This window comes from Quercus robur, chromosome 2 (genome assembly GCF_932294415.1).
Source record: "Quercus robur chromosome 2, dhQueRobu3.1, whole genome shotgun sequence".
NCBI classification, from domain to species: Eukaryota; Viridiplantae; Streptophyta; class Magnoliopsida; order Fagales; family Fagaceae; genus Quercus; species Quercus robur.
This window is the reverse complement of record NC_065535.1, coordinates 58,418,468-58,490,556: the sequence shown is the minus strand read 5'-3', so window position 1 is coordinate 58,490,556 and position 72,089 is coordinate 58,418,468. Positions and strand designations below refer to the sequence as shown.

At 37.8% G+C, this 72,089-nt stretch overlaps 3 protein-coding genes across 3 annotated transcripts; all 3 read right to left on the bottom strand.

The window, feature by feature from the left end:
• Positions 1 to 18,134: 18,134 nt before the first annotated feature.
• Positions 18,135 to 26,667, bottom strand: LOC126714195 (diacylglycerol O-acyltransferase 1). Its single transcript, XM_050414230.1, has 16 exons — positions 25,872 to 26,667; positions 25,506 to 25,586; positions 25,295 to 25,368; positions 25,068 to 25,143; positions 24,827 to 24,894; positions 24,452 to 24,575; positions 23,928 to 24,026; positions 23,455 to 23,556; positions 23,215 to 23,351; positions 22,622 to 22,703; positions 22,485 to 22,505; positions 21,851 to 21,913; positions 20,479 to 20,526; positions 19,024 to 19,086; positions 18,746 to 18,799; positions 18,135 to 18,619 (listed from the first exon to the last, which is right to left on the bottom strand). The coding sequence occupies exons 1-16, from the start codon at positions 26,313 to 26,315 to the stop codon at positions 18,515 to 18,517; spliced, it is 1,641 nt and encodes a 546-aa protein (XP_050270187.1). The 5' UTR covers positions 26,316 to 26,667; the 3' UTR covers positions 18,135 to 18,514.
• Positions 26,668 to 42,542: 15,875 nt separating this feature from the next.
• On the bottom strand, positions 42,543 to 59,665 carry LOC126701249 (eukaryotic initiation factor 4A-2-like). The gene is made up of 17 exons (XM_050399362.1): positions 59,382 to 59,665; positions 59,217 to 59,245; positions 59,017 to 59,115; positions 57,360 to 57,436; positions 53,593 to 53,638; positions 53,411 to 53,471; positions 53,186 to 53,239; positions 52,969 to 53,049; positions 51,341 to 51,380; positions 51,026 to 51,138; positions 50,274 to 50,384; positions 49,965 to 50,081; positions 48,753 to 48,828; positions 45,276 to 45,339; positions 45,015 to 45,121; positions 43,971 to 44,401; positions 42,543 to 43,411 (listed from the first exon to the last, which is right to left on the bottom strand). The coding sequence occupies exons 1-17, from the start codon at positions 59,586 to 59,588 to the stop codon at positions 42,776 to 42,778; spliced, it is 2,349 nt and encodes a 782-aa protein (XP_050255319.1). The 5' UTR covers positions 59,589 to 59,665; the 3' UTR covers positions 42,543 to 42,775.
• Positions 59,666 to 65,061: 5,396 nt separating this feature from the next.
• Positions 65,062 to 66,711, bottom strand: LOC126701244 (uncharacterized). The gene has a single exon (XM_050399349.1). It carries the CDS (start codon positions 66,709 to 66,711, stop codon positions 65,062 to 65,064), a length of 1,650 nt encoding a protein of 549 aa, XP_050255306.1.
• Positions 66,712 to 72,089: the final 5,378 nt, after the last annotated feature.

Below are 72,089 nucleotides of genomic sequence, written 5' to 3'. Positions count from 1 at the left end.
GAAACAGAGGGTGTTAATCCCTTCATAGAGCACACACTGCTCAAGCTTACCAAGAAAAAGTTTCCTGACTAATGGTTTATCCAAGTTGACTTGGATACATAATCTAGCAAACCTGCCCCTTTCCCCATTAGCTGTATGAGAGTCAATTCTCAGGACCGGCCCAAGAGCTTTTCCGATCTTAAAGAGTGCATTAGGCTCATAATATTCAATGGGCAACTCTGGTAGCCTAATCCAAACTGCTACAAAAGACAGAGTTGTTGTGGAAGCCTTAAACTCCGGTTCCCATTGTCTAATAGCAATAAACTGTTGACCAATGAACCAAGGATCCCCCATGAGGATAGAATCTACATCTTCATCTAACTCGAATTTCACTAGGAAATAATCATACCCCAAGTCTATGCAGTCCATACCTCCACACGGATTCCACATCTTTCTCACTCTCTCAACGAGGAATGAAAACGCCATCCCCCATTTAATTATCTTTATATCCATTCTAGTACCTTCGTTAATAATAATAATAATAATAATAATAATAAGAAAAATGTTAACAAATACTCTTAATTGGTTAACAATTCATTTATAGAAATATTTTATGAGAAAAGAAAAAAAATAATTAATATTTTGACAGTTTTTTTTATTTTCCATAAAAGTGGTGTTAAAATTTTTCTAAAATTGATTATTAATCAATACCCTAAGGACACTTGTTAACATGATCCAATAAGTAAATTCAAATCAAAATAAATAATAGCATGTTACTTAGATTTTGTTGTTAAATCGTTGTCATGCTCTGTTTGTTTTGAAGTAAAATATTTTCTAAATATTTTTTTTCTTATTTTTAGGTGTTTGTTTACAGGTAAAATATAATTAAACTTGTAAAATATTTTTTGTTAACCGTAAAATTCTTTATAAAAAATTGTAAAATGTTTTACCTTTAAAATTTTGGTAAAACATTTTTTAAAAACACAAAGTGGCTGCCTTTCCCCCATTTAGTCACAAGGTCACTAGTTTGGTGGCTAGAGACATCACTCCAGCCACCAATGCCCACAGTTCGGTCGTTGAAGACCCTACAGCAGTCCGGTGGTCAGAGACTCCGCTCTAGGGACCGGTGCCATTGGTCTAGTGTCTGGTGACTTCACTCAGGAGATCGGTCTTGTGGCCTGTGACTCCACTCAAGTGATTTGTGTTGGTGGTTCGATGGCCGGAGACACTGCACCAAGCAAACGGTGGCCAAAGACGTCGCACCGCAATCGGTACTGAATATCTGGTAATAGAAGACATCATTTTGTCAACTGGTGTTGATGGTCCAGTCACCGGAGATACCGCTCTAATGGAGATCGTTGGAAGTCCAGTCGTTGGAGCCACCATTCTAACTGCAAGTTCCAGTGATCTTGTCACCGAACCTCTGGCACCAGTGGCTTCGGTGCTAAGCCATCGGTTTTGGTGGTCTACTTGAAAAATTTTACTTGTCATACCAAATATCTGAAAATATTTTACTTCAAAATAAATAGAACATAAAGTCAATATTTTTCACAATTTTTTTTTTTACAATTGTTAAGGTGATAAATTGTCCATATAAGAACTAATAAAAATTTACTAATTCAACATTTGTAAAAAATATTGTGTCTCTGGTATTATTTATATGTACATCCTTCTTAGACTTTTTTATTTTTATTTTTAGTAAGTAGATTTTCTAGCTATGTGAGATTGACACATCCTACGTGAAAGATATATATAACTTTCTCTAATTTTTGTAAATCTGCAGTTAGATTATATCATGTCTTTATAATTTCCATGTTTGTTTAAAAAAAAAAGATAAAAAAAATTAATTGTGTTACAAATTCTGTAATCAACTAAACCAAGTTTTAATTAGATTTTCCAAAGAAAATGAGTTGGCCAATGTATGATTAAAAGAATGTATTTTTCACTTTTTTATTATATAACAAGTTTTGCAATGTATAAACTATCAAGATTTGCAATGATATAAACAGTAAGAATTAGGTCTAATGTACAGTTGTATTGGACCATTCGGATGAATTATTTCATTTATATATACATCCTTCTGTTACAGACTTTTTTATAGTAAGTAGATTTTCTAGCTATGTGAGATTGACACATCCTACGTGAAAGATATATGTTCATTGATATAAAAGTCTTGTTGACGTCATATTTTATATTAAATTTCAGTTATTAATTTTTCCAATTTGAAGTTCTAGAATTATAAGAGCGTTTCAATTTGAAACCTTTATCCATCTTCATTATTCTTGATAGTATAGTAAAGAAAAATGACAAAATTTAATTCATTAAGGCCTAAGCATGGGATAAACTCTAATGCATTTTTATATAACTTTCTCTAATTTTTGTAAATCTACAGTTAGATTATATCATGTCTTTATAATTTCCATGTTTGTTTAAAAAAAAATTTAATTGTGTTACAAATTCTGTAATCAACTAAACCAAGTTTTAATTAGATTTTCCAAAGAAAATGAGTTGGCCAATGTATGATTAAAAGAATGTATTTTTCACTTTTTTATTATATAACAAGTTTTGCAATGATTAAACTATCAAGATTTGCAATGATATAAACAGGTAAGAATTAGGTCTAATCTACAGTCGTACTGGACCATTCGGATGAATTATTTTATTTATAAAAAAATTTAAAAAGAATATATATATATATATATATATATATATATATATATTGTTAAAGTTGGTTAAAAGTGTAGAAAGCTTTCTTGCATATAAAGGTACAAGTACACAAATTTAAATTTAACCTTTCGTGGCTGTTCGTCGTATTAAACAAGTTGATAGTAAGTCAAAATTTCCGGCTCCTTACCGTGCATCTTGTCTCAGCTTAGAAAAAGGCAGGCAACTTCACAGTTCACACCGACCAAAAATGGAGAACTTGTCATACTGATAAATGTGGAAAAACCATTTCCAACTTAATTAAATGAATGAAACCTGTAAGGATAAAGACTCGGGATAATGTGTTGGGTCTTGGACTTTTGTCCAAGGACGCGGAATGGTCTTAAGAGAGATAAATAGTTATTTAGGATCCCCATTTAAAGTCTCATGAGTAAGAAACGAATGAAAGGTAATCCGAGGTGGAATTACTCCTCTGATGTGGCGTGTGCAGCTTAAATATGTATTCTGGCAAGTAGAATGACCCTCCAAGAAACTGCAATGATATGAACATGCTTCATGAACATACAAGAAGGAAGGAAGCCCAAAAATATCTAGAAGAAAGCTGCTATCACTGCATTAAATACATGACAGCTACTTTTTTGGCCGCATTTATGTGGAGAAGACCTCTGAACAGTATTACCTTGGCTACCACAACTCACAGAAAGCCAGATAGGGCGTCTAATGGGACATGTACTTAAGTAGAGGTTCAGATGATCAACAAGTGTAGAATCAAGATGTTCCAAAAGGAGTTATATAATGGGAGACACCCTCTCTTAAAAGGGAGGAAAAAAAGAAAAAAAAAGAAAGAAAAGGGAAAAACAAGATTGTAGCAATCTAAATTGTCTTTGTATTCAATTGAGATCAATATATACAAGTGTGATCTCCTCGGACTGAAAGTCTATTGATATCAGAATCTCTTATTTCGTGTTTGATTGCTACTCAATTCAGTACTAGCTATTGTTCAACTTATTAGGATCTAGTTCTTCAACCCACTCTCTACACATTTATTGTATTAGGCTCATTAGGCCAATATCTCATACGTTTTGGGCTTGGACTGTAAATCGAGACCCTACAATTGGCACCGTCTGCAAGAAGAAATTGTGTGATAGTGAAAACAACGGTCAACTATGATAGATTCAAGCCCACACCAGGCAGAATCCATAGCATCTCAACGTGAAAATCCTTTCGCCAACCTTGAGCGTAGGAGAGATCAAGAGGGCAGCGTGCACATTACGCATACAAGCAAAAGCCACTCTCGAGTTGGGAGTCACGTCTCTTAAGAGCAACATAATAAAGCCATGCAAAGGGAAACTGACCAGTTAAAGAAGAAATTACATCATGCACAACGAAAATGAACTCCCACCCCATCTGATTCCTCTTCCGACAATGAGAAGGATAGCGGTTATCGACGTAGATCAAGGACTTCTCCTAGTGAATCCTTCTCATATGAAGAGGAGAACCACAGTGAACGCAGATGCAAGAGCCCAACTCACAGAGGATTGGGAAATGATGCAATGAGCAAAGTTTTGAACCAGATTTCCAAGTAACCCTTCACGCATAGGATTGAAAGGGCAACTCTTCCTCGGCGTTTCCATCAGCCAACATTCACCATCTACAATGGACGAATGGACCCGGTGGAGCATGTGAGTCATTTCAATCAGAGGATGGCTGTCTATTCTAAGGACGAAACCTTGATGTGCAAAGTGTTCCCATCCAGTTTGGAACCTATGGCGATGAGATGGTTCGACGACCTGAGGACCGATTCTATAAATTCCTTCAAGGAGCTCACTCGGGCATTTGACTCCCGTTTTATCACATGTACCAGGATCCCTAGGCCCTTAGACTCCCTATTGTCTTTATCCATGCGAGAAGGGGAGACCCTGAAAACATACTTGGACAGGTATTGAGAGATGTACAATGAGATAGATGTTAACTTTGATGACATCGCCATCAGTACCATCAAGAGCGGCTTCCCAACTAAGTATGGTTTAAGGAAGTCCCTAACAGGAAAACCTGTCACCAGCCTGCGCCAACTCATGGATTGGATTGACAAGTATAAAAGGGTTGAGGAAGACCAGCAACTGGGTAAAGGAAAGACTAAGGTAATCCCTCAGGAGATGAGAGATTTCAGGTTGGACCGATTCAATAACAACTGACCTCGGAGAGATTTTGTTGGACAATCAGGGTCTACCAACACCCAAACCGTTAATGCAGTATTCCGAGAGTCGTTGCATCAGGTTCTAGAATAGATTAAGAACGAGCCATTCTTCAAATGACCAAATAAGATGGCTGGAAACCCCATGAGACGCAACCAGAGCTTTTATTGCCAATATCATTAGGACCAGGGGCACACTACAGAAGACTGCAAGAATTTGTGGGACCATTTGGACCAGTTGGTCCGAGAAAGGAAGTTGAAGTAGCTGCTGCACCATTCTAGCGGCTAGGCGAGGCAGACAGGTACGGATCCCCGAAGAGATGCTCCTTCAGAACCTCCTCTAGGAACAATCAATGTCATCTTCGCTGCCCCCAGTAGGACTAGTTCCTGTCCCTTTACAGTGATGTCTGTGGCTCGGCTATCAACCGAAGACAGCAATTCAAAGCCAAAAAGAGCTAGAATAGAAGCCCCGCTATTTCTGGGCTTCTCGACCAATGATAAGATCAGAACTATCCAACCCCATGATGATGCTTTGGTGGTTACACTTAGGATAGGGGGTATGATGTGAAAAGGGTGTTGGTAGATCAGGGAAGTGCTGTCGAGATAATGTACCCCAACCTGTACAAGGGGCTGAATTTGAAACCCGAGGACCTAATAGCGTACGATTCTGCACTAGTAAGTTTCGAGGGGAAGACAGTTACTCCAAGAGGTAAGATTAAACTGCCCATACAGATCGGTTCGGATGTGGTGGAAGTGGACTTCATTGTGGTGGATGCTTATTCACCTTATACAGCTATTGTGGCTAGACCTTGGCTTTTTGCCTTAGAAGCTGTTTCTTTTACCCTGCACCAGAAGGTGAAGTATCCGTCTAATGGCTAGGTTAAAGAGATTGTAGGGAATCAGTCTATGGCTAGGTAGTCCATGGTGGCTGCCATCTTACATAGGCCCAATGCGAAGTCCTCGGCCTCTACTGAAAGGGACTTATAGCAATCAAGAACTTTGGTATTTCCTGACAATGGATCAACCAAGGAAGCAAAGTGTGAAGATCTAGAAAAGGTTGCTGTTGGCGATGATTCGGAGAAGTTCTTTTAGGTCGGCACCCAGCTGCCTCCCCAAGAGAGAGAAGAGCTAATCGAATTCTTGAGAAAAAACGTGGATGTATTCGTGTGGAGTGCTTATGAAGCTTTGAGGGTGGACCCAAATTTCATTTGCCACCATTTGAATGTCAATCCATCTGTTACCCCCAAAAAACAACCTCCTCGGCGTTCATCTAGAGATCATTCTGATGCTGTCAAAGATGAAGTGACGAAGTTTAAGCAAGCAAGGGCTATCAAAGAAGTTTTCTATCCTGAGTGGCTGGCCAATACTGTGGTAGTAAAGAAAAAGAACAGAAAATGGCGAGTATGTGTGGATTTCACAGATTTAAACAAGGCTTGCCTAAAAGATCCATTTCCTATGCCTCGGATAGACCGACTGGTAAATGCTACTGTAGGCCATCATCGGATGAGCATTTTAGATTTCTTTCAAGGATATCATCAAATACTGCTAGCTCCAGATGATCAAGAGAAGACAGCTTTTGTTACTCCACTGGAAACTACCATTACATGGTGATGCCCTTCGGCTTGAAAAATGCAGGATTCACCTATCAAAGGATGATGACTAAAATGTTTGAACCTCAATTGGGCAAGAATATTGAAGTCTATATAGATGACATGGTGGTGAATAGCAAGGTGATGTCCAAGCATGTAGGAGACCTCTGAAATATTTTTGAAATACTGAGAAAACGCAAGCCGCGCCTTAATGCCTCTTAGTGTTCTTTTTGGCATGGGATTAGGAAAATTCCTAGGCTATATGGTGACCCATAGGGATAAACAATTTGCAACCACCTCGGAATCCCAAAGAAGTTCAGAAGCCAACCGGAATAACTGTTGCTTTAAACCGGTTTAGTTCTCGATCCGCAGATAAATGCAGACCTTTCTTCCTATTGATGAATAAATGGAAGGGATTTGAGTGGACTGAGGAGTGTGCTTTGGCATTTCAGCAACTTAAAGAATACCTATCTCGGTCACCTATTATGTCCAGTCCTGAAATGGATGAGGTCCTATTTTCTTATATTGCAGTGGCCCCTCATGCCATAAGTTTGGTGTTGATACGAGTTGACAATAGAGTACAACGGCCAGTCTACTATGTGAGCAAATCACTACATGAGGCTGAGATTTGCTATCTACCGCTGGAGAAGGCCATTTTGGCAATGGTGCATGATACACGAAAGCTTTCCCATTACTTCCAAGCATATACAGTCGTCGTCCTAACCCAACTTCCACTTAGGGCCATACTTCGAAGTGCTGATTACACCAGGAGGGGGGCACAGTTCTAGGGGTTTTTGACATCAAATACATGCCTCGTACCTCTGTCAAAGGTTACTGCCAAACCTCGTGGCCGAGTTCACTGAACCCCCATTAGAAGAAACATCAACGACACAGAACATGGATGGAAAATCAGTTGGCACAATCTCCCTATAAGAACCTTTATTTTGGAAGGTATACGTCGATGGTACGGCAAATCAAAGGGGCTCTGGAGTGGGGCTAGTTCTGATCTCACCCGAGAAACTCACCATTAAGAAGTCACTAAGATTGGGCTTCTCGGCCACAAATAATGAAGCTGAATATGAAGCCTTGCTGGAGGGAATGTCCATGGTTCAAAGAATGTGAGGAAAGGCAGTAAAGATGTTCTCAGAATCGAGGCTGGTCTTTGGCCAGGCGAAGGGCAAACTAGAAGCAATAGATGAGAAAATGCAAAGGTATTTAAGTCAGGTTAGGCATTTGCAATTAGGATTTGAATCCTTCACCCTATTGCACGTCCCTAGGAGTGGAAACACACATGCATATTCCTTAGCCATGCTTGCGACCTCCTCAACACAGAGCCTACCTCGGGTTATCCTTATAGAAGACTTGTGCAAACCCACAGAGGTAAAGGGACAAGCGGTTCATGTTCACCAAATCAGGGTTGGGCCTAGCTAGATGGATCCCATAGTACTATTTCTGAAAAAGAACATCCTGCCGGAAGACAAATCAGAAGCTAACAAGATAAGGAGAAAGACACCTTGTTTCTGGCTGTCCGAGGACCAAAAATTATACAAGCGCTCATTTTCTGGGCCATATCTACTCTGCATTCACCTTGAAGCATTAGAGCTACTCCTTGAGGAGTTGCATGAAGGGATCTGTGGAAGCCACATAGGAGGCAGATCTTTGTCTCACAGGGCTATCACTCAGGGCTACTGGTGGCCCAATATGCAGAAAAAGGCGCTAAAATATGTGAAGAAGTGCGATCAATGCCAAAGATTTGCACTAAATATACATCAGCCAGGAGGAGTCTTTAACCCCCTGTTCAGTCCTTGGCCATTTGCTCAATGGGGCTTAGATATAGTTGACCATTTCCCTAAAGCAGCAAGGAACAAGAGGTATCTGCTGGTCGGTACTGACTATTTCACTAAATGGGTTGAAGCTGAATCTTTAGCAAATACTAGAGATGTGGATGCTAAGAAATTTGTCTGGAAAAACATTGTTACTCTGTTCGGGGTCCCTCATTCCCTCATCTCGGACAATGGTCTTCAGTTTGATAGTAAGTCTTTCAGGAAATATCGCTGTGAATTAGGAATTACGAACAGATATTCTACCCCAGCCTATCCCCAAGGGAATGGACAAGCCAAGGCTGTTAACAAGGTCATAGTAAACGGACTCAAGAAAAGGTTGGATGATGCGAAGGGAAGATGGGTGGAAGAACTGCCACATGTCTTGTGGACATATCGTACCACACCTCACAGATCAACAGGGGAGACCCCCTTTTCGATGACTTATGGAGCCGAGGTTGTTATTCCTTTAGAAATGAGCTTTCCAATGCTAAAGACCAGTTTATTCAGTCCGAGCAGTAACAACGAGTTGCTAGAAAGGAGCTTAGAACTTATTGAAGAAAGAAGAGAAAGTGTAATGGTCCAATTGGCATACTACCAACACAAACTTAAGCAAGGTTATGATGCCAAGGTAAAGCTAAGGCCACTAGTGCCTGGTGACTTGGTATTTAGGAAAGTTCTGGGCACTGCAAAAAACCCAACATAGGAAAAGCTAGAATCCAATTAGGAAGGACCATATCGCATCAACTCTGTGGCTGGTATAGGGGCATATTTCCTAGAAGACTTGGATGAGCATGTAATACCGTGCCCTTAGAATGTAAACAACCTGAAAATGTATTATTATTAATGAAAATTTCCTTTATCAATAAATTCTTTTGTTGTGTAAAGGCATTGTGCTTCCTGTTACTCAATCTATTCAAATATTAAATAGAACTTAAGTCTTGTATGGCTCCTCGAACCACAGGTTTGGGGGAAATTAATTACTTTTGACATCTATTCAAGTATTAAACAAAACCTAAGTCCTGCATTGCTCCTCGGATCATAGGCTTAGGGGAAATTAATTACTTTTGACATTTATTCAAATATTAAACAGAACCTAAGTCCTGTATGGCTCCTCGAACCATAGGTTTGAGGAAAATTAATTACTTTTGACATCTATTCAAGTAGTAAACAGAACCTAAGTTATGCATTGCTCCTTGGACCACAGGCTTAGGGGAAATTAATTACTTTTGATATCTATTCAAGTATTAAACATAACCTAAGTCCTGCATTGCTCCTCGGACCACAGGCTTAGAGAAAATTAATTACTTTTGACATCTTTTCAAGTATTAAACAGAACCTAAGTCCTATATGGCTCCTCGGACCACAGGTTTGGAGGAAATTAATTACTTTTGACATATATTCAAGTATTAAACAGAACCTAAGTCTTGCATTGCTCCTCGGACCACAGGCTTAAGGGAAATTAATTACTTTTGACATCTATTCAAGTATTAAATAGAACCTAAGTCATGCATTGCTCCTCGGACCACATGCTTAGGGAAAATTAATTACTTTTGACATCTATTCAAGTATTAAACAGAACCTAAGTCATGCATTACTCCTCGAACCACAGGCTTAGGAGAAATTAATTACTTTTGACATCTATTCAAGTATTATACATGGCTCCTCGGACCACAGGTTTGTGGGAAATTAATTACTTTTGACATCTATTCAAGTATTAAACAAAACCTAAGTCCTGCATTGCTACTCGGACCACAGGCTTAAGGGAAATTAATTACTTTTGACATCTATTCAAGTATTAAATAGAACCTAAGTCCTGCATTGCTCCTCGGACCACATGCTTAGGAGAAATTAATTACTTTTGACATCTTTTCAAGTATTAAACAGCACCTAAGCCTTGCATGGTTTTCGGACCACAGGCTGAGGAGAAATTAATACTCAATGACATCTATATAAATGCTTAAACAGATCCTAAGTTATGTCAGGTCTCTCGGACCACATTCTTAGGTGAAATTAACACTTAAGGGAATCTACATAAGTGTTTAAACAGATCCTAAGATATGTCAGGTCTCTCGGACCACATGTTTAGGTGAAATTAACACTCAAAGGTATCTATACAAGCGTATAAACAGAACCTAAGTTGTGTCAGGTCCCCTAGACCACACACTTCGGGGAAATCAACATTCTGTAACACTCCTTTATTTTTCACCAAATGTCAAAACAGATCCAAGGTTATGTTTACATCCTCGAGTTGAAATCTTTAAGCAAATTGAAACTTATATTTATTTTCATAAGTGATGAGCAGAATACAGGTTGTTTGCCTCTTTTATTTTCCCTCACATGATGTAAGTTTATCAATATCAACCTTCATTACAGAAGATTCAATTCACAATACGAACACTTAATATATAACTTTGTTTCTGGTACTTGATTGAATTATTTAGATTACTGACAGTGTAATATTATTGGCTTTTGTTGAAGGAACAGTAACAACAGTTCAATGTTGTGTATAAAAATGATAAAGCAAAAGAACAAGAGATGAATAGAAAAACGTTCTCATTAAGTAAAAAAAAAAAGAGTACATTATACATATTGACATAGTGTCATTCTAAAAAAGAAGAAAAAAAAAAGAAAAAGAGGATCCTAAGTGCTAGTCTTTGGCTGGAGGAGCAGGAGGATCTTCTTTCTAGCTCAGTTGGGAGGTAGGAGCATCCTTGGCCTTGGGATCAGCTTCTTGATTCATGGCTTCTACTTCTTTCGCCTTGGCTGTAGCTTCCTTGTCCTTGATAGCGTCCTTGGCTTTTGCAGAGAGCTTTTTCCCCTTGCCCTTACCCTTTTCTTTCTCTACCCCGGCCCCTTGGCCTTGATCACCAGCTTGGCTGGGTAACTTGGAAGCCTCGGGGAGAGGAAAAGCATCTTGGATAGCAGGTGGCTGCTCAGAATTTCTGGAACAGGGGTAGGAGGAGAAGAAACAGCACCAGGGACTTCACGGATATCCGGATGATAATAAACACTCCCGGGCTGCCTCTAGACAAAGTCCACAGGGACTCCTGCAATGCTAAGGGCCCTCTCCCATGTCACGTTGCAGTAATCCTTGCATACCTTTGAAAGCTCTTCAGTAAGCCTTATCTGCATCTCCTTCACGCCAAGTTGATAAGAAGCCTGCTTCTCAGCCTCGGCTACCTCCTTGGCTAGTTGAAGTGCGACCTTGGCCCTCTGCAACTCGGCCTTAAGATCTAGGACCAACTGTCTCTGAGTGGCCAGATCTATCTCAGTCAAGTGTAGCTTTTGGTACTGATTCTCAGCTTGCCTTTCTACAGTTTTCAAACCAGCCTCGACACTTGAACGAGCTTGGTTCGCCTCCTTTAACTTCTTAGACATCTCAGCCTGCTCCTGCCTAAGGCCCCCAATGATTTCTCAACTTCAGCACAAGAGAGGGCCTTGGCCTCGGCCTATTTGCGAGCATCACGTTTCCACTCCTCGGCCATGAAAACTTGTTAAGTAATCTGCCCAAAGATCACAGAAAAATAATAGGAGTCAAGAAGTAGAGAAATAACGAAAATACAATTTAGTATCCAAATTCACGAGTATATTGATTGCCTACCATAGCAAGGTCCCTTTTTAATGACAGAAAGAGGTCGTTCTACTTAAAGCGCCTGTAAGCTTCCATATCCTTAGAAAGGAGTAAAGGCTGCTCCAGGGCTTTAGCTATGTACCCCACTTGCCCCCTTTGGAATTCTCAGACCGAGGCGTTCCAAGGGATGGGAGTCCCGTCACTTCCAGCCAAGGACTTCATGTGTGTAGTGTCATGTGCATATCAGCCCTATTTAGTTCTTCTCGGCTATCCACAAATTGAGACCTCTTGTCACGGGCATCTTGGACAACTTTATGATGTTTTGTCCCCTTCTGAGGACCTACCTTGCCTTCCTTAAGAACCTCGATTGGCCTTTTCTTCTTCAAGTCAACAACTGGCTTCAATTCGAGGTTAGTGGGGATCTGAGGAGGAGGAGGGAGAAGATTGGAGGGAACTTGGGACTTGGTGGCTTCTTTCGAAGTTGACACTTTGCCCCTGGAAGACATGAGCTCTCTTAAACTCTTGTTGCCTTTATTCAACACCATATTGTCTTCCTCTTCTTCGGAGGAGTTGTCTAGGTGGGCAATCATTAAAATTGGGGTATGAACACTAGAATGCCTGTCTGCTTCACTCTCGGTGTCTGAGATGGTGACTAGAGGAGCCCTTGGATTCTCTTCTTCAAAATGGAATTTATCTATCTCCTCCTTTAGTGATAGACGAGATGAGGCAATCTCCTCCTCAGGTATTGCCGCTACTTTAGGAAGAATATGTGGAAGTGGTAGTGCAACTGGTGGAAGAATCTGTGGAATTGGCAGTGCAACTGGTGGAAGATCATCTCGGGTTAAGAAGTTTGGCCGAGAAATGTCAATCCGAGCCAACCTTGGATCACCTGCTCTTATAGCGTTATCGACGTCTTGATAGCTGGAAATCCAAAATTAAGTGGACGGCTTGAAGCTGCCTGTCCCACTTATGAAAATCTCAAACCTCAACAGATAATTGAAAGCGGCAACGTTGGTAAAGCTGAGCCTAGGCATTACGTACGTCTTATCTACAAAGGTAGCCGAGAGACAGAATATGGTTAGAAAGCTAAAATTCATCATCAAAAGAAAGTAAGATGAAAGAGAAATAACAACATGGTTGGAGTCAAAGAATCTAGATTTCTTGCTATAGAACCTAACTCTAAGGTATCCCACCTGGCTCTCCACCTCGGATGGGGCAGGGAAGGCCATATGCTACGCTCCCAAAGCTATCTGATAGTCATCTTTCATACCCTTGTTAGATTTAGGTAGACATGATACTAATCTGACAATGTCTGATAGGGACTTTAGATAATATCCCACGTTTTTGAGGGAGTGACACTCGTACTTATGGGCCACATCGTGCCAGGTGAGCCCTAAATTTAGATGCTCGTTAAGAGCATCAACACGACCCAGGACCCTAAAGAGGTTGGGTGCGCATTGATGGGGGCATATCCTATGGTTAAGGAGATAATCCCGCATTATCCTACTCATGGGGAGAGTCATCCCCCCCTTCTATGAAAGCTATCATAGGGATGATGACTTCCCCCATTTCTCTGTGTGACACTATTTGTTTCGGAGAACAATATCGCAAAGCGACCTCCTGTGGGATGTGGTATCTTTTCTTAAAGGCCTCTATTTTGGTAGGGGAGTTTACTAAATGCTTGAATCTACCCATCCGAACAAATTAAAGGGCTGACTAAGAACTGTTAGGCCGAGGGGACAGGCCGAGGAGAAAATGAGAAATTCAAAGAGATAGAAACTTACAAGAACTAAGATTTGCTTAAATCTCTGAAAACTTTTAGAAAATTTTTCAAGGATTTCTAGAAGAAAAGGTATAGGGAATCTAGTAACTTAGAAAGCTCTGTGAGTTTGAGTGCTTGGAATCTCTGGAGAATTTGAAGACTTATGAAATAAGGAGAAAGTGATTTCCCTTGATGCTTTATATAAAGGGAGGGAATGAGTGGGAATACTCCCACTCAGAATTCTAGGAAAGATATCAACCATTGGATTGGTGCCTCATCGTCGGATGCGCGGAACATAGTGCCGCCTAGAGCAATTAATGACGCCTCGTGGACTACGAAGCGTCAGTAGCAATTATAAGGCGCGTAAAATTGTGCTCCCACACGTGTGAATCAAGGAATCAATTGGTTTCATCTCTTAGAAATCAAAACCCCACTTTTTCTTCTCGCATGAAAGGGAAAAACCGGAATTTTGAGGGGGCTATTGTAGAGATAAAGGCCCATGATAATATGTTGGGCCTTGGGCTTTTGTCCGAGGATGCTGAATGGTCTGAGGAGGGGCAAATAGTCATTTAGGGTCCCCATTTAAAGTCTCATGAGTAAGGAACGAATGAAAGATAGTACGAGGAGGAATTACTCCTCTGATGTGGCATGTGCAGCTCAAATATGTATTCCAGCAAGTAGAATGACCCTCTAAGAAGCTGTAATGATAGGAACATGCTTCATGAACATACAAGAAGGAAGGAAGCCCAAAAATATCTAGGAGAAAGCTGCTGCTATCGCATTAAATGCATGGCAACTACTTTTCAGGCTACATTTATGTGGAGAAGACCTTTGAATAGTGTTACCTTGGCTACCACAACACATAGAAAGCCAGAGAGAGTGTTTGATGGGACAGGTACTTAAGTGGATGCTTAGATGATCAACAAGTGTAGAATCAAGATGTTCCAAAGGGAGCTATATAATGGGAGAGACCCTTCCTGAAAAAGGAGGAAAAAAAGAAAAAGAAGAAAGAAAAGGGAAAAACAAGATTGCAGCAATCTAAATTGTCTTTGTATTCAATTGAGATCAATATATTCAAGTGTGACCTCCTTGGAGTGAAAGTCTATTGATATCAGAATCTCTTATTTCGTGTTTGATTGCCACTCAATTCAGTACTAGCCATTGTTCAACTTATTAGGGCCTAGTTTTTCGACCCACTCTTTACAAATTTATTGTATTGGGCTCATTGGGCCAATATCCCATACGTTTTGGGCTTGGACTATAAATCGAGACCCTACAAAACCCATTTTTAACAATTACTAATAAGTAATAATAATACTTACTCTATGTTGACATAATCCACATAGATGATAGAGTTTTTTTTTTTTTTTTTTTTTTTTTGGGTTTAAAGGATATATCATTGAACAAAACTAACCGGCCTCTAAAACAGAGGAAACAACCTGGTCATACAAGACTCCAGCCGTATCAAGGCTGAGAAGAAGAGTTACATCAAAAGGGGGTTCAAGAAAAATAGAAAAATTCTGCCTTAGGAGTGCACCCCGTCTAGCAAGGGAATCTGCACATTTGTTTCCCTCTCTATAACAATGCTGGATCCTAATTATGGGAATACTTCTCATGCTATTCCCAAGTGCAGAAGCCTTGAGTCTTTATCTAATTTCCACCCAATCAGCTTGTGTAATACTACTTATAAGATAGTAACTAAGATCATAGTTGGTAGGATCCGCCCCTTTCTGCCTGATTTAATCTCCCCACTCCAATCAGCCTTTGTTCCTGGGAGGAAGGGATTAGATAATGCCATAATAATCCAAGAGCTTATCCACACGATGTCGAATAAGAAAGGCAGAACAGGTATATAGCAATCAAGCTCGATTTGGAAAAAGTCTACGATCGACTTGAATGGTGCTTTATTAGAGATACCTTGAAGTTTTTTCGATTCCCTAACCTTTTGGTTTCTCTGATTATGAGCTACATCTCCACATCTTCTATTTCCATCATCTTTAATGAGGGGGCCTTGGATGCCTTCCAGCTGTCGAGAGGAATCCGTCAGGGCGACCCTTTATCGCCTTACTTATTCATCTTATGCATGGAAGTTCTTGGGGCGCTAATTGAGGGTAAATGTCGAGAGAAACTTTGGAATCCTGTGAAAGCTTCTCAAGGTGGACCAGCTTTCTCACACTTGTTTTTCATTGACGATCTAATGTTATTTGCCAAAGTTGACCAGAAGAATTGTGTTGCCATTAAGGATGTCTTGGATTCCTTCTGTGATCTTTCTGGGCAAAAAATTAGTGGCGAGAACACCCGTGTGTATTTCTCTCCTAATGTGGGCCAGAGAATGAGGAATGACATTTGTGATGTGCTGGGATTCAAGTCCACCCCCAACCTCAGAAAATACTTGGGATTCCCCATAAAACATAGGGGGGTTCAGCAAGATTTTGGTTTCATCTTGAAGTGTATCCAGAGCAAGTTAGCAGGTTGGAAGGCTAACCTTCTGTCTCTTGCAGGGAGAGTTATCCTTACTCAGTTAGTTACCTCCACCATCCCAAACTATGTGATGCAATGTGTTGCTTTGCCTCCCAAAATTCTTCAAGGAATAGACAAGCTGAATAGAAACTTTATTTGGGGCTTGATTGATAACAAGAAGAAGCTACACCTCATTGGCTGGCAAAAAATCACAAAAGCAAAAGAGGAAGGTGGTCTAGGCATTCAAGCAGCCAAACCTAAAAATATTGCTCTGTTAGCCAAGCTTAATTGGAGATTTCATGCGGAAAATTCGTCCTTGTGGGTGAGAGTGTTGACAAACAAATACCGTAGACGTGGAAGAACTTCAAGGAGTTCAACAAGTTTTTCCTATTGTTCCCCTACCTGGGCTGGCCTTAAAAAATGAGAGGACATATTTTCAAAAGGTTTCAAATGGTTAGCTGGTAAGGATAGTCTCTTATCTCTTTGGTTTGACAAGTGGCTAAACACTGGCACTTTGCGAAGCTTGATATCAAGTCCTCTAAACAAAAGTGAGGAATATCTCATGGTGAAAGACATCTCTGGTTTCTTTGGGTGGAATTGGGAGGGATTATCTTTTGAGTTCCCTTCATACATCAAGCTGGAAATGAAGGCCACCCCCTTACCTTTTTCCAACCAAAGTGGAGACCGACTCTCATGGTTTTCATCCCCCAGTGGTGATTTCAAGCTTAAGGAGGCATATCGCCCGGCTAATAGTAAAGATAACTATGAGGCAGACCGAATGTTCAGAGGGGAGTGGGTGTGGAAAGTGCAATCCTTACCAAAGATTAAGTGCTTTCTCTGGCAATGCTGCCACCATAGTATTCCGATTCGAGCCATTTTGTCTAAAAGAGGTATGGATGTTCCTTTCTCTGCCCCATGTGTAACAATGCTCCTGAAACAATTATCCACACTTTAAGGGATTGCCCCACGTCACAAAGCTTATGGACCTCCCTTAATCCTCCATTTCATAGGAGTTTGTTCTATGGAGCTAACCTAGTTAGCTGGCTAAAGCTGAACTGCCAAAGCTCCAAGACCAGCACTATTTCGTGCATTGAATGGCGCATCCTATTTCCTTTTGCTCTCTAGAGTCTTTGGCTTCACCGAAACAATATTGTCTTTGAAAGATCTCACACCCATCAGAACCTTAAAGCTGCTACTTTGGCCAGAGCAACAGAATTTCTCTATCTTGGTATCAGTGGGAAGCAGATTTGAACCAAGCACATAATTCGAGTACGATGGCATTGCCCTCCTCCTAATTGGTTTAAGCTGAATACAGATGGCTCCTCTTTGGGTAATCTCGGTCTGGTTGGTGGAGGTGGTCTTATTAGAAACAAGAAGGGTGAATGGGTTAGGGGCTTTGCTCATGCAATCGGGAGTACAACTAGTGTAGCAGCTGAACTTTGGGCTCTTAAAGATGGCATTAGATTATGTATTGCTCTCAAGCTTCCAACAGTGGTGATTGAACTCTACTCTAAGCTAGTTGTAGACCTCTTGAAGAAAGTCGAATTGTGGGTGAAATTGTTGCTCAAGTATAGGATTTTCAGGTGTGAAAAAGAAAGAAAAGTAACACATTCCAAAAAAGAAAAAAAAAAGAGATTCTACTCAGCTACGAGATCCAAGATTGCAAACCTTGTAACCGGAGGGAGAAAATAATATCTTACTCCTTGATTTATGGAAACCTCAAATCCAGGTCAAAATAGCCAGTCCTAGGTGTCGTAACTCGTAACCTCAAATTCTAGTCAAACTTGAATAGTGGGATTAGTTTCTGCAAACTTTATCATACAAATGCATAAAAGAGGCTTGTAATTTGTAATTCAATAAAGAGAACCAGAATTCCCTTTTCCTATTGTTGTGATTATCGTATTATCAAGTCATGTCGGAAGAAATGTTTAAATCACTCCCACTCACGAGCAGTTCAGCCCATTCGTTATACTTCTAATAGCGATATGATATATTCATAGATTTCATCTTCAACTTAGAATTTCTATTCTCCAAGTATTCCATTATGCTTTTCTATAAATTAAAAGATCCACAGAGAAAACTCAGACCAATATTTTGAACTCAAAATCATTTACAATTTTCCATATAATAGTTATCCAACAAAATAAGCCAGTACAGCGTCCGTAGCATTAGTCATTGTTAGTACATTGTTCTTCAAAATTGCTCCAAAAGCCAATTTGAATTAACAAAGAATCCTCTCTCTCAAGAGGAAAATGTATACGGCTCAAGATGAAATCAACCCCCCCCACCCCCCCCCCCCCCCCCCCTCCCCCGCAAGCAGTGGCATGAAATGAAATTTAAACCAGATCAGCATATCATGTCAGATGCAAAATGAGGTTACCCTACAGTGAACAATGTTAAGCACCATATCTACAGCCAGTTTACTTCCAGAGTAATCTCATCCACAGAAAGACAACGTGGGGGTCATTAGTTTTATTCATGCTTCCCCTTTCTGTTCATCAAGTCATGGTAGTAAAGAAGCACACACATAGGTTGACCAAGAATACAGAAAATGAACCAGAAGATCATATTTCCCACCTGCCATAAAAGGAAAAAGACCAAAAAAGGAAATAAATAAATCAGATGAATGGCATAGGAAGTTGGGTGCTGAGAAATTATATGGGCTAAGATAAGGTTGAACAAAATTCTTCTAAACTGGCTTACCATTGAGTTTCTGAACTTATTCTGCAGGTAGTTAGTTATCAGAACCAGGGGAACCTATTCAAGAAAGCAAAGAACACAGGAATAATTTTGATTAACCTCATGTCAAGCAACAGGTTGTGCAGTAATAGAACATGCCTAATTCTATTAACACTCTCAATATTCTTCTCTCTGTTTTTGTTTATAGGCGTCTATTTGTGGATATAACTTCTAACATAAAGGTCAATGATCCTAATAATGGAGCTAGAAAAGTGAAACATTAGAAGTCATAATATTATTACCTGAATCATAATTCCAAAAAATGCCCAAAACTTGAATATGTGACATGGAACAGCAATACATAGCTGCAGACAGATCAAACAAAATTACATTCCATCACAAGTAAATTGACATGCTTGAAGCACTACAACTACTAAACAAGGAAATCATCACAGATTTGGGTTGATATGTATAACTAAATAAGCATATCTCGAATTCCATCGCAAAAACTATGAACTGCAAATAAGTTACTTATTGACAATGACAAGTTTATCTGACCATGAATACAAAGGGCGCAAGCATGTAGATGGGTTAAACCTATGGGTAAATCACTTCAAGTGACTTCTCACAGTGGTGATTACAATGGCAGATCACCATGAGGAAAGTTCTAGCTCAAAAAATTAAGCTACCATCTTTAAAATATATATATATATATATATATTTAAAAGTTTGAACATGCAGATGGGTTAAACCTACAGGTAAAATCACATACAAATGACTTTACAGCAGTGATTCTGATGGCTGAGCATCATAAGGAAAGTTTTAACTCAAAAAAGTTTGGCTACTATCTTTCAGAAGGTTAGTGGTCATATTGTGGCAATGAACTTTGTTCTACCCTTTTCACAGTACAGGATTGTTAGATTGCCTATGCACTTTCTCTTAATTTTGTCTCCTTTCCGTCTATATATATATTAGAGTAATTAAAGCTCTACTCTCATTGCCATTTAAAAAAAAAAAAAATTTATATCTTCTTCCCTTCTCAAAACATGCACATAACAACCAAAAACCTGACAAACAAAACAAGAAAAATAGGATGACTCTATTGTTTCTGATGTCAGCAACCTTTTCCATTTGACTTTTTGAGGAGAGAATGGGCGATGTTAGCAACTTTACCATTTGCCAAAGAGAAAGACAAAATAAATAGCACTAGTATAAATAGTAAAAAAGGACATGTCAATTCAAGAAGTAACGGAGAGTATGATTTTGGATAGAATAAAATAGAAGAAAAGAATATACATGGCCGATCCTAACTAATCTTTTGAAAATTCATAGCTGACCCCAAAAATTTTGGGACTAAGGGTTTGCTGTTGTTGTATAGTTTCTGATTATAGATGTCCCAGGGGTCAAAAGCTCTAGGTTTGGCTCCTAAGATCCAACTATGATTTTTTCCCCATGAATAAAAAACCTAGGAAAAAAAAAAAAAAGCAGTAAAGATGAAATATTTGAGTGTTCATGCTTTTATGTGAGAGGAAAAAAACTATCATGACCATAAAATAAAAATTAAAGACAGGAGCAAAACCATTATTATCTATTTCATACACCAACTGCAAACTACTATGATGTAAGATATCAAATAACATAGTCCTATTCCCATGTCCTTTACCACAAAGTGCTGAAAGACAGATTTGTTATTAGAAACATGCAATCTGGTATCAGGGGAGAAGAAAGAAAGAGAGGGATGGGGGGAAACAACATACCTCATGGAATACCGCAGAAACAAGGAAGGCAATTACAACGGCAACTCCCTGAATCAGAAACAAATAATTAAATCAAGAAACATTTCAAGACTATGAAGTATCAACAGGTGGGACAAAGAGCATTCACGTTACTAAAGTTTTTGTCATAATCGCAACAATTACTCTCTCTATCCCATATTGTTGGTCCTGATTAGGAAAACCAACATTTTAAGGAAACATAATAATTAAAAATATATAAAGTTTCAAAACTATTCTCTTTAATTTAAACTCAAATGAAATAGGATGTTAACTTTTTAAATAAAGTAAATGATACGTTAGGAAAGTTATCAATATTTTGTTCATTGACTTTTCCAAGAGAACCAATTTTCTGGACACCCTAAAACGAAATAGATGACCAAAAATATAATATAGAGGAGTATTACCAATGAAGCAAAATATCAGAGTCACTACCTTTATTGAAGCAGATAAGAACAGTGGTTACTTACATACATTCCTTTTAAGTTTGAAAGCGTTCATATAATCACATGATGTCTTAATTTGATTTAGGTACCAGAAAACTTTAGAGGGATGTTAATGTTAAGAAAACAAAGATCAACATACGTAATAGAATATATTAATGGAAAATGGAAGTTTGCCCATTTTTGGTGTTGTGGAAATGAGGGAGGATAGAAAAGGGAGTGGGTGGAGTTTTCCACCTGAGCCCACCAAAAGCCATGCTCCCAAATTTGGAGAAAAAGGTGGAGAGAAAATAGTTCTTGAATGAAATTTACTATTTTGCCACTTATCTAATGTAATAAGGGAGTGATATTAAATATATTCAACCAACTTTTCTATCCTTTCACCTTCCATCCTCTCTACCAAATACACATGAGGGAAATTTAAAACATTTTATATTCTTCATACATTTTCTAGTCTCACTTTTCCAACCTCCCAACCAAACAGACCCTAAAGGATGTATCTACAATTGTCTCAAAAAATATAACTAGTGAACTGTTAGGAAAACTGATAACAAGATCAACCACATTAACCAGCCTTCTCTATTGCCTAGGTGGTTAGTAGCATGTGTTGCTATCCAGCCTTTTGAAGGATGGTAGAGAGAAGATCAACCATATCAAGTACAATGCCATTAAGGTAACTAGATGTGAAGCTGTGAATCTCGTAATCATTGGCGCATAACAGAGATACTATCATATATTTTTCCCTTATGAGAGACTTGTAAATCAAACAATAAATATCCCAGAAGATAATAACAATGAAAAAATTAAAGAGATATCATACATAGATAAATAACATTGTAAAAAGAGACATTCTTTCATGCCAAGATATGTTCATCAAGCACCAATTACAATCTAAGGTGAGATCGGTCAATTACCTTTGGTATCCCATTCCGCAAGCATGGAAAATAGATATGGCGAATCATCCATTTATGAACAGGCTGAAATATAAACAAATCAATCATTACTACACTTGCTTTCAGATAAAAATCATTACAACACTTCTTCTTGTTGTTTTTTCCTTTTTCTTTTTTTTTTCTTTCTTTTTTTTTTTTTTTTTCAACTAAAGTGCACTAGTACATTAGGAAATCAGTATTCATAACATTTGGCAAAAAATATGAAATAACAGATACGAAACCACAAAAACACTTGCTTTTTTGCTAACAGTTCCTGCAGTGAACATACTGAACTTATTGTTCAAACATTTTCACATCATCCAAATGCTACAATCTTTTTTCTGTCAGAAAATAAAAGATTGATATTCAAGATCATTTTTTTAGAGTCAATACCTATCAGGCTTAATATAAAGTACAAAAAAGAACATCATAAATGAATAAAGAATTCAAAATTTGCAACCTATCAGGATGGGCATTCCAATAGAGAGTGAAGAAAAACCAAATAAAGAATAACTAAGAGAACCTACATTTTTTTTTTTTTTTTTGGCTTAAAATAAGAGAACCTTCACAAGTAACTAGCACACATAAAAGCTGAAACTTGAGAAAAGAAACTTACCATATTCCACATTCTCCAATACTGATGACACCCACAGAGATCCATGCAAGAAACACAAATAGTTTACAGGTTCTCTTCAACATAGCCTTGTAGAAAAACACAACCAAGGAACACAAATTTCAAGTTACAAAAGATACCTCTTCAACCGTTTTTGCATTCCACCAATCTTTGTAAAACTCACGATCACCAAATTGAAGAAGTTCAGCCAGTATATTTAACCTAAAATTGCAGGCTTCAGCTAAGAATAAGGTAATCTCAAAAGTAATATGATTCTCAATAATCAAAAGCTTATAAAGTGTATAAATCTCATCTTGATTTTAAAATAAGGCACCCCTCTGTGAGTACTTTGTGTGTGTGTGTGAGAGAGAGAGAGAGATGACAGTTTTGCAGCTTAATAATAAACATTTTGCACAAAGCATATATATAAAATGTCAATATGACATCTCCATCTAGTTTAGAAGAGTATATCAAATCAGCCTGTCTTCTTTCATTTATCTCTTGTTCTTGTTTTGGGGGGAGTACAGGTTTTACACAAGGCGAACACCACGCAAATCCATCAATTACAGAACTCCAATTTACACTATAATACACCCACAAGCATAAAAGTATGGTTATGACCAATTTTTCCAAAGAAATTGGCCCCAAAGTTTGATAAAAATTTACGCATTAAGAAAAGATATTCACTAAAAAAAATTGAAATATGGCTTTATGAAATAAAGAGTAGACAAACCAGAGGTGAAATAAGCAGTAGAACATGCAAAGCCACACGTATAAATTTGGAACTGAAAGCTTCAGAATCCTCTCTATGGCATATAAAAGGTCCCCTTTCAAGGGATGTTGTGAATTCTTGACAATAGGATTAATATACTGCAGGATTACCAACAAAATCATGTCAGAATATCTCTAGCAATTTTTCTAAAGAAAAGAAAGAGCAGGAAATTCAAGTTTCAAATAATGAAGAGCTGCTTACTTGTTCTATTATGAATCCCATAACTCCTGTAAATATTATTAACTTGACAAGTTGACGAGCCACCCAACCCTTCCGAATGCATTCAGTACGAGGATAGCTTGGCTATAATGACAAACATCAACACAAAGGTCAAAGGAAGCTATAACTCAGTCAGGATAACTGCAGACATTCAGCAAGCACATAAATTATACTATGGGCAAAATTTTCCTCCAAACTAGGTTGAAGGAATCTCCTTCAACCCGTTGCATGGTAGTTCATAACACCATTCACGTGTATTAAATCACATGATTCATTAAAACATTCAAAACAAATCACAGGACTATTAAGTAGGTTATGTGACTATAAATACATGTTAATAGTCTTTTTAAGTTTCCACATTGCGGGTTGAAGGCACATTCCTCCAAAATGCTCTCACTCACTGAGCAATGCCTGGTACTGATATAATTGCAATAAAAATCTTGAAGTGCAATTACCTGGTAACATAAGGTTGGGGCAACCATGAAGTAAGCCAAACACTTGAAGTCAACACAGTAAGAACAATCCATATTCAGAGTACTGGCCAGGACATCCCCCTAACATCATGAATACATTCAAAAAATCATTCACCACCCATCAGAAGGATTTCCACAGGATATTAAACATCTATCACAGAAGAAAGGAAGAGAGAGAAAGAGAAGTACCAACTTTTTTTTATATACTAATGAAGAGCACATACAATGTGCTTTGATAGATTTGTGACAGTGAATTGATAAGGGAACCAAGGTTTACTATGAGATACTTGCACAGCTTCCACCCTATTATTCTCAATTACCACCTTAACACCTAGATATATTTAGCATTGCCTCTACATAAAAATAAAATTTTACAAGAGAACCAACAGAACTTTGTGTAGGCATAAACATTAACACACTTTTTGCCTTCCTTAATATATTGTTTATGCAAGAGACTTTTTTTGAGTAATAATTATATACAAACTTTTCAAGAAAATGTCCTGTACCTTTTCATTTGATTTGGCAATTGCTCTCATATCATAGCTTGTATGTGCATAAGACACTAATTTTAACCATACAATGCTGGCAAAGAGCATCAACGTGACACCAGATAAAACAGCAGAATCGCACCTGCACAGTTTAAAGTCATAACTGAATTGAGAAACTTCCACAGTATCCTTGTCAATGGAATATTGGCATGACCAAGGACACATAGGGAAAAAGTCCAGGATCCACTTATTAAATTACCAATGTAATTCTGGCATTGTTCACAGACAAAGTGATCATACTTCCCAAATGAATTAATAGTCACAAAAACACCAGAAATTTGGATGATGTGCAAGATGAGATGAAGAGTTAAATGGGCAAGAAAAAGAACTCACCTTAGAATAACAAAAACTGGATACAAAACTGAAGCTGTGGTGATGATTATATGAAGTAAAACAACAACCTGTAATATTAAAGTAGAAATTAACTTTTGAGGAGTCCAGCATCTCAAATCTCAAACTTAATATGTAAAGAAAACCCAAGTATCCAAATGGCAAGAAAAATTCTGTGGCTACAATTCATTTTCATTGTAAAGAAAAACTGTTGATCTGCAATAATTAAACTTGAATAACTTACAGGTTCAGAGATATACTTCTGCTGTACTAACTTTTCCACAATAAAAGAGGCAGCTGGGAATATTGGCAGTGTAAGACTGCAATAAAAGAAAAATAAACAATATACAATAAATTCTGGGACAGATGCTAATTGGAGTAAATAAAACAAGAGCAAATTCTGCAGTGAATAATACATTCTAAGAGTAAATAAAGCATTAAGGATCAAGTACAAAAATACAGAATCATTACCAACACATAAAAAGGGGCCAGTCACTCAACGATCTTGAACTAAACCAAAAACCAGTCCTAATTAACCAACCATACTGCAACAATAGTAAAAAAATAAAAAAAATAAAAAATTATTAAAATTATAATTTAAAAATAAAAAAAATAACCCCATTTCCAAAATGACAAGTCTTAGCTTTTTCAAAATTTTTTATTAAAAAAAAGGGTACCTAACCTTCATAAGATTCTCGATGATAAGTCTGCTATTTACAGCAACAAGCACCACTATACAGAGATTGAAGAGACCTGCATGACTCTGCATAAAATTTAAACCAAAAATTTTAGGATAATATTGAATAAACTTTATATGTAACAGAATGTAATTAAATCCTAATAATGCAAATCTAAATCAATCTAAAATGTAGCTAGTGACTATAACTCCAGGAAGAAAATCAATCAATCACAAAAACAGCAACTTGATTTGCAAATTCATCATTCAACCACTACAATTCTCACCAAATTCAACTCTGGAATTCAAAAACCTGAGCAATTTTCAAAATTTATATGTGAAGCAGAAGCCGGCTAAATAAGCTGGTTGTACCTGTCTGAAGATAGCGTCGGAGCTAAGCGGACTCTCCTTGTTTTTCCGGTGTGCCGGAGCCGATGGCCGATACGCGAGTTTCACCGCAGCAAAATCAGTTCCGCGATCGTCAACGTTCCCAATCTTATTATCACCACCGCCGCCGCCGCCGCTGCCATTTCCACTAGTAGTCGGCTTTGCCGACTCAATTACGGCGGTACTCCGATTCCTATCATCGTCGCAGCTCTCCCCGTCGTCTCTGACGGCCGAATTATCGGAAGATTCCGGTGAGCTGGTTTTGGATGTTGAATCCGACACTTCCCTGACAACCGTGGCGCTAGGCCTCCTTCGAACATCCGAGCCGACCTGAGGGATCGTCGTCGTCGTCGTAGTCGTAGTCGTGGTGGTGGTGACCGATGCAGTCGCTGTTGTGCCGGTGCTTTCCGGCGTATCGGAAATCGCCATTGTACAAGTGTCAGTATCGTTTCGGAGATAAGGTAGGCAAATCACACAAAAGGTGATATTTTAATAAAGTTTATACACGCAGAGAGAAAAAGAGAGCGAGAGAGAGAGAGTTAAAAATTAAATATCATTGACTGCATATAAATGAATGATATGATGATGAAATTTCGAGAAGTGTGAACGAAAATGAATGAATGAATGCGTGGGGGAAGTGTAGGGGTTTTTGTGAAAAGAAAAAAAATGATGATGATGATGATGATAATGATGATGGAAGGAAAGAGCGGTGGGGTAGAGTTGTGGTGGTGTGCTGTGTAGCGAGTCCTCCAAAAATCAGCTGCTTTTGCTTAATTGGGTGATTGATGGATGGATGGGTCAGTGACTCCTGCCATGCCATGGGGTACAGGGCTTTTGTTTGCTTCTTTTAATACTAGTTTTTTCGGAGGAGAAGTCGCCGCAAAACTCACACAAATATTTTCATAATATTTTTTTAACAAAATTTAAGTGATAGCTTATTAATTTTTATAATATTTTTATAACAAATTTTAAGTGATAAGTTGTTATTATTGGGACAAATAAATTTTTTTGTATTAAATTTAAATTTAAACCAATAACAACTAATCACCTATAATTTAGAGCATTTCTAGCCGATTCTTAGTTTAGGAATGAACAGTGACTTTTATGTTTTAGCTACCTATTTTTTTAAATACACTTTCTAACAGATTCTCTATCTCATTTAAATATTATTTCTTCATTCATTCTTTATTCTTTTTTTAACAACTACAAATCTTCTAACATTTTTTTATTTAACACTTAATTATTATAATAGAAAAAAATATTTGAAAGATGTACAGTAACCCATAAGATTTGATGATTTTCTAACAGATTTTCTATCTCATTTAAATATTATTTCTTCATTCATTATTTATTCTTTTTTTAACAACTACAGATCTTCCAACATTTTTTTATTTAACACCTAATTATTATAATAGAAAAAAAACATTTGAAAGATGTACAGTAACCCATAAGATTTGATGAACTACTGTTCATGAGCCAAAAAAAATTCAGGATTTAGAGAATCTATTGGATACCATTTTCTTTTTTTATCTCATTCTCTATTATAGAGAATATTTTGCCTTTAGCTACACCATTGGAGATGCTCTTATTCTTTTTATCCATTCCTTTTGAGGTCATTTCTATTTTTATTTCAAAATCTTACTAGATTAAATTTTCTAGGTTTCATTATGAGATTTTTACTTTTAAAAATCTTATTAGTCCAAGTAATTTTCCTTTATAATTACTTGATATATGTGACACACATTTTAGGAATAATTAAGTTGTCAAAGAGTTAAAGCTCTCATGTTGGCTATATATATATATATGGGAAATGTTGACGAATGTCTTAAATATATTTGTTAATGAACTATTTTAGAAAAACTTTTATGGAAAAAAATTAATATTTTGATAATTTTTTTTATTTATCATAAAAATCATATCAAGACTTTCTTAAAATATTTTGTTAACAATATCATACACACGTTAACAAGTCCTCTTATATATATATATATATATATATATATATATATATATATAATTTTAATTACAAAACAAAAGGAAATTATTATTATTATTTTATTATGTATAATAACTTCATCTATTCATCAAAAAGTGTTGATTTAATGACCCTTTTTTTTTTTTGTTAACAAGGTGTCAACAACTTTTTGAGCGCTTGACTATTTCATCGGGCATGTGTAGTCTCCCTCATAAAATACATTAGATAATTACATGAAAATGTGCCTTAGGAACCATTACTGTCATATATTTTGCTCACAATCAATTCCAAATATGGAAAATAGGTTGACGGTCAATGTAAAATTTAGTCACTTTATTATAAATTTTCATAAAATGGATATACCTTAAATTAGAAAGTTAAGATATATGTGGAAATACAAGTAAATATACAGTTATAAATATAGGAAAAGGTTTTGCAGGAATATATGGCAACAAAAAGAAAATGACAAATGTCTAAGGTCCACATGGTCACGTGTAATGCACATAACTTTTGAACACGTCTCTTTCTTTTTGCTATCACATATATACCCTTGTATGCATCAAACATTTTTCATAAATATATATACACACACGCAATATCCAACTCTGAAAGTAACATCTGCCATGTTGTTGTATGGCCCGAGAGGGGATGGCTTTTCAAAGAGATACTTCAGCAATCCATCCTTGCAATCAGCATGGTCTTAAAGTTCAACAGGTATGAGGCCCATGTAAGAGCACAACAGGTATTTTCTAGAACCATATATGATATACCTTCTGCAAATTTTTTGATGAGATAGTATTTGGCTCTTTCCTCCCTACCCATTTCTTCGTGATAACCAAGGACACATCTCATGGATGCTTCTATTACTTACAGATAAATCAGAAGAGGTCGGCCAAGTGTTAGTGGTACCAAAAATGGGAGAAATAGGTGTGGCCCCCTATAGATGAAAACATGAGACAAAGTTTGCTTGAGAGCTTTTGAACATACGTAGAGTCGGTAGAGAAGGGCGGTCAATCCACCTATGAGGAAGAGTGATCTTCTGAATCAAGTTGAGGGAAAAAAAAAAAAAAGAACTAAATAAAATTAGTAAACAAAATAAAAGAAAAGGACATGTCAACTAAAAAAAATGATATAAAGTATGACTTTTGATATGATAGAATGTCATAAAATAATGAAAAGTGTTACGTCCATAACATTTTCAGTACATTTTCATAACAAAACATAGATAATAAGTATTTATTGGTTCTAATTTGAATTTACAATTTAAATTACTTTTTTTGCCCACCCGTAATAGTTAACAACAACCTGTCATTTAAAATTTGTTATGAAAGTGTTGTAAAATTACTGTGAACATAACATTTCTCTAAAATAATACATGTGAATGACTATAATTAGTTTATTGAGAAACTATATTCCATAATAGACCCAAAGACTTGGATCAAGATTTGGCTATTACGTGTTGTTAATGAATCAATCATCTTTGATAGGTTCTTTAACATTTTCTCCATTTGTTTATTGACAAATTAATAATTATAATCAAATGACCTTAATTACATGAGTAAGCATCAAGAGTTTTGTAATTAAATGACATTACCTAATTTACTTTATAAGAAAAAAAAAAAAATTCACATGAGTATTGCTAATCTATAGTCCATTTATAATATGTATAAAACAAAAGATGTTCATCTTTTGATTAACCCCGATTATCAAAAAAAATAAATAAAAACTTTTGATTAACCACATTTTTTAATGGTATAGACCTCATAACGTTTGTTGCATAATTTTTTAGGCTTAACAATTTTACTTGTAAATATTCTAATATATACAATATGTTCTAGAATCTTGACATATTGTATTTTATTTAAATGATAGAATTCCATATACAACACAATAATAATAAATAGCTATTAATAATTACCATAATTATATATTTCATAGTTCCATATAAAAACATGTGGGGGCCGGTTAATCAATAAATTATTAAAGTCTAGTTAATTGGGCCTGTGGCCCATCCGAGGACGTAAAACTGTCCGAGGAGGCCCATATCAGGTTGTAAGGGTAACCAAACAAAAGGAAAAGTAGATATCACGTAAGGTGAATTCAGTATTCATCCGAGGACAAAATCCTTCTCGGCAATATGAGTCCGAAGACGACCAAAACGCCACCTTGTTACAAACGTACTTCGGAGCTACGTTACCACTAAAAGTGGGATATGGGACCAAGGGTAAGAAAGAAAAGGCAAACAAATATCTATAATAACAGCTGCCTCCGTATTAATTGCCTCTCAACCAACTCTCTAGCCGCATTAATGTGGAGGTGATGCCTGAACAATGATGAAGCAGCCTTACAGCTGCTAGTTGGAGGTTCCAGAAGGTGTTAGATGGGACAGAAAGAGATCCCCTGAATCCAACTTACACGTGTGTGGTGAAGATAATATCAAGAGGGCAGTATATAATATGAAAGAAAGCATTGAGGAGAGGGGATCGGAACATCAAAAAAACAGAGAATACTCAGAAGAAAACCTTATGAACCAAAGAACTGAACTTGTTTCAAGGAAAAATTGATCATTATATATGTGCTAATCTATCTATAAACATGAGGTTTAATAATTTTTCTTTTAAAGTTAACCTAGTTCTTGGACACCCACACTCTACAAATTTTATTATTTGGGCCTTCAACGTACGAATCCAATATCAGTTTGGGATTATTACAAATTGAGACCTTACAAAACAAAATCTTAATAAATACGTATTTATAACTACAAATAATGATCAAATTTTGTATATAGTATTTCATATACAAATATACTCATAATTTTTTTAATTAATAGTAACTATCATAATTATAAAATTTTATATTTATATAAAAAATGAAATAGGTAAAATATTTTTGGGTAGACTACATATTTGGTTTCTATCATTTACACTTGTGGAGGCCAGTTAATCAGGAGGTACTGTTAAGGCTGTACTAACTGGGCCTATGGCCCAATCCGAGAACATTAGCCAATCCGGCGATGTCCAGATAAGATTATAAGGGGAACGGAGTAAAGAGAAAAGTAGAGATAATATGAGATAAATCCAACGAATGTCCGAGGAGAAAAGCCATCTCGGTAACAAGGGTCCAAGGTTAGTAAGAGTGCTATATCATCATGGACTTTCTTCGAAGTTACATCACAACTAAGAGTTGGACATTGAACAAGGGGTAAGAAAAGAGAAGAGCAACAAATATCTTCAAAAAGCTACTACCTCCGCATTAAATGCCTCCCAACTAACTCTCTGGCCGCATTAATGTGAAGGTGATGCCTGAACAGTGGTCAAGCTGCCTTACAGCTACTAGTTAATGGTTCTGGAAGGTGTTGGATGGGACAGGAAGGAGTTCCCAGAATTTAACCTACACGTATATGGCAGGGATGATACCAAGATTGTAGTATATAGCATGGGAAGATGTACTAAAAAGGGGATCAAAGAGAAAAATCAAGCAATTTTTCCAATAAGACTGTGATCTCTTGTAACTTTGTTTATGAACAAGACAATATAATATATAGGGATGGCAATTTAAATCTGATTCGCAGAAATCCGGTCCGACCCGACCCTAATGGGTCGGATTTTACCCGGCCCGATAAAGAATAGGGTCGGGTATGGATTTTTTTAAAAAAAACCCGAAGCGGGTCCGGGTCGGGTTCGGATTTTATTAAAAAGCCCGAAACCCGCCCCGAAACCTGGTTATATATATAATTACTAAAATACCCTCATATATATACATAGTTATAAACCCTAATATTTCCCATTCCTCATTTCATTTCAGCATTCAGCTCCCTCGCCTCTCTTCTCTTCAGCTCACACCTCCGCCTCTCATTTCTTCAGCTCACAATCTCACTCACTCCCAATCTCACCGCCGGCCCAACTGCCCTACCTCTCTCCACCGCTCTAGCTCTCACCGCCGTCCCAAGCTATCTTAGCTCTCTCACTCACTGTCTCACACGGCCGCTTCTCCATCTTCATCTCTCAGTTCTCTCACTCACACGGCCACAAGCCCACAAGCAGTCAAGCACAGGCACAGCTCCGTTTCGTCCTCGCCATCGCTGATCTCACTCCACCTCGTTCTCCATTTTTTTCTTTTCTTTTTTCTAGGTTCAGTTCATGTTTGTGATTATGAAAGGGAAAATCATAGATCTAAAATTTGTGTTTGGTTTGTGATTTTGAAAGGGAAAATCGAAGCTTCTCGCCGCAATTTTGTGGTTTTTGATCACTGGCTTCATTGGTGGGTCTCTCTCATAATTTTTTTTTTTGATTAAAATATGTGAAACCCATTTTGTATTTGGGGACCTTCGGATTTGTGTTTGTATTTTTTTTTAATTAAAATATGTGAGTTTTCACCGCAGTTTTTGGTTGTTGATGGTTGCAAGGAAACGTTTTTCTCGGCTTTGTTTGTTTATTTATTTTATTGTTTAGATGTTGGGTTAAGGATCTTCTGTTCAGATCATTTTGGTTGATTGCCATTTGTTTTGGTTTTTAGGTAGTTCCTATTTTTTGGGTTACATGTTTTGCAAAAGAATCCCATTATTCCATTCCATTTTGGTTAGTAATGAACAGTCTATAATGAGGAAAACAATTTCATTCTTTTCCGGGTTGTTTTGAATCTTTTGATTGTCCATTGATGATTCAGAATCTGGCCTCCAATATTTTGTTGCAGGCATATGCATTGATTCTTTTTTCTCAGGAAAACAATTTTTTTTTTTTAATTGATTGGGCTACGGATTGGGCCATTGTTAGGGGCTAAAGATTGGGCCATGAAGTGGCCTGGCTGAGCGGGGCCCGTGGAGCCCGCGGGGCCCGACAGGGGCGGGTTCGGGCTCCGGGAAAAAAATCCGTATTGTAAACGGGTCGGGTTTGGGCTGCTGGTTAAGACCCGCGAGTCGGGTCCGGGTATGGAAAAACCCGGTCCGAACCCGACCCATTGCCATTCCTAATAATATAAGCTCCTTAGGCCACTCCGAGGACTGACTTTCTTATCTTGCTCGTGTTTAATAACCTTAAATTAGCAAATTTTATCGTTTTTTTTTCTAGAATAGATCTAGTTTTTTCATCCACACTCTACAAATTTATTGTTTGGGCTTCTTGGGCTAAAACCCAATCCTACATTGGGTCCAATCCAATTTCAGTCCTTACAACACTATATTTCAATTTGGTCCCTAAATTTTCAATTGTATTAATTTGGTCTCTAACCTTTCAAAGTCATGTCAATTCAGCCCCTGCCATTATCTCTTGAATGGAAATTGCTAACGCAACTAACAATTATAATACAAAATTAGTTTATTGCCACATCAACGGAAACTAATTTTATTTTTTGGCTATTAGTCATGTCAACAATTTTCATTCAAAAGATAACAATAGAAACTAAATTGACACAATTAAAAAGTTAGGAATCAAATACATAGTTATCCAATATTTTTTTTAGATAAAATCTAATTAGTTTAACACTATTTGTAACTTTAAAATCAAAGCGAAAAATAGCATACACTTAAAATAATAACCTAGAAAAAATGTGGGCTTTCTAAAAACTAACATGACAATATTATAATAAGAAAAAAAAAATGGTTTTACTTATATCATTATGTAAGGACAAAGTTTGGTTAAGAACTTGGTTGTAACCTAAAACTACAACTTTACTCAATATCTTTTTATTGGATGTGAATTTTCACAAATCTACAGTTAAATTGCATTTTATTCTTATATCCTTCATACTTGCAAAGTTTTCAGAAGATTAAAGATCAAAATCTATGTTATTAATCAACTGTTTAAATTACAAGTTTTTATAATTTAAAATGATGTATAAAAAATAAGTTTATAGATCATATAATAAATAACATATAATTGACATAAAATTTGACATTTATATTAAGAGCGTAAAGAACATACAATCTAACGGTTAAATTTTAAAAAATATGTAATAATGTTAATTTTTTTTCAAAATAAGTTATAGCCTTGGGTTACAATTATGTTTGTAACAAAACTTTGTACTTATATAAATATAGAATTTAATCAATTGACTTCAAACTTATAAGCTTGTGAGTGTATTATAGATTTGTTCATGGGTATGATTTACTCCAGCTTCGCTTGATCAATTCTTATACATGTATTTGGTTGAAGTTAATGTTTCCTTAACAAGAAAGGCATGATGTCCTGTATTAGTCAATGCTTAGAAAAAGCAAAAAGTAGGTTTTGCCATTTTGTGTGTGTTTGACCGCTTTATTTTATAATTCAGTTTATTTTTGTTATTATTTTTAAATTTATTGTACTTTTTGATACTATTTATAAATTTTATTGTACTATTTCAACTAATTTTGGTAACATTTATATTTATCTATAATATTTTTAGTAAAAAATTTTCAGTTTCAATAAAATAAGTGAATTCTAAACTGATCTCATTGTCAGATTAAAAAAAAAAAAAAAAACGAGGACGAGCCGAGCAAAGCGTAATTTAAAGCTTGAGTACTTCACAAACTCATTCAAAGCTGCAACAAAACAAAAAATTGACCTAAATAGTGAATTCACTTTCTTTACACGCATCATCATTAACTAATGCCTTAATTGGCTGAGCATAGTAGTACAAATCACCAACTTTAATAAGAAAATATTTTAATTGGTACCACGTTTCTAGTAGTGGCATTAATTTAGCCAATTACAGAAAGAGAGCCGTTACGTCAAGTAATAAATCTAAAATCTTAGTACAAGGATTTGTTGGTACACAGCGTGTAATACATACATTTTTAATTTGTTGACATTGGACCCTAATAAATTTATAGTCTTCCTATACAATGGTCAAAATGAGAAATTAACTTTGTGTTGAGGGCCATTTGTGAGGACCCAGGTGGAAAGAAAGAAAGCCCAATAACAAGAGCAACAAAGAACTGACAAAGCAGACAATAAAATCATTAGGTCCAAACGACAGAAATAATGGATCACAAACCCAATAAATAAACAAATGGCTACTTCACAAACTCATTTAAAGCTACAACAAAACAAAAAATTGACCTAAATAGTGAATTCACTTTCTTTACACGCATCATCATTAACTAATGCCTTAATTGGCTAAGCATGGTAGTACAAATCACCAACTTTAATAAGAAGATATTTTAATTGGTACCACGTTTCTAGTAGTGGCATTAATTTAACCAATTACAGAAAGAGAGCCGTTACGTCAAGTAATAAATCTAAAATCTTAGTACAAGGATTTGTTTGGTACACAGCGTGTAATACATACATTTTTAATTTGTTGACATTGGACCCTAACAAATTTATAGTCTTCCTAGACAATGGCCAAAATGGGAAATTAACCCTGTGTTGAGGGCCATTTGTGAGGATCCAGGTGGAAAGAAACAAGGGCAACAAAGAACTGACAAAGCAGACAGCAAAACCATTAGGCCCAAGCGGTAGGAATAATGGATCACAGGCCCAAGAAATAAACAAATGGGTCTTGAAGAGGCAAGTGAGTTCAAAGAAGCCCGGAAAGAGAGAAATAGCATCCCATGGGCAGTGTATGAGGTAGAAAATTAAGCGAGAAAGGGCTGTTGCAGGCCTAAAGTAATGCAAACTAAGAAAGTAAGGGGTTTATGGCAGGCCCATAAACCCCAAGGATGAGAATAAGGTTATTGGGTCAGGGAAGTCCAATGAAGTTAGTAAAAAACCCATGGAAATGTAGAATTAGTAAAAAGGCCGAGGAAACCCAAAGAAAGCAAAACGGGCCGAGGATGCCCAAAGGAAAGCCAAAAGGGACATAGGAGCCCATAAATAAAAGCAAACTAGTGGCCATGCCAAGCCACTGAGAGAAGGAATAAACGGCCGGCCTAAAAGAGGCCTAGCAGGGTTAAGTTATTACAGCAGGAATAACAGAACGACATTGCAAGAAATAAAAGAAACCAAGGAATGGGCCAAAGAAATGTAAGACCCATCATCAAATAAAGCTCAGCTCCTAAGAGGAGCGGGAAAACAAAAAGCAACCCACATAAGAGGTCAAAAAACACGGACGGCGAGCCTCCAGCCCCCGACAGACGAATGGGCAGCAAGCAAGTTTTGGACACATATGGAATGAAGGCACGCGCAAGGCCCAGGCACCACCAGCTTGTACCCAGCCAATACAGAGCATGGTGAGGTCGGGGGGTCAGAGGATCAGAGAGCATCGTTTGGTGGTGGGGAGAGGGAAAAAATCTATTTTTATGGTTCTGGCTCAGGCTCTTTCGGGGAGGTGTCCTGCTGGGATGGCTTACTACCCAAAAAAGGCAAGCTGAGTTGGAACCATTAGGTGCATGCCATGAGGGATAGGGAGAGAAAAATAACCCAAACCGTAGCAGGAAAGGGTGTCACGGCAAACTAGCAAACAAAATACTCTTCCTTGTCTGGCGATGGAAAGGCATCACACAGAACGAAACAGTGATGGTCGGCCAGTACACCCAGACCAGACAAAGGGAGTTAAGGGTTAAAACAGTAAAATCGGGTCACGGCAGGCACTATAAAAGGAGGGTCTTGCCATGAACAGGGGGAGGAGGAACAACGTAACTTTGACAAAGAAATAGAAAACTTAAAAGAAATAGCAAAGAAAACGAAGTGAGAAGAAAGAAAGAAATAGTGAGAATTAGAAAGGTGGGCATGCATCGGTAGATTAGTCCCTTCTCTCCCTCATGAAATCCGACCCTCTGTAAGAAAACTCGAGAGTACTTACGCAGAAAACCATTTAGACCCGTTTCCCTCAGGGCGGTTAACCTCTGCGGCAGGACTCTTTCCTGAGAGATTGACTGCTTTGAGGAGGAACGTTCTCCCCTTTGTGGTTCTGCTCTTGCAGATTGAATTTTCCGGTCAATTTCCTCTAATATTCCGACTAACCCATGCTTATAAACATTTGATATCCTCTGTTATGCCTTTTTTCTCTTCCGTAAAAAAGAAAGCAAATAGTATTGTTATTGTAATTGTAATTGATTTTAAGGGCTGTTTGGTCAATTCCCCATTAAAGTGGCTAGATATTTTTTGTTTATTTTATTATTATTATGTATGCCTGCCACGATTTTTCTGAAACAGTTTCACCTGCCGTGAACACGTCCCTGGTAGATTTGGCCTAGTTTGCACACAAGCCGAACCAACTTAAGCTGAAACTGGGCCGGTCCCGACTCTTTTATCCAGAAAACTTGGGCTTAGTGCAGCAGGAGGCAGTCCAACACCACTAGCACAACCCACCCCCTTACACTCTGTTTGTCAAATAATATAATTAGTAGGTACTGTTTTCAAACTATATTTTTTACTAGCATCTCGAGTCTAAGAGACTCGATTTACGGCCTATAAATTGAGTCTCAAAGACTTGATTTTCATGGTCTGATCTCGTTTGATGTGGCATTTTTTCCACGTGGCAGCCACTTGGAAATCGAGTCTCTAAGACTCGATTTATAAGCCAAAAAAAAAAATTTAAGTCTAAGTCATATACAAGCCATCTAGAAATACCCAAATTTTTTTTTTAAGAAAACCAAAATCATCAGAGAGAGTTGAAGCAATCTCAAACCCAGATTTCAATGGAGTCTACGATCTCAAACCCGGATTCAACATAGAAGAAGAAGAGTTGAAGCGAACGAAGTGTAGAAAAACTGAGACACGAGATCCAGAATCGGATCCAAAACCCGAGACCATTAGATGGAGATCCGAATTGGAGCAAAGCTCGTCGAAGCTCTTCGCCAAGTCCGCCGCAATTCCTCCTCCTCGCCGTCGTCAGCCAAGCTCTCCTCCTCCTCCGTAGGACGACACCACGAGATCCGAGATGCGGCGAACCGAGTTCTCGCCGTATCGGCCCCACGGCCCACGCCGACTTGAAACCCACCCACCCATGGTCCCACACCAATCTGAAGCCACCCACTCCGATCTCACTGCAACCCATGTTTCTGGTTTTTTTTTTTATATATATATATATATATATATATTTTTTTTTTTTATGAACACATATTTTCAGAGTAACTGAGGTTGCTGAAGAACTTGAAGAAGTCGATGGAATCATTGCTGTTGTCGTTGTGGTTGTTGTTGTTGTCGAAAATAATATTTTCTTTGTTGTTAAGGTGAGAAGGTGTAAAGGCCAAAATCTTTTCTTTTTATTGTAAATGTAATATAGATATAAATCGAGTATTTAAGACTCGATTTCCACGTGGTCACCACATGGAAAAAGTGCCAACTCAGACCCGATCAGAACATGAAAACTGACCCTTAAAGGCTTGATTTATAGCCCAAAATTGAGCCTCTTAGACTCAAGATGTTAGTAAAAAATATAGTTTGAAAACAGTACCTACTAATTATATTGTTTGACAAATAGGGTTAATTTCCCATTTTGGCCCTAGACAATGAGTCAAGTAATCCTTGCTCTTGCTTGGGTTTTAGCTGGCTTTCCGAACTTTTTTAACTAGACATGTCTTTTTGTTTTAAATATACAATAGTAAATAGTAGTGAATTTTAATCTCCACATTTTATTTGATTAGTGGGTGACGTGGCAGTCTCTCATTAAAACGAAATGAGATTCTAATTTAAAAAGTACTAGAAATAAGCCACACCCGCAATTGAATATGCCAAGTGTACAAAGTACAAACTTGTGTGGTGTTATTAAAAATCAACTGATTCTCCAAAAAAAAAAAAAAAAACTTTATTTTAACAAATTTTTTTTTTGAGGGGGAAATCCATGTTTGTTGGCACACAACAATAATAGGATGGACCATCCGACCCATAAGCCCAGTTTAGGCATTGGCTAAAAACCAACCTGCTAGCAATAGAATATCCATGATTGTTGACCTAGAAACATTTCTCTTTGAGAAGTCAATTGCTACTATTGACCCAATCATACTGGGTGGTTAGGTATAGCAAAGGAAGCCTCACTGATCATGAGAGCCACAATCAACTTGGGAGGTATCGTTGAGCGTCTATTTGGAGGCCTCTCTAGCGTTGACTCTTTATAATTTACCTTGAAATCGCTAGACATGAAATAATATGATGTGAGCTACACATGATCAGGATTATGGGGATACGTAATGTTGCTTTAACTGCTCCTCTCAACGTTGCATTTAATGTATTCCAACTACTATCAAGTTGCATTAAATAATTTAAATGTTACTTAAACATCCATCTTTAGCTTTGGTTCTTCCTTAATTTTGGGGGATGAATGGTCATACTCATTCCATGTTCTCTCTTTCTCTATTGATATGCTGTTTAAGCACGGTTGATAAAGCTAAGAATTTAGAGAAAAGACCAACATGCTCTCAAAAGCAACCATTATAAAATAAAAACTTATTGTTACACTGCTAAAACTTTCTCCTATGATCTAACTTTGCCACTGAGGAATCCTTAATCAACCTTGTCGGTTGATCCAAGGATAAAGTTAGTAGACTTATTTACTTTATGACTTCCTCCTTATCGCTATTCACCCCGCCACCCCAACCCATTTTTAATTGTTACATTTGAACTAAAATAAAACTATTAGGATTTCGTCTAAATTACTTCTTATTATTTTATTTTAATCTAAATATTAAATTGTGATTGAGTAAAACCATAAAGGGTAATTTACTTATTAAAATTTTAAAAATACAAAATAAGTTAATTCGGACATAATTCTAACTATTAAAAATGAAAAGTTGCCAAAAATTTTATAACTCAATTGATATCTCTTTGATGTTTCTAACAAAAACTTATAAAATTTAAATTTCATATTTCCTATCGTGAGAACTATCAAATTATCAATAACCACCGAAAGCTTGTACACTAATAACTTGAGATAGAGCAATCCAAAAGAAATAAATTGATAGGGTTGTATTAACAAGCACCGTAAAATACCTATTAGCAACAATTTTTTTATAACTTTTGGCAGTTTTTTAACAATTTATTCTTTTTTTTTAAATGAGACTCATAATGAGAAATCTTAATCAACACCACACGGTGCTTGTTAACATTTTCCAAATTCATGAAGGAAATTTATCTTTGACAATTTGACATTACATGAATTCAGCCAGCATGGAGAAAAGTTTCGTGTTTTGTTTTTTTTGTTTCCTTTTTTGAAAAGGGGCCAACGCCAATAATGACATTTTTGTCTCATTCGGCTACCTCTTTTTTTTTTTTTTTTTTTTTTTTTTTTTTTTTCTTGCAAGATGAACTCAGGCCGGACGCGTGGCAAAATTTTGTCAAGGGAAAATACGGCAAAGATTCTCCAAATTATAAATGTTTTAAGCACATTTGGTGATGATTCCTTGTAACAGATCTTAGGTCAATTTAGAATGACTAATGAGAGATTAAATGTGAACTGATAAGGAATTATTATAACCATTAATATTATTAATCATTAAAAAAAAAAAAAAAAAAAAAACCCTTTGGATAGAACGTTGGATAGAATGTTGTTAATAACCCTACTAATTTATATTTAGGTTAATTACAATTTACCCACTAGTAGTTTGACAAAAATTTAAGTTACTTACCTGTAGTTTAAAAGTTAGTATTTTGCCCACTTGAAGTTTATTCCGTTAAGTTTTCATAACCCACCTCTTTACTTTCACCGTTAAAAATACAAAAAAACATAACAAAAACATAAAAATCAAGATCTAAAAGTATATTTCTTAAAGTGATAAAGTTTTGGCTTAAGAACATTCTTCTTCTTCATAAGAACATTCTCAAGCTTATCAATCCAAACAAAACTGTTAAGGGGATAGAAAAGATTGAGAAAGAAATTTGAGGTGTGTTTGATTTGATTTTAATTTTTATTTGCAGTGGCGGTGGGTTTATGTTCAAAATTAATGAGTTTAATTTTTTGTTTATGTTCAAGATTTATGGGTTTATGTTCAAAAAATCTAAGTTTAGCTTTTAGTTTTGATTAATTTTGTGGGTTTAACTTTTAGTTTCTAAATTCTGGGTTTAGCTTTTAGTTTCTAACTTCTTAATAGAAGCTTGATACAAATAGCTATAACAACTGCTGATGCAAGTCATAAAATGCCGCATTCATGATTGTTTCCAAGTCGAGACATGAAAATTTTGCAACTAAAGCATGTCTAGAAAATGCAAGAGGCGGACAATCCAACAAAGTTTAACAAACATAATACCAACATAATTGTATCTCATCTTCGCTCTTTGCTTGTATTTGGAGTCGAAGATCTGCCATCTAACGCTCTGTTTGTTTTAACAATGATGTTTTTCTAGAAAATGAGTCATTTTCCAATAATAATTTTCAATAAAACTATTTCATTTTTTTATGTTTGGTAGTAACTTTAAATGAATTGAAAAACAACCTCCTAACTTATCTTATTTAGTTTGCTGTGAGATAGAGTTGTTTTCCCAAAAAATTTAGTAGAAAACAATCTCTAAAAATAAGCCATACTTTTTATATTGACCAAAGATAGTTTTCCTTTGATTTATTTTTTTTTATACTACCAAACACTGGAAAACACGGAAAACTATCTTGACACAAGGTTTTCCATTGAAACAAACGGAGCGTAAGTTGTCCATTAAAAAATTTTCTCATGCTAGATTCAAGCTGCTCAAGGTGTTGGATTTGCAAGGAGCTAAAAGTGATTGAACTACCACAGAACTTCTTAAACCCAGTGGATCTGAGAGCTTCATAAGTTTAAAAAAAATATGCTTATAGATCTTTATTTTTATGTTTTTGTTATTTTTGTGTTTTTAACAGTGAGAGTAAAGAAGTGGGTTACAGTCTTACAGAAGTATAACAGAGTAATCCTCAAGTGGACAAAATGCCAACTTTTAAGCCACATATAGACAATTTAAATTTCGGCCAAACCACAAGTGAATTAAGTTATCATTTGCCCTTAGTATTTTGTATTGATACCAGAGACATTGATAAATAGAGACTAGAGCCACCGTCCGATCCCAAACACGGGAGTTAACGTGTTTTGGTTGTTTCTAAAAAAAAAAAAACAAAAACGTGTTTTGGTTAAACTTATTTTTCTTTGGCAAAATAATAAGTAGGGGTATTAATGAGTATCTAAACCAATATGTAAAACAAACTTTAATTTACCATAAAAATCAACTTAGCACGAGTCCAAATACGGGAAAGTTGAAATTCTTTTCTGTTCACACAGAATCTGGGGGCCGGGAACCCAACAAACCAAAAAGAAAAAGTAAAAATAAGGATGTAAAAAAAATAGATAAAATAGCCACATGAAGATAGCATGATGCATTCTCTCTTTCCCTGAACATCACATGGAGCACCTTTAAGGATATTGCTATTAATATACACTAGACTATCACTTGAAAAACATGCAAATAGAAACAATGGAATGCAAATACGAACGAGGGAACAAAAAAGCTCTGGGAGGCACAAATTCACTGTCAAGAGCATTGTCATACTCTAAACATTAATATGAGATTGTCAAGTGATTCTTTTCATTTTTAGAGGGGAACCTAGGAATTAACTCTTCAAGGTAAAGGTTTCTATAATGAAAAGTTGAAAAAGATTAATTCCCATTGGTTACAAACACCATGGGTTAAATAATAAGACCACCACTACTCAGACTTTCTTCGAGATTTTCTCACGAATCTCCTTTTGAAAAGAAAGACGAATTACTGTTTATAAACAAGGTACAGTAGTCAATAAGAAACGAGCAAAACCTCAGAGAATTTAACCAAAATGACAGAATAGAGTTACATATATAGAACTTCAAAAACTTCAACAAAATTGCAACTGCTTTATATTAAAAACACATACAAACATCATACCATGTCAGGCAAAGATGGTTTCTACACTGCAAGTACCACTTAAACAGTCCGAAACTCGAACATCTTAAAATAAAGACAGTAGACCTATAAGACAAGACTTGGCAAAGGAAAACAAAGAAACATATCAAATGACACTTACCAAACAGAATCTGTCTTTCTCTACTAAACAAAACAAAATCTCTTTAGAGGAGATCAGCAACATTTGATGGCAGCTCCTCAACTACAACATTATAGAACTTCTGGATGTCAAACAGCATCCTCTCATCATCCTTTGTTACAAAGTTGATGGCAACACCCTTCCTACCAAACCGTCCACTACGTCCAATACGATGCAGATAGTTCTCTGGCTGTGTAGGGAGATCATAATTAATAACAAGGGAGACTTGCTGGACATCAATACCACGTGCCAAAAGATCAGTTGTTATAAGGACACGAGATGATCCAGAACGGAATTCCCGCATGATAATGTCTCTTGTATTCTGGTCCATATCACCATGGGTGGCTGAGACTGTGTGGTCACGGCTCCGCATCTTGTCTGTAAGCCAATCAACCTTGCGCCTCGTGTTCACGAAAATGACACTCTGGGTGATGGCCAAGGTTTCATAAAGATCACAGAGTGTCTCAAGTTTCCACTCCTCCTTATCAACATTAACATAAAACTGTTTTATACCCTCCAGCGTGAGCTCATCACGCTTCACAAGAATTCTAACAGGTTTGTTCATGAACTTCCTAGTAATCTCAAGGGCCTCAGGTGGCATTGTGGCAGAGAATACCCCAACCTGAATCTTTGATGGTAGAAGCTGGAAAATATCATAGATCTGATAGCACAAACAATTAATATTAGAACTAGTACAGTAACATTTAAGAGAGCTTTTCAATTCAGATTCCAACAACTTATATATTTTTTTAATAAAAACATTTAATGTATGTACCAAGGAAGCTGAAAGCAGAAACAAATATCACAACCATGGATCTATGAACTGCAAAGTACTTTTAATTCATGAACACTCTTTAAGGTAAATGCAATATTGAAGCATCTAAGATGTGCCCAGTGCAACACATTTAATTAGATATATGTGTAAAGAGCAAGATAGGGAGCAAATCCCTAGTAAAAGTTCCCATCATATGAAATAAGTGGGGTTCAGTAACCCTTGATATTTCCAGTTGCTGCTACTCAAGTGTACTCTCATTTAAAGATTTCAATTGATTGATTAAACAGGTCATAATTAGTTCAATGTTAAGAAAACCTGACATTAAAGTTACAGCCTTCATTAGTTAAAAAGAATGCTAAAATGACAGGCAATACAGATTAAAGTTGTCATACAATATATTGGACCTAAAATGAAAAGGTAAGGGAAAGAGAGAGTCAAAAAGGACCTGATCCTTGAAACCCCGGGAAAGCATTTCATCAGCCTCATCCAATACAAACATCTTGATGTAATCAGGACGAAGTGACTGTCTTCGCAGCATATCAAACACACGACCAGGAGTACCAACAACAACATGAACCCCACTAGACAGAATGCGTTGATCTTCACGAACACTTGTTCCACCAACACAAGCATGTACTCTTACACCAAGATAGTCTCCAAGTGCCCGCATCACCTTCTCAATCTGTTGAGCAAGCTCTCTAGTGGGTGCCAGGACCAAAGCTTGGCATTCCGTCACACTATAGTCAAGTTGTTGCAAAACACCAGAGCAGAAAGTTGCTGTCTTTCCAGTTCCAGATTGAGCCTGTTGAATAACATCAAGACCCTTACAGAAGGGTACAATTCCCCTTTGCTGAATAGCAGAGGGTTTTTCGAAACCTACACAAGGAAATATATTTGGCTGAATCAGAAATATTATTGATCAAAAGAAACACAGTACAGAACACAGAGTCAAATGACTCAAGACAAACAGTGTGAGGAGTACTCAAACTGCAAAACAAATGAACCAAAACAGGACTTCTAAAACATCACACACTCTAACAAACACAATAACAGCAATTACAAACTCTGGCAAAACAAATCAGCACATACAGCTGACAGACTAATCTCCTGACCACATTTTACTCATCTCTACAAGGCTTAAAAACTTTTATTACCGCAGAAGCTGTTGGCGCACATTAGGCAATCAGATGGGATCCAAAAGAAATGGAAAGAAAAGTAAAACAGTTTGTGTCTGTGTTCCTTCACAAACAAATTTATACCAAAAACAAAAAAAAAACAAAAATTCATGTTCACCCAACTATTCACAATTTTTCTTATAAACCAACAATAGAGCTAGCACTTAATCCTCGTCTAAGAAGACCAACTCAAACTTGCAAAACCAAACCAAGCAGTCATAATTGAAGCAAGAAATTTTGAGTTGTGGTACATTATCATATAACCTTAACTATAAGAAAAAAAGAAAGAACAAAGAAATTATGATTAGATCTACCATAAGCATAAATCCCCCTCAGAAGATTCTCTTGCAATCCCATAGCATCAAAACTATCATAAACCTCATCATATGATGTGAAGAAGTCCTGAGCATCAACTGAAAGTCTGTCACCATCAATTCATCAAACAAAGCACAAGGAATTAGCATCCAAATTGCAATACCCTTTGACAAAATTCAATGTACGCATAAACTCTCTCACAAAGTCAATAACAAAACAAGTAACTGGAAAAAGGAAAGAAGATCGGGAAAAATTCTTACAACTCATCCATTTTAGCATCAAACTGACGAGCATCAAATTGTGACCCCTCTGGTGCCGCCATGACTGTAAAAGGTACAACGATAGTCCATAACAAAATATCACCAACCACATAAACATTACATGAATATTTCAATCTATGTAAATACAATCTGTCCATGCATGTACACAAACAGGAGAGAGAGGGGGGAAGAGCAAGATTGTGTGTGTACATGTAATGACTAGAAACTCTACAAGCCTGGCATATTTTAATAAATCGTATATATCAGAACCTAAGAAGCACAGACACGAACACCAACACAGAAAAGTAAGACATGGTCACAGCAATTCTTGAAAATTAGGACAGGACATGATGGCAATACAACTATTAATTAATAAATAAATATATAAAGGCATATTTTATGTTTATTTTAAGTTGTATCAAAAATCAAAGAAATTTCTTTTTTTAAAATGTAAAAAAATATTGTTTTCCTCATGCAGGAGTGTCCCAACATGTTTGGCAAGGACATGCCGATTTGGTGTGCCCATGCTTCTTAGATCAGAACTCCATAATTGTTCACAAAGTGATAAACCAAAATACCATGTATAGAAACGGGGCTTTTTATATAATAAACAAAAGCCAAAAGTTTTACAAGAATAACCATTTAAAATAATCTCTCTTTGAAACATTGGCTTTACTAAAATTTTTGACTAAAATTATCATACTTGCAAAAAAAAAAAAAAAAAAAAAAAACCACAGATAAACAACATAAGCTAATACAATAGTCATAAAATAAAAAAATAAAAAATAAAAAAGCAAAAAACAAAAAACAAAAGGAACACAAGACATAAAACTAGGTACCTAGTTTTAGTATACAAACACAGCATCACGAATAACCACCAAAGCAAATACCTAACAAGTTAATTTGCAACACATAATATCATGCACAAAGAAGGTGGTGCTGTATCTGATTCCTTTGTTATGCACAAAAATATCACAATTTTCATACCTAGATAAATTTTAGAATTCCATGGATACAAATATTTTCAATAGAATTCGCTAAATACACTAATGAGCTTAGTAATGACATGTTTCCACTAAATTTTCAGAGAACACAACAATATTATAAAAATAAAAATAATTATAAATTCTATTTTACCTCAGCTTTCTCGGCAACCAAACAGGAAATCAAAAACGAAAACTAATATTACTAAAATCAGAAGCATTAACAGAATAACAAATAACTCAACTATTCAATCGTCTCGGAAATAAAAAGCTTATGAGAATCATCAAAATAAAAACAACAACAACAATAATAATAATTAAAAATAAAAAGTTTAGCAGATCACAGCGACACGTACAGATCGATTAATCAAAACCGCAATAAATAAATCACAAAATAACAGATCGAATACGAAGAAATAAACAAGAGAAAATTATTAATTAATAATTAATAAATAATAATAATAATAGGTCTGATACAACAGTGAGATTCAGATCAAAATCAAGCATCGAATCAGAGAGAGAGAGAGACCTGTTGATCGGTGAAAAGTGAAGTAGAAGAGAGGGGTAGTAGTATTGGTTTTTGTTGTGTGAAGTAATTAGGGTTTCCCAAACTCCTCGGATCTACGCCGCGGAGTTGAGGAACGATAGCGAAGAAGGCCTTTTTTAATTTTTTTTGGTTTAGTGAGTGTGTGAGTGTATGTGTAAAAATAGAGAACTAAAAAGTAAAAACACAGGGATTTTGAAGGGTCGGTGTCTTTTTTCGTCTTTCCGGATTTGCCCCTGGATTTTAAACCGATACCGAGTTTCAATGGGAATGGCTATATGGGATGTGAATTGTGATGTGAGATCATACCGACGAGATATTTTAAGGTATGTTCAGTGGATATACGACACGGTCTACTATTTTATTAAAAAAAATTTATTTATTTAAAATTATTAAGTCAAAAATTTTTTAAAATATAAATTAATTATTGATTTAATCATTTTAAACAAATAGGAGTCTTTTAGTGGAATGATGGACAAGTAATGTGGTCCATCAAAAAGTCTATAATTTTTCCAAATCCAACCGTGTTCATATTCTCAAGATGTGCTTAACTAAACTACCTCTTTTTTTTTTTGCTAACTATTTTTCAAAACACCAAAATCTAAATTTTTTTTTTTATACATTCTATTTCATTAAAATATTAAAAAAAAGATTTGTTTCTCTTTTTTCACACACAACACTTACTGTCCACTATCTTTTTTCACATTCCCAAAACGCATAAAAAAAAAAAATTTTGCAATTCTATTTAATTAAAATATTAATTTTTTTATCGTTTTTTTATTTTACACACATCACTTACTATTTACTATCTTCCTTTACTCTTGAGAAACGCACAAGAAATAATTAAAAAAATCATTTTGCATAAACTAATGTGACTCTTATATTTGCACAAGTACTATAGCAAAATCTCATTTTGCATAACCGGTTCATAATTTGAAATGAGTGATTTAAAACTTCATTGATTATATTTTGGGCTTTATGTTATTTTATATTATTTTATATTTGCTGGTGCCAATGCTCTAAGTTAAAGATAAGAGGTTATGGGAAAGTAATAGTGTTATTAGCCCAAGTCCTCATTTTATCAATTTATACAAAAACAAAAATGTCAATTTCTTTTTTTTGGCTGGAATAAAAAGGGTACAGAACAACCAGTTCACGGGAACAATTCAATTGTAATAGTGCGAGTGAACTGATATTGAGCCCTCAAAGAGATGGGGAGGAGGGGAAATTAGATGGACCCCAAAGAAAAGTACCAATTTATAGTTGAAGCGTAACATATACATTAGTGTGCATTTGGATAAACATACAGTTGCACTTTGGAAACAGGCTATGCTTTAAAAAGATGTGCACTCCCTTTTAGGATGAAAATAAGTCCAACCAAACAGATAGAGGCCTATTAAACATCTCATATCGATTAAATTGTTCAAATATTTTTAGGGTTTAAGGCTTTAAGCAATCATCAAAGGTGTTTAATAAGTTGAAGCCCACTCTAAACCCAAAAAGGAGCATTCGATTAGAACTCAACCTGCGTAACCCATTTCTTTGCACCATTTTTAAGTTCCCCGAGTCAGTATGTCAACAACCTGTTTTGCATACACATTTGATATCACTATCAGTTAAGCCAGTAGGATAGTCCAGGCAAAACTGATTAAGTAACGGCTGGTTTTACTCAAAAAATATAAATATAAATAACTAATTCCAAAAGATTTAAAACCAAGCTTTACAGTTTCACCAATTCATGTGCCACTATAATAACATTCACTTCTTCAATAAATATGATACGACATATTACATGGTTCTAGGAAAAATTTGACCAGACCATTGTTTGGCAGCCCTCACAAAACCTCAAAATCCAACATGGATGCTTGCCGCCCATTGACCTCTAAAATCCTTTCGCAGGCTACTCACCTAATGTTTCAGGCATGCCTCTGAATCTGAACCAGATTCTTCATCGGAACGTGCAAAGGTGGCTTCCAAACTGTGAGATAACATCTACAAGACCTCCATAACCTCCAACTGCTGTAACCTGTGACACACGGGTTCGACAACACGAGAATTGGGTTAAGCATAAAAACATAACCAATAAGGAGTCAACTATTCTAACATGATGAGCATAAACATAACTAATAAGGAGTCAAAACTATTCTGAAATGATGCTTTTTTCTCAATTTGACCAAACATTAACAAGTACCAAGAAACAATGATTTTCTAATGAGAGAACAATGTTTGATCTGAATCAGAAGTTCAGAAATAGCCCTTTTTTTCTTCTTCTTGTTTTCGTCTTTCTTTGGTTCACAGTATACTGTGCTTCTTTAGTTTCATGTAACTAAGTAGAAAATTGCAGCAAATCAATGGTGAAAATTCACTGTTTCACAATTGGATAGTGTGATAGGACAAAATTTAGCAAGTCATAAGATTCAACCTATGCTGGAAAATAGGTGAATTTGCACACCTATAGTACACAGCGAAGAGACTCAACTCAACTAGACCATATTCTCAACCAACTGGGGCTATGGCTTCTTTTGTTGCCAGATGGCCCTATCTAGGGCCATGTCCGGAGTTACCTCTAGTATAGAGCGAAAAGAGAGAATTAGACAATTTTAGTGAGATATAGCACAGCTGAACCAAGTATCATTTTGCAAGGATGTAATCTGTGGTTTATAAGCCGCATCTTTTATCAAGAGATAGGACATGAGCTGTATCATTTATCAAGAGATTTAATATAGACAATTACAATGAAACAAGATTGCACTTAACACCATTATAAGCACTAATTTCTAGTACATATGGCCCACAAAGAGAAATCAGAACTAAAGTCTTCATCATCAATCATCAATATTAAATTACCATTTGTCCCAAAAACTTGTACTATTAGGAAATTGTGAATTCAATCAATATTCTAACACATCCCACGGGCCTAGACTCCCCTTTAATAAGTGGATTCCAACACCTAGGAGTTTTTTACTGATGAAAAGCAGAGTAGACAGGGGTTCAACTTAGGACCACTTGTTTAGATACATCATTAAATTACCACTTGTCCCAAAAGCTTAAATTATTAGAAAATTATGCTCGATCATTTAACCAATATTCTAACAGTCAACAATCACACAAAATTAGAAAACTCAACCCATAAGGAAAAAAGTAATTGAATCCAGAACATACCCCGGACGGATGTAGGGAGACAGAGAATGCTGATGGAGGAGCACATTGTATTTGTGAAAGAATCGCCCCATTAATGTCAAAACGACACAGAAGAGGTTCTGCTCCAACAGCCAAAATCTGCATTTTAAAAATAATAATAATAAGTTCAATCACATCAATAATGGGAGCACTTCATACTATGTATGTTTTTTTTTTTTTTTTTTGGGGGGGGGGTGGGGTGGGGTGGGGGTGGAGCTGGGAACACCATGATTATGCTCATAGGCATAAATTTCCAAGTAATATCAATCACCAAAAATAATAATAACTTACTTGATTGTCATCAAATAATACATCCTGCACAGAAGCACGAGTTGAAGTCCTTGAAATGCACTCAGAAGCAGGAAGATTCCAAATGGATAAACACTGACCACTGCCACAAGCCTATGACAGTAAGAGTTGATTAATTAGGTCATACCTAAGCCAACTATAATAAGAATTATTCTTGATGCAAGATGATAACTGTCTAAATGTATCTTTGTTTCATGAATTTTGCCTGTAACTCTTTTTTTTTTTTTGGAGAATCAACCTAGCCTGTAACTCAAACATAGTCTATATAATGTCATACTTAGCGGTTAAAATGAAAATCTTGCAATAAAATGGTAACATGTTCTCTTATGTGACAAGTAATTTGCTAACTGAGTAGGAGAGAATATAAGCTCATAAATAGCTGAAAGAGTTTCTCCACCACCAGATGTCAAGTATCATAGACACAGTTACACAATAATCATACTGCTTTATACACCAATGACAAGCTACCTGGTACATCAATTATGGGCACATTGAGTAGGGAATTATTACTAAGTTGTAACTTCCTATACGCACCAACTATGATGGTGCTTTATGAGTTATAATACAAAAAAAATATGAGTACTTTCGCTAAACTCACAAATCAGAATACTTAGAAACAATGAAATGAATTTTTTTTTTGATAAGTAAAACAATGGCATGAATATACAAAGGAAAAAAAATAGAAATAAAAGAAAAGAAAAGAGCGATCATGTCCTTATCACATAAAGTCTTACCAACCAGCTTTCGCTTCCATCAAGAGTAATGCAACTAACGCATGAGAAGAAACCTTTCAACTTAGTGTTCTCTGCTGGATCAATTACTTGAATACACTTTCCACTTTTGCAATCTAGGTAACACCACATGTACAAGCAAATAAGCATAATCACTTCTAACTAGGTTAAACGTTAGATAATAATGGAGAGTCCAAAAAAGAATTGCACAACAAAATATTAGAGGAAACTACCAGAAATTCAACAAAATAATTATTTTATCTGAGTAAATTTCTGCCTAAATTCTAAATTATTGAGAATAAAGAAAATCAGTTTTACCCCATATCCGTGCAGTCCCATCCTCTGAACCAGTTATGATCTGAAAAATTGAAAAAGAAAAGAAAGAAAATAAGAAAAAATAGTAAGAGAAATCCTGCAGTGCATCTCTTACTTCAAAAGCACTTTGCTGTATAATTTTCAACTACGACAACAGAAGTAATCAAACACATTAAAAAGTGCCCCCTAATAAATAAGTATAGAGAATGAAACAAACAATCATTTCTTTTAATAGGTTAAAACCAGGTTATTGGTTAGATTTTTTTTTTTTTTTTTTTTTTTTTTTTTTTATGAGTAATAATTTTATAAGGAACTAGAAGGGCATCAAGTACACTGAGGGTATAGTAGATGTACAAAAAACTAAATTTTGCTCAAAGTACAATGATCAATAAACTCTAATAAGTTTGAGAATGAGAAACTTCCTGATAAAAGAAATGTTTATCAGCTGAAATCCACTTCTAATAGACTAAACAAATATATGATTATTACAAAACCTTATGAATAGCCAGTGACCATGATCTGTCAACTTTAGCCAGGATTCATAAACTAAATGTTTATACAAAATTTTCCACTCCAGTTGTAGGAAAACACTGTTCTTGGATGAAGCCTGGCAATATCTCAAAATATATATATATACACACAGTAAAAGTACAAGTCCTTGACTATCTTGCAGTAATCAGCCTATGGAAATAGGCATATAGAATTCTCCATTTAGGAGAAGGGGGTGGTTAGGGGGTGTTTAGATGCTACATCAACTTTTTCACTTTGTTTCATCTCATAGTCCAACCCCCTCCCCTTTCCTCTTGTCAGTCCTTTTAAGTTCTTATCTTGTAACTAGCTTGCTCCCTTCACTGTTTCTTTCAAGTAATTTTTATTTATTTATAGGTAAGAAAGTTTTAATGAAAAAAGACTACTTCACATATAAAGGACATGGACACAAAGCAGTCTAAAGAATTATAACAAAAAAGTTATATACAAAAAGGAAAAGACTCAATGAACAACACAATGGAATTACTATATGTAAAATCCCATGCACAAGACTACTCATATAAGGAACTAGTGAAAGTTGCCAACAATTAACTCCCTGTGCTTTCCACATCTTTGAAAGTATGCTGATTTTGTTCCCTTGATATAGTCCACATCAAACACAAGAAAAAAAAAAATTCCAAACATCTAACGAATGCTTACCAACCCAATTTCTCCATCCACCCATCAGATCAAGGACCTTTTCCAATAACACCCACTGAATCCCAAAGGATCTAAAAAAATCTCCACAGTTCAAATGCATTACTGCTATGTATCAAATGATAGTCCACTGTCTCTCTCACTACAACAGCACATGCAACACCAACTCATAATAGATATATGCTACAGTGACAGGGCAAAACAATTAAGTCCTAAACCTATTTTCTAATCTTTCGTCCCTTTCAATCTTTTCTCTCTCTCTCTCTCTCCTCATCTAATCCTAATATTTCAAAGATTACAACTCAACTCTTACAAAGTAGGAAACCAGTTGACATGCGTAAATATTACAAGATTACAAAGGAGCCTCCATATCAATTGACAGAATCCAGGACAAGTTAACTAAAGATGGAGAACAGTCACGATCAAGAATAAGAAAGAAAAGGCACCTGGTTGGCAGAGTTTCGGGCAACTATACAATGCAAGTAGTCTGAATGCCCCTTAAAAACTACTTTGAGTTTACCTGTTTCCTGAAATACCAATCACAATCATGCATTCATGCTGAAATCAGACCATCTAGGAAAATAAATCAAGAACATTCTAAATCATCTACAAGTCCATGACGAAACTCAATAATTGATATATTCACCTTGGACAAATACATACCACATCCCAGCAATACGCACAAGAATCACCAGAAGCTGAAAAAATAGATCCTCCCTACAATAGAACAACAACAACAACAAAACCTTAGTCCCAAAAATTTTTTGGGGTTGGCTAAGGATCCCCCCTACAGCAGAAGATACTATATAAACACAAACTCCTTCATAGATAGATAAATATTCTATGGGAAAGGTTATATATAACACAAGAACAGAAGAGGTCACAAACCTGTATGTTAACAGCAATGGCATTATTTTCAGGAATTGGAGAAAGAGCACCCCAAGGACCTCTAGAAGACAACAGTAACACATGAAATGAAAAATAGGTAGGTAGTTCGGGAAGAGAAAACAAAAGGAAGAAGTTATAGGGTATAATGGATAAACTTGACATAGACAACCAGAGTTACATACTTATGTTGGGGATTCACCAGGTCAAGTACTGGCTTCATTTGCTTCCCTGCTGAGAGAGAATAAATTATATCCATAAACCATATTCCTTTTTTTTTTATAGGTAATCAGAAAACTATTACTAATGAGAAAAAAGGAAAAGTACAAGTTGTTCATGATGATGAACAACAAGAAAAAAAGAACAAACAGCACAACAAAAAGAGTAATCAGGAAACTAAGCTAAGGGAAAGCATAAACTCAGTGAGAGAAGAACAATCAGTAAAACCCCAACAACGAGACCACTCCAAAAGACTCCGTTGGCATAAAACCTTTAACTATCCAACGTCTTCTCATTATTTTAAACAAAAGCAATATATCTAAATTAGTGAATAAGAACACTTGAAGCAAAAATCAAGCATGTCACATAACTAGGAAGAAAAAAATTATTTTAAGAAAAATGCAAGCACAGTAAAAATGAAACTCTAAAGATGATACAGAGCTTAAGGGAGTTAATGTGAATCATATTCTAAGCTATGTAACCAAAGTGGACAAAATGCATTACAGCATTTGCATATCGCAACAGTTCTAAAATATCTTCCAAGAAGCATATACGGACTTGAAGCAACCTAACAAATTATTAATTTTTACAACACCTTCAAATAGATAGGTTGAAAGCTTACTCTAGTTCTATTGGGACCAAAATTAAAGCCCCTGAATTAGACCTATCCATAAATGAAATGCACTGGCCCTGGGGGGAAAAATGGCTTCAAATTCTTTGAAAAACTTATTAACTATTTGGACACTTCTAGAGGGACTGAAGTTTATGACCTTTCTATTTTTTGTTAAATGTTTGGACTTTGGACTTAAACTTCTAATAGTTTAGACTAAGTTCCTAAACACTGGTTTTCATACAAATAGTGCCTAACTATTCTAAATTAAATATAAAAAAATGCAAAAATAAAAAATTGTACAAATATTAAGAGAAATTTATACATTTTTTATTTTATGGAATTAATTAAAATTTTAAAATAATTAATTCCATAATTATTTCTTAGTGAAAATAAAATTTAAAAATATATACATAATGTTGAATTTTTATTTTGCAAAAAAATTATATATTTGAAGCATGTTCAGATCTACTATAAAATTGATTCTAAACATGTAAAAATTGATTGAATTATTTTAACAAAGCATAACTTTGTGGACATCAAATACTAGAACCAGTTGCTTCTTTTTTTAGTTGCTATATGATAATTTGCCTTTGCCAACGGGTGAAGACCAAGCCTGTAGATGCCAAACAGAAAAGGCATGTCTGAGGTTTGATTGCTGTATAGTACCTTAGGGGTTCCACAAGTTTTCCCTTCCCTTGGAAGAATGTATGGATGACCAAGGTCCCACGAAATGTTTCATTTTTACTGTGAGCTGCGTCTTTAGGGAAAATCGTGACAACTGACAACCTTTGAAAAAGGCATTTGTTGATAGTTGATTGGTGTTGTACATATAAGCAGGGAATTTATTTTTCACCTGCTTTTTTATGTTCTTTTGCAAAAGACATATGTTCATCTGTATTTGGATTGTTTAGGCTAGTCTAGGTGATGCCCAAATCTGTGCTTGGTCTTTTGGAGTGTTGCCCCGAGGATTCCATTGACACTGAGTAGCTAATGTGTGGCAAGCAAATGCCTCTTTGCGTCATTTGGAATTTGTGATATGAAAGAAACAAAAGGATTTTTGATGGAGTTGAACATCCTATCCTAAGATGCACGGATACTCCATTTTTGTTCACGTACCCGTATCCTATACGTATCAACTAGATACCTCTAAGATACGTATCGGTATTCTTTTTTATTTTTTTTAAATGTCAATACGTCCAAAATATGCCCATGATATGGCTTGGATACTGTTGTAACCCAATCCTCAATAGTGAGAGATAAAATTGTAAGAATTTATATATATATATATATATTTATATATTGTTTTCAATGTTGAACACTTATCTAGTTATCTTTTATTTACTCTTGTGGATTTTGATTTGTATTCTAAACATCATTTAATGACCATGGATTCACTTTACTATCCATTATTGCTCTTAAATTGATATATGCTTAACAATATATGAAAATAAATGCTTAACAATATATAAATAAATATATTTAATAAGTAATCAATACATGTATTTCCAATGTATCATACCCTAGGTTTTTCAAGAATGTTGTATCCCCATACCCTTACCCAAGGTTGTCAAGGTTGTCAAAATCGGGATCCTACGTAGGCCGATCCTACGTAGGATCCTGGGAGGTAAGTGGGATCGTGGATCGTAGGATCGGATCGTAAGATTCTACATATTTTCAAATTTAAAGCAAAAAACACATTGATAATAACTTTGTATGTGGAATAATTATTAATCACATAAATTGTGAATTTATCCATAAAAAAACAAAGATTTGCATCATATGATGCAATTTGCATGCCATACATCGCTCTGTCTATATTAACGAAACAAATATATTTAAGTTTTGACCCAATGTATTTAAAATGTTCAATAAATGTTTAATTAACAACCAAATACCAAAATATTTATCAATACATATGAAAATATTTTCCAAGTTCTAAGTTCCAAGTTCCAAGTTTAAAATCCAAAACAAGTAATCAAATAGAAACTAGCTAACTAAAATATGAAATCCAAAAGCAAGATGAATATTAAGGTGAAGTGAACATTTAATTATTCCCATTCTAGGGTTCTTATAACCACCATCCTAATCATCATCATCTATGTAGACATTATATATTTGTATACTACAAGCTACAAAAGAGATCAAGATACAACTTCACACTCAATTATTTAAGTTATACCACTCATCAACAATTACAAAGCATGCTCAAAAAAATCGATCAAATATACAAATACAAATATACAAATACAAGCATACTAATAAAATTATATATAAGAAAAACATTTTAGTAATATTAGAACACAAATTAGTTATTAATCAAACAAATTTAACAACATTATAGCTTAAAAAGTAGCAAAACCAATATAAATTCTTCATTTAGAAATGACAAAGCATTTCTTCATTTTAATTACAAGTGAACTAGAAATTAGAACACATTTTCTTAGGTTAACATAATTATATATAAAAAAAAAATAAAAAGTCATACCATCACAACATAAAAAAATAAAAACCCTTAAAGCTTCATCAAAACCGAAAATTTATCCCATAAAAAAACAAAAACAAAAAATTGATATTTTGGCAGGATTAGTAGAATCGGTAGAATCCCATACAATCCTACGATCCTACACGATTCTACATACGATCCTACCATTTTTACAATCCTAATGCGATCCTAAACGTTTTGGTAAGGTGGGATCGTAAAATTGTGCGATCTTACAATCCAAATCGTGATTTTGACAACCATGCCCTTACCCATGCATCTTAGATCCTACCTTTGCAATCAAAGAGCACATTTTGCGATCCTTGTACGATTTACGATTGGATGTATCAATCCTTCAATGTCAAGTTGTTGATTTCTCAATTTCTCTCTTTGTGATTTGTATACTTTGAAATGGGATTAAACAAAACCTTTGAATCAGTCTCTTTTCCTCTTTCAATAAAAGTTTTACTTATTAAAAAAATAAGACATTATTTTATCAATCCATTTTCCAGGTGCATTGAGTAAAACTACCAGAAATGACAGCATAGTAGTTACACGTCCTAATAGACACAATACCAACTTCATGCTTTACTACATGATATGCTACTTCTAAAAACCAGTAACATAATTCAGTTTATTACCTTGCAATGTAATGGGCACGTCTGAATTTGTAAAATCCTTCCACCTCCATCCTCGAATCCGACCATCATCACCACAACTACATGAAAATACTTATATAATCAGATATTTTAACACCATAACAATGCTTTATTTTCATTTAGATCAGCCAACATGTAACAATTATTAGATGTGCGCTCTATGCATGAGTATTATATTACTAGGGTTCAAGTGATAGCCCAATGATAATGGCATCCTTTTGTTAATATAAATTTTTTAGCATTGCTCTTCCTATGGTTTGCTTTAAGTTTTTGGTCAAACAACTTGTCTTTGATGTTCTTGTATTCTATACTTGTTTCTTTCTTTATGATTTATTATGATTTATTCCCTAGCTGGTGCATCATAACTTGAGCCGTGAGGAATAATTCATAAAAAAATGTATTCCTTAGCTGGAATTAAGAAAAAAATCATGACAATGTATAGTTGCTTCATTTTAGCTTATTCTTTGAATTTAGGAGTAAAATAGCTGAATTGAGCATTGAACTCTTTAATTTCATATTGGTTAAGCTTTTATCAAGTTTGAACTCCATCCAAGCTCTTGTTTGCCTTGTCTTTGGAAGGTCTAGGTGATCTTGAGCTTAAACACAATGGGATTGTTTGATAGCCTTGGCCAACATGCATATATAAGTATTTGATGTCCAATAACTGCTGATTAGATTCTCAAAGCTTTTGTATTTTCTATTCAACCTTGCTACCTCACTTTTCTATTACTTATTTTTTTTCTTCATGTGTGTTTTATGGGTAATTTATAGAGAAACAAAGTTGCTTCAGCAGTGAGACACCTACCTCATATGAAGTGAATTCAGATTGATGTTTTCAAGCAAAAGTGTTTAAATAGTGGACTATTACCCTCAATCTTGAGTTTGGCTTGATTAGGCTAGTTGTGTGAACTTGCTAAGGATCTTTGTCTTAACTAATCTCCACTCAAGCTTGAGCTTGGCTGGATTAGGCTAGTGGTGTGAACTTGCTAAGGAACTTTGCATAGAAGGAGCATGCTTGTTTGTAAGCCCTCCAACAATTTAGTGATTTCTTGGGTTCTTTATATCCATATCTATTCTATCTCTCAATTGATTACATTTTTAGTACAAGATCTATAAACTCACATCTGAAATATATTAGATACAAGTAGATAATAATACTCATGCATTTTTTTTTTTTTTTTTTGGAGATATGTAAATAGTGGGGGAGGGGGCGGGCAGAAGTGGGGTTCAAATGAGTTATAGCTATGCCACTCTGATGCACATCTCAAGAAAACAAAATGATGCTATCGTTTTTTATCCCAAAAAAAAGGAAAGCAAAATGATGGTAGAGCCAGTAACATGGTAATTCAACATAAATTGATAAAACAATTTGTACTCCATGTAATTACCAATGTATTTTGATAATCACAACAAAAATTATATAAGATGCAAAAGTCATCGTTGGTACTGTTTGAAACAATAAAGTGGTCACATTTTACACAGCCAATCAATCATGAAAATGTCCAAATATTTTTAGTCAAGATAATACAAATTTTAACAAAAGAAAAGTATTTCCCTCAATGTGTGCCGTGTTATGTGTGTGTGCATGTGGAGAGAGAGCGAGAGAGAGAGAGAGAGAGAGATTAGAACTAAACCAAACCTTAGTAACAAGGCATCTTCACCGTCACCATAGAATTTGATATCATAAGCAGGTCCATCATGCCCTTGAACAAAGCAATCGGGTTCAGCCACTAACAAGCTACACAAATCCCACATTTAAAAAGCAAATGCACCTAGTCAGCTAGAATCAACCTGAGATTTAAAATTTTAACCAACAATAAATTAGCAATGCATACTTACTGTTGTGCCTTTGTATTCCTAAAACTTTGCTGCAATCAAACAGCAACAACAAACAGACAAAATAGATAAATTAATTTTTCAAAATGTTAATTAAATTCGATGCAAAATTTGACTGGATGCGAGAGAAATGAGGAGACACAAAATAAATAAATAAAGGGAGCTCACGAGCTTGGAGATGCAGGAGGAGATGGAGTAGGAGGCGATCGATCCATCGCTGGAGGCGGCGACAATGGTTTCCGGGTTAGGGTTAGGGTTAGGGTTTTGAGCGGGTGCCCAAACGGTCCTGAAAACCGTTCGAGTTTGAATCTCCCTCTCCTTCAGTATGCTTTCTCTGTATGCATCTTCGTCCCAGTTCCTCGCGTCTCCGCACATTGTGGTTTCGTAGTACTAGTTGCTAGTTACTGGTGGGACTTCGACTCTGCTCTTTTGTATTTTGTGCTCACAGAAATGTAACGGATCCTTGAGCTTCAGCGGAACAATCAACTAAAACGTTTCTCCTAGCAAAAAAATAAATAAATAAAACGTTTCTTTTTTTTAAAAAAAAAAAGGTCTAGGAAATTATGCTTGTAGGGGCGGTTTTTGGGGCCAAGGCCCAGCAAGTAAGTGGTTCTGGTCCAAAAGTCTCCAGACAATGAATTTGTAGAGAGTGAGTTACAGAGCTAGGACTAAATGAAGTGAACGTCAGTTAGATGTACGCCATGCAACATGTTGAACGTGAGAATATTCCATTTACGTTTAATGGGATATCGGTCCGAGGAGACGTATAAGTGCACCTCTTGCTCTGTTTTACAGACTACAGAGTTCTTTCACCTTTCTCTCTCTATTTTTTCTTAATTCCCCAATCCCCTCTTCATGGGGATCTCTTTCTCTTATATAGCCTCCTTGAATTGATAAGGACCTTACACTTGTTAGCCATCTAGACCTTCACTTAAGTGTCTGTCCCATCGAACATCTCCCTTATCCTTCTGTGGGTTGCACTGGCCAATGTAACACTGTTCGCCTGTCTTCTCCACATTAATGCAGCTGAAAAGGTAGCTTTCTTGCATTTAATGCGGCAGTTGTGGCTTCTCCCTGATGTCTTACATTTTCCTCTTTCCTGCTGCGTGAGGCTCACCCTCCTACCCACATTCGCCTGGATGGGTTCTTCACTGTGGAAGGGACGCACATTGGGCCCATATTTGCGTGTCCGAGGAGGCATTCCTCCTCGGACGTCTTCTAGAACGAACCAGGCTCAACAGGGTTGGGCCAGAAGTCATTTGGGCCCCTATTCCCCGTTGGGTCATGGTTAGGCTTCGTGTGGGTCCCCAGGCCCACTGTTGGTTTTGAGAATTTCACCCCTACAATAGCCCCTCAAAATTCTGGCTCCTTCTTTCTTGTCCGAGGAGGAAGGGCGGGATTTTGACATTCATAGGATTATCTATTGTGGGTCCCTGCTTCACTTGCGCGAAGGTATGCTTCTCACGTGCCTCATTAATGACGGGGGTGGTTGATGACCCATGCGGCGCTAATTATTACTTTTAGCGGTTTTATATATTTTGATCCGATGGTTGGACGCTAGATCAACGGTTGGGATCATTTCCGTTTCCCTAGGCGGGAGTATGTCTGTCCGGCTTCTCCTAGATACATAAGATTTTCAAAAGGCATTTCCTTCTCATTTTTGGACAAGCACTCAGAGCACTCTCGCACTCTCCTTTTTAAAGCGTTCAAGCCTTCGCAGTCGTCCCCTTGAAGATTTCCTACAAATTCCTCATCCGTAAGTGTACATTCCTTTTCCATTGCCTTTTTCCGGCATTACTCCTTAAATAAATCGTCTTCGCATCACCTAGGATTAGGGGGATGGGTAAACTTGACAAATTGGTAAATTCCCCGGCCGGTATGGAGAGCTTCAGGGCCAAATACCGTATTCCGTCGGAGGTAGGTCTAGAGTATTGTTCTTTGGAGGAGGTCATAATCAAGAGGAGAACGGGGCAGGTCGCCATTCCAGTGATAGCCTTTGTGGAAGGAGGAATGACCATCCCTATGGAGAGGATAACTAGAGATTATTTGCGTGGTCATAGGTTGACCCCTCACCAATGCGTCGCGAATATGTTTCGGATCCTGGGGTGCATAGAGGTCCTGAATCAGATGAACCTCGGCCTTACATGGCATGACGTGGTTCATTTATATGAACTGCACAGCCTTGGCGACTCATATTACTTGAAGTCCAGGTCCGATGGGGTGAGGTTGATATCCTGCCTTCCCAAGTCCAACAAAGGCTTAAAGGACGACCTTTTGATCATCTCTGGACGGTGGCACGACGGTCTTCACTACCCAGTCAAGGCAGGAGAACCAGGTGGGGCACCATAGAGTTAGATCCCTTGGAAAGGATCTTAGTTTTGATCTTTCCCCCTTTTTCTTTTATTGTTTCGATTCTGACTTTACTTGTTTGCCTCCTCGGACTAACATAACCCTCTCTTCGGACCTTGCAGACAAGAAGCATACGACTCCTCGGCTTAGTTTGGTCAACGTCCAGGCACTCAATTTCCTTCTAAAGTCTAAGATTTACGTGAGTGCAGACGGGCAATTGCGAGCTGCGCCTCTGATTTTGGACTACGTGCCCCTTACTCGTGCTATAGTGGAGCCCGGCCAAGCAATCAGGGCAGGTAGTCCGCGATTGGCATGAATCGACGTCTCCATACCAGGCTTTCTTGCTTCGAGAGATTTACCTCCCGTCCAACTGCCTACTCAACGTGCCTTTCCCGCAGTAGTTATCCCAGCAGAAGAAGCCGGTTCCTCGCACTCGTCTTTGGAGGATTAGATAGACCAGTTTCACTTCGCCGAGGAGGGAGAGGTGTCGGCCAGGATAGTAGAGCTCTCAGATTCTGATTCTGATCTAGACCGCACCTTGGCAGCCCCTAACCTTGGTTTAGTAACCGCACAAGTTGGTACCAGCCAAGAGCTTGAAGAAGAAAGAATGGACCTGAGACAAAGGTCTAGCCTCAGGGGCCTCCTTGCCAATAGGAACAAAGGGCAGTCCTCCAAGGATGCCCCGAAGGAGCAGCCGACCTCTAAGGCTCCTCCTCCTCCTCCTCCCACATCGGATGTGGCACTGCAGCCTATGCCCAATTTAAGGCGGAAAAGGCCTGTGGGGGAGTTGGAGGAGGGTGAGGTTGGCCAAGAAAAAGCCAAACCCCAGAAGAAGGGCAAAGAGACCAAGGAGCCCAAAGAGAAGAGGACCAAGTCCATTGATAGCCGAGACGAGGCGGCTATTCGGAGGGAGCAGCGAATATGGTCGCCGCGGCTCGAACTGGATGGCGCTCCAATTTCTTGGGATGCAACCCTGTGGGAATCCCAACGTCGGGAGGCGTCATTCTTGGCTGAGGCCCTGCAGCAGTCTCTTCTTTTGCCTTGCGACATGAAGGGGCTACGGGATACTCGGCAGCCTAAGCTCTTCATGTCGCTGAAGAGGGACATGGCCATGGTGAGTGAGAACTTCTCCTATCTCTTTCTCTTGTTACATATCTATTTATGCATCATTCTCTTTAATTAAGCTTTTGCTTTTCTGGCGCAGGTTACTCAGCAAATCTTCGTTGCTGAGCAATGGGCTAAAAAGGCACGTGAGGACCTTCACAACGAGGCCCAGTCCCACTGTGCTGCCGAGAGGACTGCAGGCGACCTCAAGAAGGAAAATGATGGTCTGAGCAACGAAGTAAAAGAGGCAAAGAAGTGCCATGCAAGCGCGGAAGCCGGCCTTAAAAACGCTACTAAGCAGGCTAAGGATCTACGCCTACAGCTCCGTCAGTCCGAGGAAAATCTCGCGACAGAGAAGCAGGCGGTTTCAGATCTCAAGTCCGAGCTTGTGAAGGTCAAGGGGGAGGCCCGTCTGGCTAGGGAGGCGGCCGAGAAAGCAGTGGCAGCCTCTTATGATCGCGGGGTCAAGGACACTGAGGTCAGGCTGGCCGAGGAGGTGGCTACTGTATGCAGGGAATACATCACCCTGTCTTGGGGTGTGGCCTTGGAACGGGCGGCAGTCCCAGCGGATTCCGATCTTAGGAAAACTAATAATATCTTTTTTCCTGAGGACGTTCGTGAGATCCCTGACGAGGTCGCGACTGAAGAGCCTTTCCCAACGAAGGCTTTGGCCTCGGACTCCACTATGCTTGAAGCTGAGAATGCGCAGCCGGCCGTGAAGGACAAATTGCCCGAGGATAGTCTTTCAATCAGGGAGGTTGTTGCACAGGCTAAGGAGACTGTTCCGGGGCCACAGCTAGCAGACGACCAGCCCGGGCCTGCTCAGGGATCAGATTTAGGAAAGTAGTGTAGGATCTTACTTGTTAGACCTTTTCATATTTTGTTCTGTTTAATGGTTGTAAAAGGATCGCTTTTGGGGATTTTAATGAAGGGTGTCGTTTCCTTTTATTTTTGTTGTTTGAGTTTCTCTTCTGTTTTTTATCATAAATGGATGTCTATTTTGCCATTAACCGCTGAAAACCAAGCATGAGTGAATGAATGTGTAAAGAATGATAATCAATAATCTAGACAAAATTGCTGCAAGGCTAAATTCCCCCAAGTCCGTGGTCCGAGGAGCTAAGCAGGACTTGGGTTTTGTTTAGCGCTTAGTGAGAATTGTTGCGAGGTTAATTTCCCCCAAGTCGGTGGTCTGAGGAGCCATGCAGGACTTGGGTTCTGCTTAACACTTAGTGAGAATTGTTGCGAGGTTAATTTCCCCCAAGTCTGTGGTCCGAGGAGCCATGCAGGACTTGGGTTCTGTTTAACACTTAGTGAGAATTGTTGCGAGGTTAATGTCCCCCAAGTCTGTGGTCCGAGGAGCCATGCAGGACTTGGGTTCTGTTTAACACTTAGTGAGAATTGTTGCGAGGTTAATTTCCCCCAAGTCTGTGGTCCGAGGAGCCATGCAGGACTTGGGTTCTGTTTAACACTTAGTGAGAATTGTTGCGAGGTTAATTTCCCCCAAGTCTGTGGTCCGAGGAGCCATGCAGGACTTGGGTTCTGTTTAACACTTAGTGAGAATTGTTGCAAGGTTAATTTCCCCCAAGTCTGTGGTCCGAGGAGCCATGCAGGACTTGGGTTCTGTTTAACACTTAGTGAGAATTGTTGCGAGGTTAATTTCCCCCAAGTCTGTGGTCCGAAGAGTCAGGCAGGACTTGGGTTCTGTTTAACACTTAGTGAGAATCGCTTCGTGGTTAATTTCCCCCAAGTCTGTGGTTCGAGAAGCCAGGCAGGACTTGGGTTATGTTTAACACTTAACCCGAGTAGCTGCACAGTAATATGGCATCAAGAATGGTGTCTTTCATTAATAACAATACCTTTTCAGGTTATTTACATTCCATGGGCGTGGTACTACATGTCCATCCAAATCTTCCAAAAAGTATGCCCCTATGCCGGCTACGGAAGTGATACGGTATGGGCTTTCCCAGTTTGGTCCAAGCTTTCCCCATGCAAGGTTCCTCGCGGTGCCCAGGACTTTCCTCAGCACTAGATCCCCGGGCGCCAATGGCCTTGACTTTACCTTGGCGTCGTAGCCCTGTTTGAGCTTTTGCTGATAGTATGCTAGGTGGACCATTGCCCTTTCCCTTTTTTCTTCGAGGAGATCCAAGCTTTTTTCCAGAAGGCTGTTATTAGCAATGGGGTTGAAGGCAGTAGTCCTCTGTGTTGGGAAGTTTATCTCCAGTGGGATGACAGCCTCGGCTCCGTAGGTCAATGAAAAAGGGGTTTCTCCTGTGGACCTGCGAGGCGTGGTGCGGTATGTCCACAAGATGTGGGCTAACTCTTCAACCCACCTCCTTTTTGCATCGTCCAACCTCTTTTTCAGTCCATTCACTATGGTTTTGTTGATGGCTTCTGCCTATCCATTACCTTGTGGGTAGGCCGGTGTGGAGTATCGATTGATAATTCCCAGCTCATTGCAGTATTCCCTAAAGGCTTTGCTGTCAAACTGGAGGCCATTGTCCGAGATCAGGGTGTGCGGGGTCCCGAACCTAGTGATAATATTTTTCCAAACAAATTTCTTGACATCGACGTCTCTGATGTTTGCCAGCGCCTTAGTTTCGACCCACTTTGTGAAGTAATCGGTGCCGACGAGAAGAAATTTCTTGTTCCCAGCCGCTTTGGGGAACGACCCTAGTATGTCTAGGCCCCATTGTGCGAATGGCCAAGGGCTGGACAACGGGTTAAGTTCTACGCCCGGCTGATGTATGTTCGGGGCGAACCTTTGGCATTGGTCGCACTTCTTCACATATTCCAGAGCTTCTTTATGCATGCTCGACCACCAGTAACCCAGCGTCATGGCCCTGTGGAAGAGAGACCTGCCCCCCGTATGGTTTCCATAAATCCCTTCATGTAACTCCTTCAGGATGAGTTCTGTAGCCCCTAGGTGCACACACAGCAAGTATGGCCCCGAGAACGAGCGTCTGTAAAGTTTGGAGTCCTCGGACAGCCAGAATCGAGAAGCTTTCCTCCTGATTTTGTCAGCCTCAACCTTATCGTCCGGTAAGGTGTCGTGCTTTAAGAACAGCACCAGAGGGTCCATCCAGCTAGGTCCTACCCTGACGTTGTGTACTCGAATTCCGTTGGCCTTCTCTGTTGTTGGGTGGCAGAGATCTTCAACTAAAATAACCCGCGGAAGGGGCTGAGCCGAGGAGGTGGCCAGCGTTGCGAGGGAATCAGCATGGGTGTTCCCACTCCTAGGTATATGCGTTAAGCGGAAGTGGTAGAAATGGGTCTGCAGGTGTTTAGCCCGGGCGAGGTACTCTTGCATTCTTTCATCTTTCGCCTCCAATTCCCCGTTCACTTGTCCCACGATGAGTCTCGAATCCGAAAATATACTTACGCACTTTCCACCCAATTTCCGTGTCATTGACATCCCCTCCAACAGCGCCTCATACTCGGCTTCGTTATTTGTGGCAGAGAATCCGAGCCTTAACGACTTTTCTATGGTTATCCCTTCAGGAGAGATTAGAACGAGCCCCACCCTTGAGCCCCTTTGGTTCGCTGCACCGTCGATGTGTGCTTTCCACCAATTATGTTCATGCTGAGAGACTGTGCTGATTAGTTTCTCATCAGTGCTTGGTGATCCTGACATCTCCATTCCTTCTAGGGTGGGCTCCGCAAATTCAGCTACTAGATCAGCGAGGACCCGACCTTTTATGGCGGTGCGAGGCATGTATCTAATGTCGAAGGCACCCAGGATTGTTCCCCACTTAGCAATTCTACCTGTGTAGTCGGCGCTGCGGAGGACGGATTTCAGCGGAAGTTGAGTTAGCACAACTACTGTATGTGCCTGAAAATAGTGGGGGAGCTTCCGCGTGGCTTGTACGACGGCCAAGATAACTTTTTCAAGGGGGAGATACCGGGTCTCTGCCTCCTGCAGCGATTTGCTCACGTAATACATGGGTCGCTGCGTGCCGTTGTCTTCTCGGATTAGCACTAAGCTCACCACATGAGAGGCTACTGCGATGTATGCGAACAACACCTCGTTGGCATCGGGACTGGACATGATCGGTGGTCGGGCGAGGTATTCCTTGAGCTGTTGGAAAGCTAAAGCGCACTCCTCAGTCCACTCGAAGCACTTCCATTTGTGCAATAGGAGGAAGAAAGGTCTGCATCTGTCTGCTGAGCGGGAGATGAAACGGTTTAAGGCAGCTATCATGCCGGTAAGCTTCTAGACCTCTTTGGGATTCCGAGGGGGCTGCAGGCTATGAATGGCTCTTATTTGGTCAAGGTTGACTTCTATTCCTCTGTGGGTCACCATATAGCCTAAGAACTTTCCTGATCCCACCCCAAATGAACATTTGGACGCGTTCAGTCGTAGCTTGTACTTTCTCAGAATTTTAAAGACTTCACCGAGGTCTCTGATGTGGTCGGCCACCAATTTACTCTTTACTACCATGTCATCTATATACACTTCAACGGTCTTACCCATCTGCTGTTCAAACATCCTAGTCATCATCCTCTGATAGGTCGACCCGGCATTCTTCAAGCCGAAAGGCATCACCTTATAATGATAGTTTCCAACTGGAGTGACAAAAGCGGTTTTTTCTTGATCTTCGACAGCTAGGGATATCTGATGGTATCCCTGGAAAGCGTCCAAAAAACTCATTCGGGGGTGTCCGACAGTCGCATCTACCAATCGGTCTATCCGTGGCATTGGGAAAGGATCCTTCGGGCAGGCCTTGTTTAAGTCCGTGAAGTCTACGCAGACCCGCCATTTTCCGCTCTTCTTCTTCACCACGACTGTGTTGGCTAACCATTCGGGGTAGAATACTTCCTTGATAGCTCCAGCTTTCTTCAATTTTGCGACCTCTTCTCTCACAGCGTCTGCATGTTCTTTAAACGGCCGCCGAGGAGGCTGCTTCTTCGATGTTATAGCCGGGTTAACATTAAGGTGATGGCATATGAGATCTGAGTCAACACCGGGGGCCTCATAGGGATTCCAGACGAATACGTCCTCATTCCGTCGAAGAAAATCAACTAGCGCTGACTTCTCCTGTGGTGGCAATTCCGAGCCGATCTGGAAAAACCTCTCAGGGTCTGATCCGACGAGCACTTTCTCCAGCTCCTCACGACTCACCTTCATGGCCGGTCCTCCACTACCCGCAGTTGGGACCGGGGTCATTGATTGCTATAAGCCGTTCTCGGCTGAAGTGGAAGGTTCACTATTTGGTCGTCGTGAGATTACCGACACCATGCATTGTCTAGTCATTCCTTGGTTCCCTATTATTTCTTTGACTTGACCTCCTGACGGATACTTCACTTTTTGGTGTAAGGTTGATGGCACAGCCCCTAGTACATGAAGCCACGGCTGGGCCACAATAGCTGTGCAGGGGGAGTATGCATCTACGACAATGAAGTTCACCTCTACCACGTCTGAGTCTGTTTGCACAGGCAGCCTAATCATGACTTTCGGGATGACGATTTTTCCTTCAAAGCTGACCAAAGGGGAATCGTATGGTGATAGGTCTTCTGGCTTCAAGTTCAACCCCTTATACAAATCAGGGTACATTACCTCCACGGCGCTGCCTTGATCAACTAACACCCTTTTCACGTTGTAACCTCCTATTCTGAGCGTGACGACTAGGGCATCGTCGTGGGGTTGAATAGTTCCTTGCTTGTCTTCCTTGCTTGTCTTCCTTCGTGAACCGGATTAATGGCGTGGCACTCACTCTGGCTCTCTTGGATTCCCTTTCGTCTGGCTCAGTCGGGAACCTACCCACTGACATTACTCTGAAAAGGCTGGAACCGGTCCTCCCAGGTGCAGCAAGAATGACATTTATTGTGCCAATGGGTGGCCTCAATGTGCCTTGTCTGGTTTCGACATTTGACTGTTCCTGCCATCCTTCAGGGAGGTGCAATAGATGTCTCAACTTCCCTTCTCGGACAAGCCGATCCAAATGGTTTTTCAGATTCCTGCAATCGTCGGTGGTGTGACTTGGCTTCTGGTGGTACGCGCAGTACAGATTTTGATTGCGTTTTAAAGGGTCGCCTGCCATCCTATTCAGCCACTGAAAGAAGGGTTCGCACTTCACCTTCTCCAGGATCTTGTGCAATGGTTCTTGGAACACAGCATGGACTGCCTGAGCCCCAGTAGGTCCGGACTGTTCCGTGTAGTCCCTTCTCGGCCTGTTACTGCTGTTAAAGCGATCCGACCTGAAGTCCCTCCTCTCCTGAGGGACAACCTTCGCTTTACCCTTCCCCATCTGCTGGTCCTCCTCGACCTTGTACTTGTCTATTCTATCCATGAGTTGGCGCACGCTGGTGACTGGCTTCCCAGTGAAGGACTTTCTTAAGCCATGCTCTGTCGGCAGGCCCCTTTTGAACGTACTAATGGCGACGTCATCGTAATTTCCTTCTATCTCGTTGTACATTTCCCAGTATCTGTCCAAGTAGGCCTTCGGCGTTTCTCCTTCCCGCATGGACAAGGATAAGAGGGAATCGAGGGGCCGAGGGACTCTAGTGCTGGTGATAAAGCGGGAACCAAAAGCCTGTGTCAGCTGTTTAAAGGAATCTATGGAATTCGGCTGGAGGGTATCAAACCATCTCATCGCCATGGGTCCCAAGCTGAATGGAAACACCTTACACATTAGTGCCTCATCCCTGGAGTGGACGGCCATCCTCTGGTTGAATTGGCTTACATGCTCCACTGGGTCAGTCCGACCATTGTATATGGCAAACGTTGGTTGATGGAACCACCGAGGAAGCATTGCCCTATCTATTCTACGCGTGAATGGCGACTGGGAGATGCAATCCAAGACCTTGCTCATGGCATCATTTGCTAGGCCTTGGTAAGACGGGCTTTTGCGGCTGCGTTTGCGAGGCCGCTTTTCCTCATAGGAAAAAGTCTCGCTCGGAAGGGTTCTTGTCCCTCGCCTGTATTCGCCATCCTTATCACTGCTAGTGTCCGAGCCGGGTGAAGGACGTTTTCGCTACGCTCGACGCAGCTTCTTCTTCAAATCATCAATCTCTTGCTGTAGAGCCTTTCGCTCGTTCTGCTTATGGGATGCATGATCTTTCCCTTTTGAGCGGCTTCTACTCGTGTGAGAGGTGTTCACACTGCCCTTTCGTTGATTATCTTGGTCCTTCCCTCGTCCGAGATTTAAAAAGTTGTCCTGCCGTTGAGATTCTGCACGTCCGGTTTGGCGCGGACCTAATCCTTCCATCTCTTACTGTTTCACTTGTCGAGACACAAGTTCTCCCCACAGACGGCGCCAATTGTAAGGGCGGTTTTTGGGGCCCAGGACCAACAAGTAAGTGGTTCTGGCCCAAAAGTCCCCAGACAATGAATTTGTAGAGAGTGGGTTACAGAGCTAGGACTAGACGAAGTGAACGTCAGTTAGATGTACGCCATGCAACATGTTGAACGTGAGAATATTCCATTTACGTTTAATGTGATATCGGTCCGAGGAGACGTATAAGTGCACCTCTTGCTCTGTTTTACAGACTACAGAGTTCTTTCACCTTTCTCTCTCTCTTTTTTCTTAATTCCCCGATCCCCTCTTCATGGAGATCTCCTTCTCTTATATAGCCTCCTTGAATTGATAAGGACTTTACACTTGTTAGCCATCTGGACTTTCACTTGAGTGCCTGTCCCATCGGACATCTCCCTTATCCTTCTGTGAGTTGCACTGGCCAATGTAACATTGTTCGCCTGTCTTCTCCACATTAATGCGGCTGAAAAGGTAGCTTTCTTGCATTTAATGCGGCAGTTGTGGCTTCTCCCTGATGTCTTACATTTTCCTCTTTCCTGCTGCATGAGGCTCACCCTCCTACCCACGTTCGCCTGGATGGGTTCTTCATTGTGGAGGGGACGCACATTGGGCCCATATTTGCGTGTCCGAGGAGGCATTCCTCCTCGAACGTCTTCTAGAACGAACCAGGCTCAACAGGGTTGGGCCAAAAGTCATTTGGGCCCCTATTCCCTGTTGGGTCATGGTTAGGCTTCGTGTGGGTCCCCAGGCCCACTGTTGGTTTTGGGAATTTCACCCCTACAATGCTTATGCTAAAATTTTTACTGAAAATTAATTAGCTTGAATAAAATTAATCTTTCTATAGTGAGAATTTTTTTTTTGGTAATAAAAAAGGAAAAGAGATGCATTTATTATCACACATCACTTGTGTTTAATATGTGATAACTCAATGAGCAAGCTTAAAAGTAAAAAATAAAAAAAAGTAAAAAAATTTGTGAGAGTGAGGTGAAATATGTGACCATAAAATGTCAAGTTGTCAACTTATATTGTTACATTATACTCCAAATAGATCCTTACACGTATTTCCCTTAACTACAATAGTGGCGGTGCCAAGATTTTAACACGGAATCGGCAAGAGCAAAAGACTAAATTGAAGGTAAAATTAATTTAAAATATTAATTAATTTTAATAGCAAAATATATAATAAAAAATTTATCCCATGATAAATATTTCATATCATAAAAATTAAGAAATCAAGCACAATTCATGGCTAATAACAATCAAATTAAGAGAATAATTTAAATACATAAAGTTTAAACATGTAATTTGAATCCTCAAAATATAATGAAAATAATAAATCAATTTGAAAATGTTAAAGAATATAACAATATAACCGTAAAGTTGTAAACATATCTCACTTCTTTGAATGCCTTTAAAAAAACTATTATTTTGTGTGATAGTCACTCCACAAGTATAAGTGCTTGTGAGGTGGAGGGGTATGAGCTGGGATTCAAGTCTCTAAGAAAGAGTTTCACACACATATACACTTAGATTATGCTAGAGTAAAAATTCTATCTTGTATAAAAAAAAATGTAGCTAAAGGTTGAGTTTATACAAAGACTTCATGAGATGAGAGAGAAATGTTAGTTGACACTTTAAAATTTTTAGACTTTAAATGCTCAATAATGCTATAGATATAACACTTTTCACAATAGCATTCACAATTGTTCACAAAGTGGTTGACTATGAGTGATGGATCCATGAGTGTTAGTTGTATCTACCGTTCACAATCAACTATTTTAACAATTGTGAAATTTGTTTGTGAAAAAAAATTGTGTGCATAACATTTGCGTTTGCATTACATTAGGGGGGGGGGGGGGGAGAAGGGGGGAATTGCCCCCTCTAGCTTCACCAATGACTACAAGACTGTTGGGCAAAGGCTTAGTGAGCCAAGTACAACATTCAACCAAGATAGAAGCCGAGTTAAGCCAAGTCTCAATTGACCTGTTGGTTCTGCCATTTTTTAAGGGAAAAAGTTGCACCCTTACCATTAGCTATAGCTTTTGGTGTGGTGGACAAATGTTTTTTTTTTTTTTTTTTGAGAGATAGAAAAAGTGTAGTGGATAAATGTTTAGTCCTAACAAAAACGTTATATACTATTGATTGATGATATCTTTTGCACATCCATGAT

Coding starts and splice junctions, on each gene's coding strand:
- LOC126714195 (XM_050414230.1), bottom strand. CDS start 26,315: ATGGCGATTTCCGATACGCCGGAAAGCACCGGCACAACAGCGACTGCA. Junction 24,027..24,451: donor TTGCCAAATCAAATGAAAAG/GTACAGGACATT, acceptor TCATGATGTTAG/GGGGATGTCCTGGCCAGTAC. Junction 22,704..23,214: donor TACTGCTTATTTCACCTCTG/GTTTGTCTACTC, acceptor CTGCAATTTTAG/GTTAAATATACTGGCTGAAC.
- LOC126701249 (XM_050399362.1), bottom strand. CDS start 59,588: ATGTGCGGAGACGCGAGGAACTGGGACGAAGATGCATACAGAGAAAGC. Junction 59,116..59,216: donor AGGAATACAAAGGCACAACA/GTAAGTATGCAT, acceptor GGATTTGTGTAG/CTTGTTAGTGGCTGAACCCG. Junction 51,381..52,968: donor CCCGAAACTCTGCCAACCAG/GTGCCTTTTCTT, acceptor TCAATTTTTCAG/ATCATAACTGGTTCAGAGGA.
- LOC126701244 (XM_050399349.1), bottom strand. CDS start 66,711: ATGTCCAGTCCCGATGCCAACGAGGTGTTGTTCGCATACATCGCAGTA.